Here is a 61827-nt window from a genome sequence, read left to right on the forward strand (position 1 = left end):
AATATAACAATTCCAAACAAGCAAACGAATGAACGTGATATTCACAATGTCAACAACAAACATAAGAGACGCAGTAATTGGAAATACCATCCTGATCATTTCTATAGTTATTTAGAAGATATATTCGTAACTTTTCGCAAACAGAATGGCTTAGACAAGGACAAGTGCTCTCTAGGGTCTATAAAATAGCACAGAAAAAGCAAATTGAGGCCAACGGCTATAACATATCTATCAGAGACGTACCATATTACAAGTCAATCAAAACACTAAATCCGAGATAAAAATGCAACTGAGTGTTTTGGTAGGAAACTAAGAGCCTCGGAGCCACTAAGCCAAGACGAAGAAAATGTATTATTTCCGCTGGCTAAATGGACTGACATACAACAATGTCTTTGCAATTTTCCACGTTTAGCTATTTTGATATAATGTTAGGCTAGCGATAGAAGACACATTGTATGATATAGGTCAAAGTTGGGGGCCCTCCAGTCATGCAAGTGACAATGCATAAACATGTCTTCTTTAACTGGTAATAAGAATGGTAATAAATTTACTTACGTTTACGCATCTTGAATTTCCTCAAAATGTACTTTCTTAATTAGTTCTGTGAATCCGAATGACATAACCAAAGTCATAGAGAACCTGAGGCACACTGAAGTTGTACTGTAATTTCGACTACATTTCCACTGAAATCACATTATTCTTACTTCACTGAATTGACCGAATAAATCTAGTCCATCATAAACAGAAAAGCAGAATTGTGGAAAACAAATTCTTTCCATTCCAAACCAACTGGAAAAGTTTTTTTATTAATTCAAAATATGACTCTGCATTTCAATTTTAAGTAGACCAAAGCGGAAACATTTTTAAACTAATTTCGAACTCGCGATGAAATTCAACGGTTGCTGGGCGGAGCTATGTGCGCATTCATATAGTTTCTGTGCATTGATGAATCTACGGTTGTGTATTTAATTTTAAATACGGCATACATTTAATTACTCTATTTCTTATAGTGTATTCCTTTATTATTAAAAATTACGTACGAAAATCAAATCAGTATATAATAAAAAGGTTACTGCATTTGTATGGGAAAATATGAACGGGGTGGGTGGACTAATACTACACTCCCAAGGTCGTGCAGTATTACTTAGGGGGAAAAAAACTCGCTTATATTTTCCCAAACAAATGCAGTACCCTATATATACTGAATAAACCACGACAAAAAATTATACTCATTGGTATAAAAAAAATTGTCAAAATAAAGTCATACCACTCTCGTATGAAAGCTGGCACGTGTCATGACATAACAGCCAAAATATGTGATTAGACAGCGAACAATGATATGGCATTGATCAATGTCCTACTATTGGCAGTTAAAAAGAAATACGCGTTATCTTTCTGACTACAGACAATAGAATCCGAACCTTTTAAGTTATGGATCGCTGGTTCAAAGTCGTAAACTGTGTGAAACCTCTAACGAACGACTCCTAACACAAATAAAACAACGTATTTCGACAAATACTTGGCTGTCAGTTAAATACAAGAACTCATACAAAATCTGATCTCAATCATTAGTTCAGGTTCAGTACGCACGAATGGAGTCCAAGTTGATGTTTAAAGCGTTTTTTCCTGTCTCCTTTTGGTGGTGATGCAATAGTTAGATTTGGCATTCTTAGTGTAGATTTAAAGGCAACTGTTTATTCTTTGGAATATGAATTTATGCTGTGGTTGTCTGTGTGTTTCGGCGACGGTGCACAGTGAGTAATAAAGCCTTGGTTATGATCCGGAAGTGAAATCTGTGTTCCATTGCACATTGCACTGTTTACAGTCCAGCCTCTCAAAAAAATGCCGGTGAACCTATAACAAGAACTTCCCTTTGAGTTCATATTTGTAGGTATGTTAGAAAGAGATATGATTTATTATCATTTGGACACAAAGGAAAGTTCAGTACTGAGAAATGTTTTTAGAGAATATATAGTAAAATTGATTGTGTTCAGATTCCATACACCTCATTGTGGGTTACCTCCCTTTGCTAGGATAATACCAGTGCCACAACGATGCAGATGATGAAAAAATATCAACGGGAGAAATCAGTACTGATTGATAACTCAATTCATATTGCATTTTCTGCGATCTTTTCTCTACAATAATTTTAATAGTTTTAGTACAGAATGTAAAGATTTTACTTTTGCATTTTCCTTCTACATCTTGTAGCAGATTCTTTACTTGCAATAATCGAATGAGGTCGACAATGTTACAAGATAGGATTCAGCAAGCATCACAATATACGGGTAACATCAAAATAAAGCGCATCTGAATATAATCTGGTTGTTTATACATCTTGTTCGAGTATAATTGATTCTCTGAAAACAGATATAAGACATCACCAAGTCAATGTATTCGTGTATTATTAATACGCACACACGATATAATAAGGTTTAAATGACCCTGTAGTCGTACCTATCTGCAGGCAGCAATATATTTTTTAAAGAGTATGAGTTGCATGATTCATAAAATACTTTACTAATGGCTGTTACCGACAGAAGGCGGTTTGGTCAAATGCGAGAGAAACTAGAAAGACGTTTCATGCTTACCAAAATCTAATCTAAAATACTTTCCGCAATTGTTTCAACCAAAATTATATATTCAGCTTAAACGGAAATTATTAAACATGGATGTATGGAACAGACGCTGATGCGTGAGGCGTGTATCAATCAGTCAACGAAAAGGTATATGCGAAATGTGTAGTCATCCTCTCAAAATAATGAAGCAATACGTCACCTCATCTTATCAGCAAATCGAATAGCTTTTGCGAAACGTTTGGAAAAACTCGTTCTGGCGTTACAAGGAATACTTTTACAAGACCTTTGCATGGTAAAGATGTCACGAAGCCACGCAAGAGGTTTGGCTGAACGAGACTTCTAGTAATTACTCCACTGGAATATGAACATACGTGAGAATGCAATATAGGAATTATACCTGTTTTCATTTGGTTTCTTTTATATGTTTGCTTTTCCGTGGTGGGATGTCGGACTTCAGATCTCGAGGGCTTCATTAAAACAGAGCCCGTTTGCTAGTGTATCAACACAACTGAGGGATTCTGCGCACTTTGATACCAGAAACAGAACGCACGTATGGTCGCTATTCTTACAAAAAAACAAAATAAATACTTTACAATTTTCAGATGCAATATAAAGTTATGTTATTGAACACGACGATCTTTTACAGTAGTATTTTCTAATCTACTTCTGGTATTGCATGCGCACTCGATCAGCTGATGTAAAACGGTAAATGCATCGATGTCTAAGCTGTGAGTCATATTTGAAGACTAAAGCCAATGCTTGACAGGTAAATAATTGAAATCATAAAGATTTCCAAATGTACTTTATTTTGATATACAAATGAGAATAGCTGTTACTGTGAACATGCGAGTTAAAAATCCGTTTTGCGTGCATCCTTATTTTTATCCCTCTGAGTTAGCATTAGGGCAATAAAATAATTCTTTTTTCTCTAGTCAAAAGCTTGATCTTTTCTGTGCCACTTGAGAACGTAACAGTATTGCAAGTGTTCCGATAATACACACCTGATACAGAATTAGAGTCGTTTGTATTGTATGCCACCCGATACAAGTTGGGGTACATGTGCACACCAGGGGTTCAATACCGCGTGAAATCCTATATCGATACATAGGTACAGCAACAATCATACATCTCGTCCAACCATGTTGTGAATGTATTGCTGTGTAATAATATCAAGAAAGTCAGTGTTTGTGTCATATTATTATATGCTCATTTTTTTCCGTTAACTTTACATTGTCAGAATTGTGCAATATTTTACGATATTGAACTCAAGTGTAGCTTCATATTGCATTCTGAACTACTTTGCAAACAAATCATGTACACTCTCATAAGTAGGCGCTTTAAGTTTCGGTTGATTAAATTTGTTTATGAATGAACTGGACTGCCACATACCAGCTGCTTGGCCACATTCCGCGTCAACTTGTTTATAAAATGTTTCGGATTTAGACTAGCTAGAGACGTCAGACAGATTTCTTACAAACAATATGCAAGTAACCAGATATACACTGTCGTCTTTAGCTGGTAATAAGAATGGCAAAAGGTACACTTACAGTTTTCCATAGTGAATTTCCTCAAAATTTACTTTCTTAGTTCTGCAAATCCCAATTACATGAGCCATGTCAAGGGTTCTCAATCTTGATTACACATTTCGAAATTGTACTGTAATTTCGACTATATTCCAGGGGTAATTTTATCCTCCTTATTGGACTCAAATTGAAATAAACATTACATTCTATAGCGTCTATTTGATAATTGCAATTTTAAGACTTCATATTTTTCCAAATAACGATTTCAAACATCCAACGACAGAACAGAAACACACTTGCATATGTCAACACGCTGCTGAAATCCAATGTAGTTCATGTAGAATTGGCACAAGATATTCATAATCACAAAATTTCGTAGAATCGACAAAAATACAAAACTATATTCATTTCAGATCAAATTAAAAAGTTGTTGCAATTCGCATTAATTTACAATATGACTCCAAATTTCAATTTTAAGTAGACGAAAACATCATTTTCTTTCGAAAGTTATGGCTAGCGCGCGACTAAGTTCAAATTTATTCGTTCGGTGTTATGTGCGCATTAATAATTTTGTTGTTGTGTGATGACGAATCTGCGCTTGTGTATTTAGTATGGAATATGGTATACATTCAGTTACTTTGTTTCTTCTAGTGTCTGTTTGTTTACATAAGTAAGCCTTGGGTAGAATAACAAAAAATATGAGCATATAATAAAAATGTTACTGCATTTGTATGGGAAAATATGAAATCGTTTTGTCAGATGGATATACTGCACTCCCAAGGTCGTACAGTATTTCCATCCGAAAACTCGTTATTTTCCGATACAAATGCAGTAACCTAGAAATACATGAGCATACGTCAAAGAGTACATTTCATAGAGAAAACGTACGTAGCATAGAAAGCGCATGATGTATCAAGCCATGATAGCAAGGTTAACGTCCCTAGATAGTAAAACGGTTCAAATATCACTGCGTTTAAATCATTCTTTCTTTATTTACTTAATACGCTGTGGTGACTGCATATAAGAGCATGAGTCCAGTAGCCAATCATTTTTTCAGAAAAAATTCTCCTTTGAAAATATTGTAGGAACATTTGTAATCTTAATTTGTTCAACATTTTACGAGTGACATAATATTTACCTATAAATTGCCGCCATATTTTGACCTTAGTCATTAAAACAGGACTAAACATTATTAGCTTCTTTCAAAATATATTGTCATTTATCATGTAATGTAATTTAATTTAAGGACTGTTTACTTTTTCCATTTATTTATCAATTATGGCTGAATTGCAAGACCAGGTAATGAGGAAACTAAAGCATAGATAAACACCGTAATAGAGTCACACACACACACACACCCACACACACACAACGAGATCATTGCATGCTATGACATCTTAGTCCTCCCATGAAAACACTTTATTTTAATAAAGTCATACACACACACACACACACACACACACATATACCGAGGTCATTGGAATACTATGACATCTTAGTCCTCACGTGAAAACACATTATTTTCTTCCAATTTGCCAGCAATTGATTCATTTAGTATTGCTGTGTAAAACATCCTAGCAACAGTGACATGAGTTAAAACGGGCACTAAATATATGTCTGTAACTCTTAACTAATAAAAAAAAGTTTTTACATATATGGAGTTTAATAAAACTGTTTTGGGCATGTTATTTTTAGGTCAAAAGTGTAGCTATGGAATTTAAAAACATTGTTAATTAGTGAGCATTTTATGGTCAGAATTTTAGCTATCAATTACTATACAGCTGTTTAGAGTGAGATATTGGTCGGTCAGACGAATAGCGAAGCTGTTATAGATTGAGACCTGCAAGAAGTCGTGTCTATAATGAATATGCTAATTATATATATATATATATATATATATATATATATATATATATATATATATATATATATATATATATATATATATATATATATATATATATATATATATATATATATATATATATATATATATAAACACATATATAATAGGACATAATTTTTCAGAAGTGTGCGTGTGTATGTGTGTGTGATTAATAACTCGCTTAATAATATCATCGTTTGTAGTAGTCATCATGGCAGTCGCGAAAATATATTGACATCGAACTCAGTGCACCATACAATAAAGCAAGTAACCTCAGAAACAGCTGCATTATTAAACTATGCAACGTAATAATTTCACCTCAACGGTGTTTTGAAACTCTAAAGACGCGGTTTTTGCCATGTGCTTAGTTCAATATCACTGCAATTTATTGTATTTCTTGACAAGGATTTAGATATCAAAATTGATTGACCAACTCTGTAAGGTTAGGTAACAAAAATAAACACCTAATGAGCATATTGATTGAGAGGCTCGAAAAGTTACAAAGTAGTCCAAGTTCAGTTTGAAAAAAGTCATGGCACTAGCTAGATAGCGAGTGGAGTGAAAGGTTAGAAAACTGAAGACCGCACACAATTTTGTTTACGAACATATAATTGTTATGAAATGCTATTATGATCCAACATCTTTACATACGAATATCGGCAGTTCTTTACATATAAATTATGTGTTAGCTGGGTATTCCAGACGACTGGTGTGATCACTCTAACACCCACCCAATACCTGATCTGTTTATTAGAATATATACGGACATTTTGTTTCCGGATTTTCACAGTATCCATGATTTCATATTTCAAATCTTGTTTTCAAATATTTCTAAAAAATGCGGACAGAAAGTTTTCGGAAACGACAAATAAATATTTTGTACGCTAATATTGATTTAATCTATCCTTTCTTTCGGTACATAACGAAAACTGCAGATTGTGCTTAAATGGACCCTAAACCTCGAATCCTTCACACACACACACACACACACACACACACACACACACACACACACATGCGAGTCCCACAAATCTGATAATCCATGCAATGAAAAGATATCTGTAATTATTGCTCTTTCAAAAATCATTTAGGAGAAATCGGTCGCCAGTACTCCATTTCATCTTGTCTCTAGCCATGAACAAACATTGCATCCAATGATGCGGTACTGTTATTACATCCAACGATGTTGCACTATAATTACCACATGGTGATTGAGTCCGTTAGTATAAAATGCATCTAACGATGTGGTATTGTTTTACCAATATATGAGTATGTGATCGGTCCATTCCCACTCATTCATACCTAAATGCAGCTAAGCAGTAGCGAATGAATAGGTCGAGCGTGTGTTGGGTCTATTCCCACTCGCCAACAAGCCCTCCATTCAGACAGTTAGGAACTAATCATAGTTCTGCACTGCTTGACGGCTTCAATCAAACAGTGCTCCGTGAGCACATACGTGCTTGGGGGAAGTGGCTCGAATTCCTTCCTCTAGGAGTAAACAAACAGCCTACCGTGTAGGCATAAAACAGTGGTACATGCACGATTGTGTGAAAACCAATAAAATCTTAATTAACTAACTAGGACTGTTTTTATCACTCATCTACAGCGTCCTTGAATGTTCATTGCATCCAACGATGCATGTACTGTTATTATCACTAGTGACAGCCATGCAAATATACAGATTAGAACAGTAATTAATCAGTATTTTTTTATTATATGATGATTTCAAGTGACCAACAGTCGGATGCTACAGTCGGAAATATGATTTCACTCCCATTCGATTTCAATCCATTTCGACTCTCCTGAACAAGATAGTCTCGCCCATTCAATTTAAGTGTTGTTCGTCATCGAGTCGACGTCATAGTAAAGCGTCTCCTTAACTAGCTGAAGAAAAAGCAAACTCTTTGTTTATTACTGCTACGTAATTTTTGAATAAAGAGTTGGGTCATTTCATCGAGTCTGGGTTTGCTTGAGGCAATATACTGAAGACAGCAAAGTCTATTTCATGCATCTCGGCTGCCCGTCAATATTTTTTAAAGATGTGACAAGTACAGCACATATCTAAAATGTTTCAGCTTGATTTATTATTACATAAGATTGTTGAAGTTTTAAATTTTAAGCTATTAATATTATTTTCTGTCTTGCTGTCATCATCGTGTATATATGCATCTAGCACAGCTAGTCGTCCATTTCAAAGCAATAACCAATAGTAGGGAATGTCCATTTAAATAATAGTAACTATGTTCTTTCTGTAGGTAAACTTGTTCATCCTTACTATCCCATGCGCATCGTTACATGCTTACATCGAGTGGCAACCCATCACACTGGTACTTGTTCTATTTAATCTACTGGAAAACACATGTGAGGTAATTTCTCCAAAATTATTGTAACCACTGAAGTATAGAATCAAAATCTCTATACCTGAAAAGATTTAGATGCTTTTTTAGAAACGGTTTTATGTCTGACAGTAAACTAAAAACTGAGCAAACATTTGGTAACTTTGTTTCTCGGTTAGATCATAATAGGAATAGCAAACAAACGAAACGCATTTAACACACGAATTCGTTACATCAAATTGCACAGAAGTGGCCCAGGACCAGTGATATCTACCTGGGTAGCTGTGATGTCATAGATGGACCTACATTATCTCCCAAGACATTTCCTAGGTTATGTGACCATCCAAACGATACCTCTCAACAAACTAAAATACAAACTTCAGACGTTGCCTGCAATGAAAGCTGCCTCCAGAAAAATGCTGCTTTTACTCATGAAGTCCCTTTCTCCCCATCTTGGATGGCTGGATAAATGAAGAGATGCATGGTTTCGCGTATGCGTATGTATGTATGTATGTATGTATGTATGTATGTATGTATGTATGTATGTATGTACGTACGTATGTACGTATGTATGACTGACTGACTTTATTTCCTCTTCAACAGAGATTACATCAGATTAATCAAATTCAGGATAATACAAGATCATAAACAGAAAAGTGACAAAAATAAAATAGTAATACTGTGTCAGCTACCGTATTGACAAAACGAAATATCTCAATACCTGCAATTATGCAAATCTGCAATAATTTGGCTGAGCATGGCACTGATCTTTTAACAGTTGCTTGATGATGATAATATTTCGAAAAGTTAATACGTCTATATTGTTATGTGCTTAACATTAACTTCGAGATAGCAACGAAAAGGAAATGGAAAACTTATAACAGTGTATTTATGGTATGTATGTATGTATGTATGTATGTATGTATGTATGTATGTATGTATGTATGTATGTATGTATGCATGCATGCATGTATGTGTGTGTGTGTGTATGTATGTATGTATGTATGTATGTATAGATGGATGGATGGATGGATGAATGGATGGACACACGTATGCATGTGTGTGCATGTATGTATAGATGGATGGATGTGTGTGTATGTATGTATGTATGTATGTATGTATGTATGTATGTATGTATGTATGTATGCATGCATGCATGTGTGTGTGTGTATGTATGTATGTATGTATGTATGTATGTATGTATGTATGTATGTATGTATGTATGCATGCATGTATGCATGCATGCGTGTGTGTATGTATGTATGCATGCATGAAATGCATGTATGCATGTATGTATGTATGTATGTATGTATGTATGTATGTATGTATAGATGTATGTATGTATAGATGGATGGATGTATGCATGTGTGTGTATGCATGTATGTATAGATGGATGGATGTATGCATGTGTGTGTATGTATGTATGCATGCATGCATGCATGCATGTATGTATGTATGTATGTATGTATAGATGGATGCATGTATGTGTGTGCATGTATGTATGTATGTATAGATGGATGGATGTATGTGTATGTATGTATAGATGGATGTATGTATGTATGTATGCATGCATGCATGCATGTATGTGTGTGTGTATGTATGTATGTATGTATGCATGTATGTATAGATGGATGGATGGATGGATGAATGGATGGACAGATGTATGCATGTGTGTGTATGTATGTATGTATGTATGTATGTATGTGTGCATGCATGCATGTATGTGTGTGTGTATGTATGTATAGATGGATGGATGGATCTGTGTGTATGTATGTATGTATGTATGTGTAGATGGATGGATGTATGCATGTGTGTGTATGTATGTATGTATGTATGTCTGTATGTATGTATGTATGTGTATGTATGTATAGATGGATGGATGGATGTGTATGTATGTATGTATGTGTATGTATGTATGGATGTATGGATGTATGTGTATGTATGTATAGATGTATGTATGTATGTATGTATGCATGCATGCATGCATGTATGTGTGTGTATGTATGTATGTATGTATAGATGGATGGATGGATGGATGAATGGATGGACAGATGTATGCATGTGTGTGTATGTATGTATGTATGTATGTATGTGTGCATGCATGCATGTATGTGTGTGTGTGTATGTATGTATAGATGGATGGATGGATGTGACTGACTGACTGACTGACTGTATGTGTGTGTGTATGTATGTATAGATGGATGGATGGATGGATGTGTATGTATGCATGCATGCATGCATGCATGCATGCATGTATGTATGTATGTATGTATGTATGTATGTATGTATGTATGTATGTATGTATAGATGGATGGATGGATGTGTATGTATGTATGCATGCATGCATGCATGTATGTATGTATGGATGGATGGATGGATGGATGGATGGATGGATGGATGTGTTCCCTTTTCTTGGCATATTTTTTATTGCATGAGCTTAACATGAGAGAGAAATTACAAGCTGCTCCTCACAACGCACGTAAATTTTTTATTGCGAAAGCTATTATTAAATTAAAAAAACAATTTGGATATTGACAGTCACATGACACGTATGACATTTTGTTACAACTCGTGGAGTCAAACGAAAATTTAATCAAACAGATGCATAAGTAGATGCTAGCCGACATCCAGTTACATAATATAAAGTTGACTGGATGACAATAAATATAAAAACAAAAATAAATTAAGTGTCTTAGGGACTCTGTGTGTGTGTGTGTGTGAGAGAGAGAGAGAGAGAGAGAGAGAGAGAGAGAGAGAAAGGGTGTGTGTAATACAGCGAGTCCCTTTGTGTGTGTTATTTAGGTAAACCAAATAACTGCTGCTAATAACTGGGCGTTTTGTTTCCTGCAACAGAACGTGCATTCAAATGTTGATATCACGTAGGTTGTCCCACGTACAAGCGCCTATACATGTATGAATGTCTCAAGATTTTCTTAACAAGCAAGTTCATTTTTTCTGGATCGATTGTGGAAAAAAAAGAGGGATTCATGTAAGATCGATGCTAGCATTTGGAGTTTCGAATTAGCAAAATAAAAGTGGTATATTCATAAAGCGTTTGTTCAGAACTATTTATGTGTATATTTAGTCATTCAAGAGTAATTGTAGTAATACTAATATCAGCTGTTTGTCCTTGTTTCTTTGTCGTGATGCTTTATGGCACAGCAATACATGATGGCTTTAATAATTCGATTCGATTGTACTAAAGTACATTGCCAAAGAATAAACTAAGGAAGCTCAATCGGTCACATCCGATGGCAGGGTTCAAACCAGTATATTCTTTTTCGAGTCTTAAAAGCTAACCAATGAGACACCGCGGTTTTCAAGTAATAATCGCAATAGTAGTAAACGACGATTTTTCTCTGTACATGTCTGCGAGTGCACGTGTGTTTATGTGTGTCATAAATACTTGACACAAGCGAAGTATGATGTAAAATCTAGTCACATTATGGTGTAGGAAACAACACAATGAGCTAGCAGCATGGAGGGTGAACAGACCATCACTATCCCTGCTGCTGAGTTACATTTTATCAGCATTTTGCACGTCGGCTATCCTTCACCACTCCTTTCTACCCATTGGCATCCTTCACCACTCCTTTCTACCCATTGGCATTGCCAGTTTCCTCATCGTATTGTAACTGTCACTGTAATTCCGGGGTTGATAATAACCTGTTCGTTTTTCCTCTGATTCAAGAGGTGGAGCGTGCCTGACACCATTACGGCCAACCTCGTCCTCTGTTTGAGTCTCCATTGGTGGACGGCTTATGGCAAAGTTGTCATAGTTTGTGCTCTTCGGCTGTCTTATCGTCTGCTTGTTGACCGGAACTGATTCATATACTTCTGGTGAATCTAGAGGTCGCTTCTCAAGGTCATTGTAATTATTGTATGGCTTGGCTATCACCACGTGCACCTAATTTAAAAAAAAAGTTGCGAAAATATGAATTTATCGAAGTATGGCAGTTTTTATGTTTCCTCGAAGTTCTTTCCGATTACTGTCTTAATTGCTAAATTGCTACATAAATCAGGGTTGGCAAGGCACTTCAATTTTGCAAAGTCTGTCATTAATATATTCCATATACGTTAGACAATAAAAACAACAACTTCATAATATAACTGTCTGTTTACAAAGCCCTTGCGATAAATTGAATCCTATTATTTTGGGTAGATTAACTTTGACCAATATTTGCAGGCCCTGCAGCGTTACCTAAATGTTGAAATTTTGAAAGGAGATGAAGGGTATGAAAATACTAGAAAAAGCATATTAAATACATGTTGGGACACTCGTTTTAAGGTGTATGTGCCTTTTTGGTCACTACATCGATGCATTTTGTCAATATTACTTAAATTGTGTGCAACACAAACGATGTATTGTAGTTAACTCTAACTGATAGGATTACCTAGGTTACATTACTGTAATTAAAAATAGGTACTAAATATGTAATCGATTGCCACTAGAACAAACAATTTAATATTCTCAGTTTCTTCACTAAAATGACAAAATGCAAAGTATTCTAAAGATGTTTTGAAACGATTCCTATAAATGTACTCTTCAAACCATAACGGTTGTCTTATTCACACCACTGTGTCCAGCTTGTTAAAACCATAGTGGACACTTAAAATACGTGTGATTGACCTCGACATTACAACAGCATGCTGAATGTAAATCGTTTGGACTTCGTCAATTTTTTATGAAGGTTCCAAAACTAATGCAAAATTAAAATTGCTTCTTATAGTGGCAGTTTGTGAAAGATTTGTATATATCTGCGATTACAATAACGCATTCAAAGTATTAGTGTCAGTTAGAAATGATTAAATTGTTTCGCATTTAAAGTCATTTCGTCCAAATACACGGTGTACAGACCAAAAAACAGGTCCATAAACTTTATGATATCCGTAATCAGCTATTGGTTCTTGACCTGTGCTTGTTTTCTGGGTTATTTCTGTGTATATATGAAAAGTCGCTTACTCTTGCATGGTTGACTGGCGAGCAGCAGCAGCAGACGGCTGATGCGATAAGGGCGAAGATTATTTCGTTGAAGGCGAAAAAGCTGATAAGTATAGGCAAGCACCACTCGTAGGTGTTGGACACTTTCTGAGCTCTCTAAAAGAAGCGAAACCCAAATACATAAGAATGTATTCTGAATAGTTTGATACAAAAAGCTAAATGTGTTAGAATTGTTAATTTGGATCCTGGTTTGGTTTGATGATTGTGGCACAGAGACAAAAATGAGTAATTTAGTACGCACTTATTTTAATTTGGAAGGCTTACGTCATACAAAAATAAGACACGGTGTATACAAATGGAGAGAATCTTGAGATACCATTTACTTTTGTCAACAAAGAGTCTCTAATTAAGAAAATAACCTGAACACTAAGAAAAAAATATTGATGACAAAACGTTTAATATAATCTTACATTTTTGACTCAATTATATTTTCATATACCTTAAAAACATGACATTCAAAGCACAAAGTCTATTGTTCAAGACACACCATACATTATTGTTGTGTGTGAGAGAGAGAGAGAGACTTACGCCTACTGCGATGTAAGCCTCAATAACACAACATGCTGGTCCAAACATTACAACGCATAGTATACACAAAATGAGGAAAGTCACTTTCTGCAATAAAAAGAATTTATTACTTCACTTATACATCCATAATCATTGATAATTAAACAGTAACCTTACATGTATACATCCATAATCAGTGATAATTAGGCAGTACCACTACACTTATACATCCATAATCATTTCATAATTATACAGTATCCTTTCACTCATACATCCATAATCATTGCATAATTAGACGGTACCCTTACACGTATACATCCATAATCAGTGATAATTAGGCAGTACCCTTACACGTATACATCCATAATCAGTGATAATTAGGCTGTACCCCTACACTTATACATCCATAATCAGTGATAATTAGGCCGTACCCCTACACCTATACATCCATAATCAGTGATAATTAGGCAGTACCCTTATACTTATACATCCATAATTAGTGATAATTAGGCCGTACCCCTACACTTATACATCCATAATCAGTGATAATTAGGCAGTACCCTTATACTTATACATCCATAATCAGTGATAATTAGGCAGTACACTTATACATCCATAATCAGTGATAATTAGGCAGTACCCCTACACTTATATATCCATAATCAGTGATAATTAGGCTGTACCCTTATACTTATACATCCATAATCAGTGATAATTAGGCAGTACCCTTACACGTATACATGCATAATCAGTGATAATTAGGCAGTACCCCTACACTTATACATCCATAATCAGTGATAATTAGGCAGTACTACTACACTTATACATCCATAATCATTTCATAATTAGGCAGGACCCCTACACTTATACATCCATAATCAGTGATAATTAGGCAGTACCCTTATACTTATACATCCATAATCAGTGATAATTAGGCAGTACCCTTACACGTATACATCCATAAACAGTGATAATTAGGCAGTACCCCTACACTTATACATCCATAATCAGTGATAATTAGGCAGTACCCCTACACGTATACATCCATAAGCAGTGATAATTAGGCAGTACCCCTACACTTATACATCCATAATCAGTGATAATTAGGCAGTACCCTTACACTTATACATCCATAATCATTTCATAATTAGGCAGTACCCCTACACTTATACATCCATAATCAGTGATAATTAGGCAGTACCCTTATACTTATACATCCATAATCAGTGATAATTAGGCAGTACCCCTACACTTATACATCCATAATCAGTGATAATTAGGCAGTACCCTTATACTTATACATCCATAATCAGTGATAATTAGGCAGTACCCCTACACGTATACATCCATAAGCAGTGATAATTAGGCAGTACCCCTACACTTATACATCCATAATCAGTGATAATTAGGCAGTACCCCTACACGTATACATCCATAAGCAGTGATAATTAGGCAGTACCCCTACACTTATACATCCATAATCAGTGATAATTAGGCAGTACCCTTACACTTATACATCCATAATCAGTGATAATTAGGCAGTACCCTTATACTTATACATCCATAATCAGTGATAATTAGGCAGTACCCCTACACGTATACATCCATAAGCAGTGATAATTAGGCAGTACCCCTACACTTATACATCCATAATCAGTGATAATTAGGCAGTACCCCTACACGTATACATCCATAAGCAGTGATAATTAGGCAGTACCCCTACACTTATACATCCATAATCAGTGATAATTAGGCAGTACCCTTACACTTATACATCCATAATCATTTCATAATTAGGCAGTACCCCTACACTTATACATCCATAATCAGTGATAATTAGGCAGTACCCTTATACTTATACATCCATAATCAGTGATAATTAGGCAGTACCCCTACACTTATACATCCATAATCAGTGATAATTAGGCAGTACCCCTACACTTATACATCCATAATCAGTGATAATTAGGCAGTACCCTTATACTTATACATCCATAATCATTTCATAATTAGGCAGTACCCTTACACTTATACATCCATAATCATTTCATAATTAGGCAGTACCCTTACACTTATACATCCATAATCATTTCATAATTAGGCAGTACCCCTACACTTATACATCCATAATCAGTGATAATTAGGCAGTACCCATACACTTATACATCCATAATCAGTGATAATTAGGCAGTACCCTTATACTTATACATCCATAATCAGTGATAATTAGGTAGTACCCTTATACTTATACATCCATAATCAGTGATAATTAGGCAGTACCCATACACTTATACATCCATAATCAGTGATAATTAGGCAGTACCCCTACACTTATACATCCGTAATCATTTCATAATTAGGCAGTACCCTTACACTTATACATCCAAGACGTTCACTAAAAAACTGAGTCGGAGAATATTGTCACTGTTCTGTATACAAAAAGACGAAGGGCGTGACGTGACGAATATTGCTGTAAATTACATTTCTTTAGTAAGAGGTACATTGGACATAACTAGGTGATTCAACCTACATTCAGTTAAATACTAACCCCAACACAGTCATGTATTACTGGAAAAAAAAATCCAACTCTTAGTTTATACGCTGTTTTCATACGGGAAGAGGGTAATAACTAAGACCGAGGCTATAGCAGTGTTTTCATACACGAAGAGAATAATTACTTACACCGAGGCTATATCAGTGCTTTCATACAGGAAGAGGGTAGTTATTAAGGCCTTGGCCAAAACAGTACTTGTCAAAGACATTCTATCCATTTTAAAGGCAGGCGTTATTATTGTTGCCATGTTCCGTGGACTAAACTTTGCCTACGCGGAGCAGCTAGATGTCAGGAACGTGTTAGGTGGTTGAGGCGGTATGTCTTGCATGAGTGATTTGTAGGAATGTTAACATATTTTAGTCACATATATAGAAACTGTATGATAAACAAATGTTAACATACAATTTGATACTTTAAGAAGTTATGCAATTAACTGATATTCATATTTGGGAGACGGAAACTTTTAAAATACTTTTTCTAAAGGTGAATAATAGAGATGGAAAACAGTTTTAAGCTACCAAATCTTTAGTAAATTTGCTCATAATAGAGAAGATGTGACTATATTTAGTTTATTTCATACTTACAAAATAACTCAGTGTTTGTACTTGCTTGCTTGACATACACGTTCCCGTCGATCCGCACACAATAAACTGTTTAGAATATCAAGAGGAACAAATGTAAAAATGTACTTTTGAATAATGCCGATATCATGAAAGAATAAATAAAGCAATTGAAAATTTCTCTACAATTTGTACCTCTATTATGACAGAATAAAGTAAACCATATCAATATGTCTCTCTAATTTATGTCTATATGATGACAGAATAAAGTAAACCATATCAATATATCTCAAACATTTATATCTGTATTATAACAGAATAAAGTAAAGCAGCTATATTAATGGGAAAAGGATAGATTATACATAATTGTGTAAATGGGTACATACATAACTGATCTGAGACACATAGATAAAAACAAATAACCAAGCCTATTGCACAAAACTGTATTTCTTCTTTCTTTTCCTGTACCATCTTATTTATTTCAGGTGGAGCAAATTTACTGCCGTTTAAGCTGAGATATCATTCCTATAACGACTGAACTAGTCTCATGCAAAACGTTTAAAGCTGTTTTTTCATAAAGAATTAGATACGTTCATTATACAGCCCACCAAAGTGCACTTGCCATTTCTGGATACGGAATTGTAACCACTGGTAAGAAAGGAGATAAATACACTATTAAGACGAAATGAAAACAATGGATAGAAAGAAAGAAAAGACAGACATACAGTTAGACGGACAGAAAGAACTTGCCCAGAGGCCACACCAGATCGGCGTCGAAATTATCGTGAGAGAAGTGACGGTGTCGTTGGAATTAGCTGGTGGGATGAACATATAGAGACACAAGTCTATTATCCCTAGAACGATGCAGAAGACACCGGCTCCGATTTGAAATGATCCCAAGATCTAATATATATATATATATATATATATATATATATATATATATATATATATATATATATATATATATATATATATATATATATATATATATATATATATATATATATATATATATATATATAAAATGTACAATTAAACAAAACAACATCTGCTTAATGACTGAGTGAGGAAGCCGAGAGGGGCATAGTGATTAGCGTGCCGAATTCGCAACCAGAATCGCGCAATTTTAAACCCTAACCTATCCTAGAAGGCCGCTCTTGAGTGTCTCAAAGAAAGGTATTAACTACAACTGCGTCAACACAATATAGCCTGATGCTCCGTTAAACAAAAGTAACTTGATTACTTCAGTCGCCTCAGCACAATACAGCCTGATGTTTCTTTAAACACAAATAACAAATTTAACCCAGTTACATCAACACAATACAATCTGATGTTCTGTTAAACACCAATAACCTAATTACTCCAGTTACACCATCACAATACAGCCTGCTGTTCCGTTAAACACCAATAACTCAATTCAATCGTGCACGAAATTAATCAAGGGTATGTTATGTCAACAATATATAAAGGGAAACCTGGATAAACTCTGGCTTTTAGAAACAATTCATTATTTTTCTAGTTGCATTATGTGCGTCCGGTCTTAGTTGCGATAAAAAAATTGTCTTTATTGAAGGGGAACAGTTGAAGAGATTTATTGATTTAAATTACACAAATTCAACACCGAACTTGATCTGAGTTAATATAGTGCGTTGTCATTTTGGGAGTGATCTATAGATATTATTAAGACATAATTTTTAAGTTCACGTAATCAGATTGAAGTTTTCTCTAAATTGTGTTAAAAGTAACTTTTCATTAAATTATATTGAAGTCATTTTCTGCTAAAATATATTGAGATTAATTTCATTTATTTCTGTTTTACAACTATATACTATTTTAATAAAGATCGCGCCCTTATGAGCAACGGCAAAACTCCCTTGCACAATACATTTCTCTTGTATCGTAAAGTCAGCAAAAATTACACTCGGTAAGTTGTGGAGGCTGTGGAACTAATGAGTTCCAACAATTCCTTCTGAATGAGTAAGCAGGCTGATGTGGCAGAATTATCTGTGTGATGACGTAGTCAACACAGTGTCTTTGAGAAGAGACGGGAGCCTCGTTCTGATTAGAGACGAACGAACGCAAGAAAACTAGACGTATGTCCATATTTGGCCATGGGCATACGTTCAAAATTGCGTATAAATTGAGAATAGGCTTGTGCAAAATCAGTTCGTTCATCGAGGAATCAGGAGACTCTGTCTGTCTCTTCTTACAGGTAAAAATCATCTTTGTTCGTAAACTTCTTTTAAGAATAGGCACTTTTTAATATTTTAGATTTTAACGGTAAGGTTCATATTTTTGCAACATTTTTCTGAGTTCTTTTATTTTATTTTATAATGTAAGGGAATGTTTAATTGTTTCAAATAATTTATATTTATTTGTATTTGTGGTGATTATTATTGGAAAAGACGAGTTCGTTACCAACTTCATGTTTAGATTTAATGTGGAAATAAAATATTCTTTAAGTAATAAAAAAATAATGTTTAATAACCTATTCCAAATTAGTATTCTAATTTAAATTTAGTAAAATAATTCTTCAAAATGATTGTTGCATTAATCACAATTATTAAATTGTATACTCTTTGGCTATCATCAAGTTAATTGAGATTTAACTATCTGCATTATGTTTTAAAATACAGAAATTATAGAAATATATGAAGTTGGAAAGCTCGAAGGAAAAGTGTAATCTTATATGTATTTCGTGTATTTTAAATATCAAGTCTTTATAGGTGTATATCTAGAATGCAGTATTATATATATATATATATATATATATATATATATATATATATATATATATATATATATATATATATATATATATATATATATATATATATATATATATATATATATATATATATATAAATTATTTAAATAAAGTTATTTCTTCGAGGAATCAGGAGACTCTGTCTTTTCTTAGAGCATCCCGTACCTCCGCTTGCCATTTTCCCCAAGATGTAGCCATATCTACACCGTTATGAGTGACACCTCTTTTAAGAGAGCCTGAACTCTTTGTTCTCTCTCTCTCTCTCTCTCTCTCTCACACACACACACACACACACACACACACACCATGAGCAAAGACATTTTTTGACTTACACGTTGTTCCTTCTCATAGCAAGAATCGCGAAAAAGGTACACACATAATAATTATCATAACAATATTATGAACTTCTGAGAGAGTGACATGTTTAAGGTGAGATATTTGCATTTGCAACATGCATAATGGAGAGAATATTGCCATACCTCTATGTTACTTTCGGGTAGTCTGACTGAAATGTTTTGGATATTTTACTTATGGAAATTGTACATGATCTCAACACATAGCTAACCAAAATGACTGTTCCTATATAATTGAAAAAGTCTAAAGTATACAATCTTAAGCAGTTAATAAAAATAGGGAAAACGAATTTTGCCAACCTACACAATACCAGGTTCTGAAAGTGCATTGAATGAATTACCAAATATGTAAAATGTTTTTAAAAAAATAATTAAACGCTTTTTTTTAAAATTTACCTTTGAAGTTCAGGAAGTGAAAATGACCACATCTGAAGTAAGACCAAATTGTATACTATATAATCCACATTACACCCATCTATCATACACCACAATAAAGGGTATTACAAGTTCTTTTAACGCTATATTAGATATACAAGGTCTTTTTAAATAGCCATTATAGCTAATGGGAAGAAACGGGGAAATTCGTTTTCCTTAAAAATCTACCCTCTGCGAAATACGAATCAATAGAGCACCACTTAGCCAAAGCTCAAAATTACTTTATTACTCGTATCCCCGAGAGTTCTGTATATACCGATACCAATGCTCCACAGCAGACCTTTGTTGTACAACATCACTGCGATAGCTTATACCTGGCGACATCTGGTAACCCTATCCATTGGCGACATGTAGAAAGGGATGAAGAGTTTATAGGAATGTTCTGTTGAGGTTATGGAAATGAATTCCATATGTATTAACTTAAGACAAGTCCAACTGCACACTTCACAGACCGCGATCTGTCGTCGCATGATGCAGATCTGGGTCTGTGCAGTTTGTTATAAATAATTAGTAGAACAAGCAGCACATATCCTGATCTACAGCTCTGTATGCGAAGGCAAGTCAGGTTCCATGTTGTTTGCAGTTTGATCCGACTTGTAAGCAAGTATATACGGTGTGCCTATTATTGTCACTTCCACATTGTCAGCAGGACGTAGTGAAAATCCCTTCATCTCTCTACCTGTGTCCAGTGCAAAGATATTAACTTTAATTTGTTTTCGTCTGTTCATATTTACGGTGCAATAAATTTATATTGTATTTGTAACAATCAGCGCTGAGACAGAGACACGGACACACACATAAAGAAAGGGATTGTTTGGATTCAGACTTAAACAAATAATGACGATCTTGAATTAAAACAGTTTAGATTAGTCTAATTTTTTCATTGTGAATTCATATAGAGACATATTTTATTTGATTTGTTATTTACCTTGAAACCAGAGAAGGGGAAGTTACCCAGGTTGGACGTGTCCACTCCCTCCACCTCCATGAAGTCCTCGCTTGCTTTCTTCTGCATTCTTTGTTTACCTTGCTTCAATTCCAGAAATCTGTAATATAATCGTATGTTAATAAAATCAAGAATGGCTTCTAATCGTTATTATACTATTGCGGTGCTGTGGTTGCTAACACTGATACTACTGATGCTGATGATGATGATGTTATTGCTACCGAAATGGCTGTGTAGGTTGCTGCTGCTGCCGCTACTACTACTACTACTACTACGGAGCAACAAATATCTATGAAATGAAATCCACCACTACGGTTCTGTTGAAACTAGCTGCTAAAGTTTTATATACGTGAAAATGTGTTTTTACTCCGAGACTAAAAAATTTCATCGGTATTAATATGCCTCATTTTGTTCCGGGTATCCTCGTGCGTTTCTTAGGGCAATATCTTTTTAGAAATGTCATACATTTAATCATTGTCAGATTAACGCTAAACACGAGAAGATAGCGAGATTTTATTATATTCGGAAGCATTATTCCCGATGATAGACAAATGTTTGAGCTGGTGAAACAACGTGATTTGAGTATATTTACACGACCGTAGCAATAAAGTTATATTAGGTCTATTTACACGACAATAGCAACAAACGTATAGTATGAGGTATATTTACACGGCCGTTCCAATAAACCTAGGTCCTTGGTGTGCATAATCCAACAAAGATTAACACATTTTTATTTGGAAAGAGTAAGGAGTGAGACAGTCTTTATTAACAAGATAAGTTTCATGTTTTTGTCTCGGCATGGAAATAAAAATAATAAATTGCAAAATAGGTGCAGAAAGATTAAATCTATGAACTGTCAACTTTTATTAAACTAGTCCCGAGTATTTGAAAACTTATCATTTGTCCCGAATGCCTAAACACGATATGTATATAGGCTTGGTCCATTTACATGTTAGGTTTAAATGGGAATTACTGTTTATAATGTATGGATTTTAACCAATCAGAAAGCTGCTCTTTAATCGTCATAGCGCTCAGTTGACCGTGTTGACTATGAATGATTTGTAAACTTGACTGTTCCTCTTCAATGTATGATTTATCACGGATTTACTTCATATAATGTTACTTATTGTGTAATATCTTTCATTCATCCAATCAGAAACAGTTATTAGGATCCCTATCTCTTTCACAAAAGTGACTTGTTTACTTGGCTTCCTCAGGCTGGAATCTTTTCGGCTGCTACTTCAGTTCTAGGATTAGATAATTTACCACAAATAATATATATTTCCCAAAAAAGTTTCGAGATCTTTTTTCATGAATTCTACAATTAATGGACTTGAGTACCATAAGAAGTGACTACCGGCACCTCTATTGAGCACTAAAAACATTCAGTTTTGGGCAGCTATATAAATAGCAAAATGAGAAATTTTTAAAGGTGGATGAAAGCATTACCGTTTAAAAGAATAATTAAATTTTAGTTTTTATTATTTTTAAAATTTTTATTTTAATTCATTGTTGATCATTCAATTTGACTGAAAATAGAGAAATGAAGTATTTAATCGCCCATCATTTTGCTGTTGCCATTCTACGTTAAGTAGCCACGTAATTGTTGAATAATGGAGTCTTCGATGCTGCCTGCTAATTCAAAAATAATATTTTAAAAATACAATGATATAATATAAACAACTGCAATAACATCATTGATATCTCAGAAATTCAAAGCATTTAATTTATCAAAATAAAGAAGATATTTTATTGTTTTTTGTCTTTCTGTTTTTGATTAGTATAATTATGATATGATTTGGTTTATTGACAGATAACTACCTCGGGTAAAATTGGATTTAAAATCGTACCTTACAATAGCACATTTTTGTACTTATAACCTCGTTTTCATTAGTTTTATTGTTTGTTACCATTTTTATCTTTATAAGTAGTATTAGTAGTGATATCAGCAGCAGCAATATAAATTAAAGTAGCAATAATAGTGTTAGTGCAGCAAATACATCCTCATCACAACAGCCACCATCATTATCATCATCTTCGTTATTGCTGCCACCACATCCATCTACTCTGAGCTTGCAATTACCTTTTGTGATAAGACAACACGTTGTCTTTCTTCCTTGGACTATTGACTTCTGAGTGCATGGAATGTCCCCACACGAATTGCGCCATGCTTCACATAAAAGCTACAACCAGTATGATCAAGTTTTATTCCATTAATCTAAACACGATGAACTCTGGAGTTTGTTCTCCAAGAATCGCAAATTAAAAATCTAATATTTTTCGGGGGTTGAATGCCTCCTATATGTATATATGTATAGTATCACTTGAGCTTCAAAACGTTCATAATCTTCGAGAAAGTAGAACTTGCGTCTTTTATCAGTAATGATATGGCAAGAACTATCTACTTGTTTTTGTTCTTCCTTTTATCTTTCTAACAACATCCATTATGAGTTACACAGTCCTCTGTTGAAATATCTTAAACCTATTGCTCACTTGAAATCCTGTAGAACTTTCTAGATCTGACTAAAATGTTTGTTTCTTTCTTGTTCGATTCAACGATTTGTTTTCTGATGAAAGAGTCTTGTTTTTATAAACACCAGCTAGGACATAAAACACGGCAATGGACTTGTTTGCATGTTATCTCCCTGTATGAATGGGATTCACTCTGATGTCTTCATCCTGGAATTTAATTTGTTAGAAATTGCGGTGACAAGGACTTGAAATATAAAGTATTTGTATTGGCCTTTTGCTGCTTAAACAGTCACTGGGGGGTCCTTGTTACTGTTCATTTTAATATTTGTTCATTCCATAAGAAGATATGCGATGCAATTCTGACATACGTCATCAAGGATATTTAAAATCTTCCCGTGCGTGTCTTGATGGATTATATTTTGAATATTCGTGAATCTGACAAATATATAAATGTGACATATTCTAAGTCAAATTCTGAATAAATGAATGTTAGATTACAGTGTAAATTATGTTACTCGCCTGAGTCGGGCATTAATATGAATTAATAATAGAAACCATTTATGGAAACGAGAGTCAAATAATAATCAAAAGACTGTCTGCTGTGTTTACGTAAATGGAAACCCCTTTTATGCCAAATCGATAAAGTTTCTTTCCTCGTTCCTCTAGTGTATTTTGAAACCCGCTTACAACTGCTATACAACCGCAGTCTTTAAAGTGATGACGGTTTTGAAAGAACCCAAGAATCTTTCTCTAAACCTAGATTAAAACTGACCCCTTCTGACATCTTTTTTCTTTCCTTTTTGTTGCTCATTTCGCATACTGTCCTGTACAACGTTTCTTGCATATCAGAATATGCATTTTTCAGCGCATTTTAACACCGCCAACATAATAATGACAACAAAAATATCAAATTTTAGAAGACAAAATAATCTTTGAGGGCTGTGACTTTTAAGGCCTGGAAAATTTTTTAATTGTTAGAACCGTTGATACGTAATACATACTGTAGAAAACTCGAAAGTTCAAGAAAATGGCGTTTCCTCCATTTCTGAGTGGTACTAATGTTCTGCTGCATTTATTTGACAACGAAACGAAACAAAATGTCTTCTTCATAACTACGAATGGCCCCTGGGTAAGTGCTATATTTAAATGTAATGATCGGCAATTTTGATTTATTTAAATCGGCCCACAGCACTACTAGGGTTTTGACTTCGCCTGAATTGCGTGGCATAATTGGGATACCAAGGTGTTATGCGTAATCACCAGGTTAATATATCCTCCGAAGTAATCCTATATTTTTACCATTCCAAAATTATGCGATTTCATTCTTTTAGGCATTTCTCTTTGTATCGAGTTTGGAAAGCATTGCGATGTAATTGCAGAAACTAATACAACAGAATATAGACCTACGTAAAAATGTATGTAAAAATGGTGATTTCGTTTGGTACCTAATGTTATAAAAAAAAAAAAAAACAACGGTTGCTGAAAGGTAAAATAAAGAAGCAATATATATTATAAAATTAACCATCCGTAAAATGTGAACTTTAACAAACTTGTGGAATATTCGTCTTGTAAATCCGGGTCATGTAAAAACGGCATTACTTATAGCCAGACTAAAAGATATCGATGTGTCATTTCAGATGCTTGTCAATTGCAAAATTCTTTTAAATTAATTAAAAACACATATTCAAAACAGGAATTATCCTGTACATGTAATTCTGCGTTAAAATCTAGCTCAGAATTATGTTTTAAACACTCCAGAATATGCGAAAAATAAATTTTAAGAAAAGGTTCCTATGATAATACAGTATCATCCTTCATGAAATTATAAAGACCTTAAGTTAATAAGTATTGGAGTGCCCTCAAATTATCAAATACAAACAGAACAAAATCACTTCACAAATACAAGTTAAATCTGCTTATAGAAGACCGAGTAGTTTGCAAGAATTTTTTTTATTAGAACTAAAGCAACAGAGAATATAAAAATGATGTTTTTCATCGTCTAAACGTAACAGAAGTAGGTGCTCGCAGAGTATCAATATGAGAGAAAATGTATATTCTAGTAGTTCTAAATCAAACTAATTGTTTTCTATACGTTATAACACTCACAGCGTATCAACTGATGTCATTTTATTCATAACCCTTAAAACATGCAACATGCAATACGTTGGACAAACACTTCAATAAGTTTCTAATAGAAAACTTAGATCCTACGTTCTTCTCTAATGTTTCAATACATTTTAATACAAATACTCACTCTATACGGGATTTTTCTTTTTTGCATGGAGAGATGAAGAAAATGATTACAAAAAGTTAAGTGATTCGCCTATTAGAAACTTTGTAACAAAATAAATCAGTGGCCTTAATAATAAGTCATTATATATATATATATATATATATATATATATATATATATATATATATATATATATATATATATATATATATATATATATATATATATATATATATATATATATATATATATATATATATATATATATATATAGTGTGTGTGTGTGTGTGGTGTGTGTTGGTACTTACCTCTTGTCTATAAACTAAAGAAAACCTAAAGTCCATACGTACATTATTAGCACGTGTGTATTTTGGTGGTATCGGTATAAATACTTGGAGAATTAGCAGCAGTAGATGATTTCTGTCAATAAAAGCACACCTATTTAAATTCGGCAAGTCACTATGTTAGTATTATACGTGTCCTTTATTGATTTTTTGTTTAAAATTAAAAAATCATTCGAATTGCTTACTTGAACAAACGCAGTAGGAGACGCTACTTTTACCTCTGTGCCTGGATAAAGTGAGGTTAAAAAGGACACGGATGTTACATGGGAATAGCATAAGTCCTTATGACGTCAGACTTCTTGTCTCTCAGGATATCATCACGTATTCCGAGAATTTCCTTTCTTCAATACCTGTTTATGATTTACACCATGTACCCGCGTACTTGGTGACATCTTACACTTGCTGTTCATTCACAATCAGCCAGTGAAGGATCAGCATACCGATCGTGATCCATGTGCATCGAAAGTCACACGCACAGAACTCAGTACCTTATGAGTCAGCTAAATTCAAATTTTTGAAGATATATGCAGCCTAACTTTATTCAAAATGTGGATGAACTCTCGTAGACTGTATACACAGGCGTTCTTTTCACAACATAAACTCATCAAGTTCTATTCAAGCACTTCAGGTAAATATTGCGTCTTATATGATACGTAAGGTGCTTTCAAACAAAAAAGAAAAGGTATTTACAAAAAAGTACAAATTAGGGAAGAAGTATGAATCTTATCACCATAAGTGCTTGTTAATGAGTCAGGTGTGTTAACGTTCGGTCAGTGGAGGAAGAATTTTAATTTGTACTCTATATTAAGGGTCTTAAGACTTTAGCTAGATAGAGAGGCATTGATCTGTGATGGTCAGAAAATCACTGATTTGTAAACATGGTTTGAAATGGTCAGAAAAGCATTGATTTGTGAACAGTTTGATAGGGTTTCAATTTAAGAGCATAAAACGTTTGGGATGATGCCCAAGAAAAATGTGTACTCTCATCAACATCAGAATACACACACACCTATGCAGCGATTCCATATGACGTTTGTGTGTGTGTGTGTGTGTGTATGTATATATATATATATATATATATATATATATATATATATATATATATATATATATATATATATATATATATATATATATATAATGCGGGTAAGAAAAATCATTTTAAGTTGATATCGAGATCGTTTTGTAACTTTTCTGTAAGTTTTATATGAATGCATGCTTATCAAACTGATTGCATCAAACATAGTTATCGACACTGCTAATATACTGCAGGGATTACATCCAAGTTGACGATAGCAAGAATGGGTAAATCTTGAGCATATATAATCCCTCAAGATTATTCACTAAGTCGGCAAATGCCGTTACTGCCGTATGTCACGGTAAATGCAAAACACGACTACACTTAAAATCATATGGATGGTCTATTACGAACAAATTGTATTTCATTTAAAATCCCCATGCTATTATCACTGACCAAGCAAAACTAAAAGGATTCACTTAAATGTCGTTTGTCAATATTATTGCTAAGTTGAAATTATTCAAATATCTCTTTCTCCTGGAAAGTCGAGTGATATTAGAATACCATTATTACACATGCCTGTATTTGTGTAATTTTGTGTAATTTTGTACTGTAGAGTCCAACTATGGATGCCAAAGTGTCCGTATTTGTGTAATTTTGCATTCTAAAATTGTTACGAAGGGTACCAACGTTGTTACTATGCTACTGTGCACACAATGGAACTCACCCACAAATTAATCTCATCCAACAAATCCAAGTTCCTTCTTCCAATGGTCTGTTTTGACTATTTAAAAAAAAAACTTAAAAAATCCAAATTCGCCAAATGATTCAAAGAATTTGCATATTCTGGCATATTGATGTGAACTGTCTACCCAAAACAGTAAAATAACCATTATTATTGAATACAATATTAATGAAGAATCGCGTTTTCATACGCCCTACAATATCAAGATTTCAGAAAACAATGCAATACCATTAGATTGATTGTAACATTTATAAACAAATCTTTTTGTTTTGGGTGGGAGTGAGATAACTGGTTGGGAACTGATTACTGAAAAAAGTATATGTACGAATACAACAGAGTTCTACAGTGATATCAGTTTTGTACGGTAAGGTTTTTGTAGAGAGTGTCAAAATTAAGAAATAATTTTCCAGCATCATGTAGTAGGGAAAGTAAAAATCTGTTATCAATCCTCCACATAGCTGTAAATAAATGGCGACTCCGAGACTCAGTCTCCTACAGGTGGATTTAAGAAATGGTTGATAACAAGTAAATTATGTTTAAAGAAATAAAACCTAGGTAAATACTCGGCAATTATTTCATACATTGACAATCCCTGAAGATATATTGTCCACTCCCAAAGTCAGAGTTGTATACAGTAACATGCCATCATTTTGTGTCATCTGTCATGATATGTGCAATTTAGAACACGACCTTGTGTCATATCTGTATTAAACATACTCTCATATAGCAAACATCCTCGATAGAATTCAAGCTGTATTGCTCATCTCAAGTGCAGGAATGTATCCATTAGCCAAGTCTGCCAGTTCTGTTAGTAGTTTATAGGGGGCACTATGGATCGTACTTGTTGCTTTGTTTTTGGGGGGTTTAACGTCATTTCTCAGCGCATGGCGGCCAGAAAAACTAATGGAGGAAGACACCGGTAAGAACCACCGACCAGCAGGAGGTTACATTCAAGCTTTCTCAAAAGCCAGCGTTGGCAGAGCCGGAGATGGCAGCGATCGATAAAAGTGAGTGCTTTAGACCACTTGGCCACCCTTGGCCCAGGACCATATTATTAAAAGGGTGGATGTGTTATAGGTGCCTATTGACATTTAGCATGGATGGGCCAGTATGAGGCCCCATATGAATTTAATAAGGGTGGGCAACTATGGTATTATATGCAAAATAACCGGGGGGGGGGGGGGGGGCACTATAGTATCCATGAAAACATTAACATTTTAAGGCACTGTAACTAAAACTATAACAGAAATGTAATAATACTGATAACACTACGATACCCCCTATTCGAACTTATTGAAATTTATGATAATATGACCCCGTATGAAATTAAAATTACAGAATAAAAATGGGATGACACCGCCAGCTATGGCAATTTAATATCAGCGCATTTTAGGTATTAAGAGAGTTTAATATTAACGTTTTAGCCCCCCCCCCCCCGAGATTTTACCATTGGGTATTTGTAGCAGACTATTGGAATTTCCCATTAATGATTATAGAGTCACACTTAATTTAACATTAGCGGTTTATAGTTCAATTTTGGAATTTACCATCAGCTATTTAAGGGGTACTAAGGGAACGTGTCATTTGTGATTATTGCCCCTTTATGGAAACTTAACATTAAAGAGAACAATATGGGTAGTATGTGAATTTAACATGACTGGATACTCTAAGGAAACTTAAACAAAATGAATCAGATACACCAAAATATTAGACAACGATTATCCTGACGGATCGATGCCTACTGTGATTGACTACTACCTTAAAAAGACAGACAATTGATGGCAACTAGTTTTGGCACGTTGCAAACTAATTTAGTCCAATTTAGGATTTCAGCCATACAGAGCACGTATGTTTTGGTAGTTTGCATTTTTTTTTAACGAGTCTTGACATTCATCGTCGACCAGACGACAGCAATACGTTTAGACCTGCTGATGATCGATTTGATGAATATGGGAGATTTCCTTTAAACGGCTACAAGTCTTGTTACCAGAGAGAAAGGAAATCCACTAATTTTAAATTTCTCTAAGTCCTATATTGTCGTCCTTAATGTTAAATTACCATAGAGGATGGCCATAACGGTATCCACCAGATTAAATGCCCACATGTAGGCTAGTGTGGTGTGTGTGTGTGTGTGTGTGTGTGTGTGTGTGTGTGTGTGTGTGTGTGTTTGGGAATTTTAAAGTTGCTTTGAAAAAATTTCAGTCATTTCACTACGATGTCTTCAGTGTGGCAGTTTATAGCGATGACTAGTGATTATAGTTTATAGTGATTATGTCTAGCACTGGGGAATCATGCCTCAGAGATGTAGCATGATGTCCCACCCATTCACATTATCCTGACACCAGGCCGATCAGTCCTAACACTAACCTCTTAATGCTGAGCGCCTAGCGATGCGGCTATTTTTTTTACCATTTTTTTAGTCTTTGGTATGACTCGGCCGGGGTTCGAACCCACGACCTCCCACATCCGAGAGGGTCGCTCTAACCACTAGGCCACCAGAGCGGTCATGTGAGCTATTAAATGCTATTGTTAAATTTACGTAGAATCCCATAAGTCTCTAATGGTAAATTCATATAGGTGCTAGAATCAACTTATATTAGATTCTTATTGGGTGCCATAAACCTATAAAGTTACATTCCCTTAGCGGACATGTAAACCACTAATGTTAAATTCACATAGGACCACATGAAGCTCTAATGTTAAATTCTCATAGGGGTCTATATAATGTTAATGTTAAATTCATACAGTGGGTTATACACCGTTAGTGTGAAATGGACCAGTTTCACAATACCTGAAAATGACGCTATCGGATTATCTCGCAAAATCTAGCAATTCTGAAAGATTTACAAACAATCAAAATGTCAGAACGTGAGAAGTATATCGAGTATAGCCTGCAGGGGTTTACAGTGTTTAACCATAAAACAAATAACATAAATCTTAAATCTGAAAATGATATTTTTAGCGGACAATCGGCCTTGCTAGTACCGTGTAAATATGCCCTAATTTGCACGGAAAAGGAATCCTCGCAGTTAAAATAATAGAGGTAAGTGTGATGTTGACATCAACATTTCACAACTTGTTATGGGTCTCCAAAAACGTTCAATGGATTGGAAATGTTTTTTGAATTATCAGAAATGAATTTCCATCAGATTATATGACTATTTAGTAGAGAAAACGAAAACAGTGATGAAAGGAACAACTTTTGAAAAAAGAAACTGTATTTGCATTTTTCGCTGAAAGGCATGTCACTGCGATTGAAGTTCCAAGGAACAGACCTACTTTGTGTACGTGAAAGGTGATTGCATTCATGAAAAATAAATAGAAAAACTATAAAATAAATTTATTTTCAATTAAAATACCAAAATTATAGAATAATATTATTTAAAATAAAATATCAAAATTATAGAATAATATTATCTAAAATAAAATATTAAAACCATAGAATACCTAACCTATATTTAAATGTTGGGATTTTAAAAATAAAAGAAAACCAAAAGAATAGAACAGTGATATTTTAATTTAAATGTTAAACCATAGAATAATATTATTTTAATTAAAATACAAAAACTATAATTAATTTAATTAAAACACAAAACCATAGAATAATTTTATTTTAATTAAAATACCAAGCTTCAGAATCATTTTTTTAAATTAAAATACCAAGACTGTAGACTGAAGATATTTAAATTTAAATAACAAAACAAAACAATAATGCTATTTTAAGTTAAGTTTAGATAACTGTTAGACTTAAATCCATGTTCCTGAAAATGGGTTTATGTAGACATGTTCAGAGTTTGAAAACTAACATATGTCCATTAGTCAGAGACTAGTAGATTTCACTGCAGATTAAATTTGGTATTAGTCTAATGGGACATAGGGAAATTTCGACAGAAAGGGTGAGGATGGGCTGCTGCATTCTGAATCTGCAAGGATAGTGATTGTTTTTCTACTGATCGTAGTTATAGTTTATTTAAACTATACATCGCTCAACAAGCTTTGATAGCTAAATTTTATGTACCTATCAACAAGCTTTAATAGCTAAATTATATATACCTCTAAACAAGCTTTGATAGCTAAATTATATATACCTCTAAATAAGCTTTGATAGCTAAATTATATATACATCTAAACAAGCTTTCATAGCTAAATTATATATACATCTAAACAAACTTCGATAGCTAAATTATATATACCTCTAAATAAGCTTTGATAGCTAAATTATATATACCTCTAAATAAGCTTTGATAGCTAAATTATATATACCTCTAAACAAGTTTTGATAGCTAAATTATATATACCTCTAAACAAGCTTTGATAGCTAAATTATATATACCTCTAAACAAGCTTTGATAGCTAAACTGTAAATACCTCTAAACAAGCTTTGATAGCTAAACTGTAAATGCCTCTAAACAAGGTTCGATAGCTAAACTGTAAATGCCTCTAAACAAGCTTTGATAGCTAAATTATATATACCTCCAAACAAGCTTCGATAGCTAAATTATATATATATATATATATATATATATATATATATATATATATATATATATATATATATATATATATATATATATATATACACCTCTAAACAAGCTTCGATAGCTAAATTATATATACCTCTAAACAACCTGTGAAAGCTAAATTATGTATACCTCTAAAGATGATTTGACAAATATTATTAAAACTTAAAAGGAACTTGCTTAAATTTGTTTGGTGCAAAATAAGATAAAATACATTCTAAAACAATTTTTTTATATAAAACAAATTTCTAAGAGAAATTTTTAATTTGCTAGGCTGTGTGAGTGCTATTTTTATTTTTTCAAAATCATTGGGGAATAGGTTTTGTTATTATTATTATTATTATTATTATCATTATTAATGCATGTACATGACGTCATGATGTTATTCAGACTTTCCAAAGGATGTTATTCTGTCCGACAAAGTTAAAGTTCTATATATATTTTATACTGATAATGTTGATTTTCTATAAGGCCACTTAGTGGCCCTCCATATTAAATTCATATGATCCTCATAATACCTCGACCCTTTTATAACGTGGAATTTCCATATGGGGCCATATTGCCCCCAAAACTACTCGTATATGGCAAACGTCTTTTTTTCTAACTCGACTTTTAAGCAGAGCTCTTACATGGGCGCTCATTTGAAATAAAGCTTATGAAACTTGTTGGATAATTATCCTGCGAGATTTAACATACAACGAATTTCATAAATTTCTTTGGGGATGAGCACATAATTTATAGACTTTTTTACTGTGTGAGATTTTTGACGCTAGGTCTACACTCATTGGTGTCACTATCACATTGAATGAGATATTTGGGATGCGTGGATATTTGAAATGCTTCCAAGACAATGACTTTGTTGTATGAAGGCAGTTATGTAAGACTCTATCGTAGCATGGTAACACTACGAACACAATAAATTTCTAATTCTCTGCGATATTTATTGTTGTTATATCTCTTGTTCACATATGTATTTTTGAAAAATAAATTATGCTATCCAAATTAAAGTTTAAAGAAAAACTCTTCATTTACAAGAAAAGTAAGTTCAAGTCTAGAACATCATTTATTTTATCGCATTTTGTGTCCCTGTGTGTTCTTTATTAGCAAAAGATTTTCGTCAAGTATCATTTTGAAAAATATGTCTTTTGTATTTCAAACAATGTTGTACCGCAGTGCATATCAATATTTATAATAATATCATTCCTGTAAGTATAGACATTATGTAATTAAAAAAAAACTAAGCATTGGTCAACAAAGCTAACAATATCTGTATTAAGGAATGCTATATTAACAAAAAACTGAAGCATAATTTATTTAGTTAATGCTTGCACATGTTGTTTTTTGCGTTGCACACTAGGAAGTACATAGGCTTTAGACAAACAGGAGCCTCATATCAGCATAATGGTGTAAAGATCTGTTTCATTTAAACGCTAATAAGCTCTCCGTGGGAGAATCTGCAAATATATCAACATTTAGTGTTCTCATAAAACTAAATCAAACATCGTGGCTTAAATTGGGCCTAGTCTGTATTTTTTTAATGCTTTTTTTTCTAGAAAATAGCAATTACTAATAGATACGATATCCAACTTCAAAGACGTTCAGTCATTTAGGTAGTAGTATATATTTTATCTTGTACTTTTTAAACGGCGTTGATCTAAAGCCTTTTCAGATGTATTACATATATATGTATTACCTATATTGTGTTTTAAAAAAAATGTTCGTCTTCAGGCAGGAAAGGTTATACGCTTTGTTTTTTCCTTAGTTTTTATAAAGTCACACGCATTTTAATAATGGTTACAAAAATTAAGTTCACTTGTCATCCTCTACATCCTTGTGTTATAATATAAGGACCAATAGTGAACAAAGATGAGAATTTCTACTTTAATTTAAATGAAGCGCTATCTGCTGAATTTCATAATATAGTGATGTTCAGTGCAGTAAAACTGTACGAGAAAATTAGCCCATAGAAACTTCTTTACGACATTGAAATGTAACTAGTATCCAATCGATTCAAATCATCCAAACCAGCCTGGTAAATCATGGTCAAAACCAGATTCCACCCAGATGGATCATAATCAATGTCATATACTACACAGATGGATCATGGTCAATGTCATATCCCACCCAGATGGATCATAATCAATGTCAGATAGCACCTAGATGGATCATGATCAATGTCAGACACCACCCATAGGGATCATGGTCAATGTCAGATACTACCCAGATGGATCATGATCAATGTCAGATACCACCCACATGGACCATGAACAATGTCATATATCACCCAAAGGGATCATGATCAATGCCAGACACCCACATGGATCATGGTCAATGTCAGATACCACCTACTTGGATCATAGTCAATGTCAGATAACACCCAGATGGATCATAGTCAATACCAGATACCCACATGGATTATGGTCAATGTCAGATACCACCAAGGTGGATCATGGTCAGTGTCAGGTACCACCCACATGGATTATGGTCAGTGTCAGATGTCACCCACATGGATCATGGTCAATGCTAGATACCACCCTAATAGATCATGGTCAATGTCAGATCAGTATTAGTAAGCTATTGTAGTAATAGAAAGTGAAGACCACGTGAGTGAAGACCACGTGTCATACACCTTTTTTTAAATCAAAAGTCATAGTTTGTAACCAACTTCAAGCAAATCTTCCTGGTAACAATTTTGCAGGATTATGTTATTAGTTCAAGAGCGAATGATATAAATTATATCTGGGCTTCCTGACCGATTCAAGGAATGGCATAAACAAATATCTGGGTTTTATAGCTGATTCATGGAATGATATCAACTATGTCTGAGTTTCCTGATTGATTTATGGAATGATAGCAACTATATCTGGGTTTCCGGACTGTCTCAAGGTCTTTGTTTTCTTTATATTCTCAATAGCACCTTCTATTGCATCTTCAAAGATTTATTGTATTTGTCCAATCAACCTTTGGGAAACACGTATAATGGTAAAATGTTTGTCATATTTTAGTCCAATCAACCTTTGTGAAACATGTAGAATGGTAAAATGTTTGTCATGTTTTAGTCCAATCAACCTTTAGGAACACGTAGAAGGGTAAAATCTTTGTCATATTTTAGTCTCTTGTAACCTCTCAGAAATGCCGGGCCTACTATCTATAAAATATTATTTTTTCTAACTGCCAAATAATAATAATAATGCTAATAAATGGATACTGACAAATGACTTTTGAAAATGATTTGAAAATTTCATTAAAATTTTGTCAGAAATGACACAGTTATAATCTGAAATAGTTTCTGTTATATTATCCAGAAATGCGCCCATACGATACAGATGTCACCGCCAGTGTTATATAAATCAAAGGCGAAGTTTTAGCTGAAACAGGGATCATAACTCCCTTAAATATTGTCGGAATGGGTGAAAATTTAATTTGTTCTAGATCTCCAAAACCCTAATACCAAATTGACTTCAGATATTATTGCACGGAAATAACCGATTGACAAGACGTGGATATCTCCCATCCCACCACGTGCTGTGGTAATAAAAATAACATTTGGCAATGTGCCTTGTCAGCGATCCATGGAAATGTAAATATTATACATATGATAGCTCTGATGAGGTCAAAATAAAGATTTTATTTCAATCCACAGGTCCATCGGTCCTTGTAGAAGTGTATCAAACTAAAATTTCCCCACACAAGGCAATGGGTATTTAGGACACGTTAGTAAAGACCAATGTATCATTTTCACTGACGGAAGTTTTGAACATTAACATTTGCATCACAGAAGTTAATGAATAACCACAATACATAAAATGCATACAATAGTATAGTAGAAATGCATAAAATAGTATAGTAGAAATGCATACAATAGTATAGTAGAAAAGTTAAACAACAGGACTTTTGCCCAAATTTATCTACATTGTTTTGAAATAAAATCTCGGAATAAAAAAATGACACGGAAAAAGGTGGAAAATTAAAAATTTTCTATATTTTAAAAAACTGTTAATAATAAAACTTAATCCAAGGATTAACTACCAACTAGCCTTGTGCGCCTTTGCGTTTTTTTTAGGTTCATATTCTTAACTTTGGTTATTATAATTATAATAACATTTCCAATTATTCTTTTTATCATTACCATCGGCCAGTTACATTTGGTAGAGAATGTAATATGAATGATACAGTATAACTCATTCAAAAAAGATAACATGTTTTGATATCTAAATTCGATACTTTGATGATTACTGTTCAACTCTAGAACATATTTAGTATTTAGGTGTCACTCTTCCTACTTTGGACGCTGAACACGTGCATCTTGGCAACGTTTTAACATAAAGCGCATGTCACAAGGTACGATTTAGGTGTTTTCCATAATCTTGTCGCATGGATTTAAACTTGTATGTATCCCAAATCTTATTTTAGTACAATCAGCTGTAAAGGTACAAATATTCAGAAAGCTTAATATAATGAGCCTGTAATAAATACAAATCCTCATTTGTTGTTTGTTCAGTGTCGAGGAAACAACTTTGTTTATTATGACTTATGGATACGTACTGGCTTGATGACCTCGACGTATCCCAAAAGAATATCAACCTCGTCCTTTGCGCTGACTCGGAACAAAACACGTAAGTAGTTTTGTTTATGTATCAAGTCATTGACGTCGCTGAAAACTCATAAATACTTCAGTCTCAGTGTGGAATACAAAAGTACTAACTGAACACCTGAAAGTATGGTTGGCGCCTTGTGGATTTTACGCCGCAAAAGCACTGTAAAGCTATACAGCGAACAAAAGAAGGTTATATGACAACGATGTATGAATCGAAAACGTTTGTTACCAACGAGCGATAAAAGTACAAAAACACAACAAATGGGATATTGAGGATAATATATGAAGGTTCCCGATCAATGGGGGTGATGGTGTATAAAGGGTAATTAGATAATAAAATATAAATTAGGGTGATTAACTGTATACATATTGGCTGAAAATACTCTAAAGAAACAGGTTGCACACAAGCTATATTTTAGTGTAAATTTTAACTTCATTAAAGAATTGTAAAATGCAAGAGACGTTTATTGTATCAAAAGGTTCCTTCATGTGCTGAACATTGTAGTGACAATTTTGTGTGTGGGTTAAAGATTGAAACAATCTATCATAAAGTGCTTGACAGTGAAAGGTTCTTTGCAAGGAACGAACTCAAGTGGGTCTTCGCCTTTTAATATGCAGGAGTCGGTAATATAAGTAAGGCCAATTTTAATTCGAGCAATAACTAGAACATCAGATCGTTTATATAAGATTCAGTCAATCTATATTCAACGTGTTTATTACTAGGTGTGTTGTATATTGTGGCACACATCCTGTAGGGGACTGTACACAGCTACATTGCCAATAGTCCGAATTTTACTGAATTTCAACAAAAAGTTAAAGCAAACTTTGAGCTACAGTCTTAATTTGTTTCCATTAAATATTTTGTCTCTTTTAAGAAATTTCTAGCAAACATGTCTGCCAAGAAAATGGTACACTATATCCCACATGTTGTATAGTAACGACCCAAAATGGAGTACGTGATGCCTGAAGTCCCATCTGATCTGGTGCCAAATAAAAAGTCAAAATCTCTACTCTGGCAGCAATTTTCACTGAAGCTTTCGAAGACATATGGAAAATCAATTGATGAGTGTACTGTTTAAACAAAACTGTAATGGGGACGTGAAATTTGCCGGTAGGACGAAGACGTTGACTGCCCACGTTCGCTGACATCATTCCATTCCAGCTAACAACACGAACAGGGATGAAAAGATGCAATTAAACAGGAATCTATTCAAGGCAGCTCAGACTCACCCATATGTAAAGATAGATTTCAATCATTGTTCACGTAATGAGATTCAAAACATTATTGTTACATGAAACTTTGGCTTCATGTTGACTTTTTAATGTTATGCCCCACTTCATAAAGATTTTCCCCAATATATTGCCTCACGTATCTCAATACACATCGCTATATCGCAATAAATCTTAATAATAAATTCTATCGATACCCAACCCGATTTATTTACATACCTATCTAATCGATACAAATGTTCAATATGTATTGTTATATATCACACACTAGATGAAAACAACTTATAATTTCTCTCTGACATCCGTGTCTTTATTCTTTGAAGCACTGAATGGAATTTTAATACACCCCAGTTCGCTTTCCATTACATCCAATCTGAAAAGCTAAAATTAGTTATTTGAGATCGTTAAAGAGTGAGTATATCATAAATGCAAAAACTTATTCATTTTTATTCCTAGTCTAGAAAAATAAATCTTTTGATATGATTTATAAATACACCTCGTCCTCGATATATCCTTATGATAATTTAACTCGCTCTTTCTGACGGCTAGGAAAAAAAAAACAGGAATATTGCGTATGAGACAAAGTAATTATCTTATCTTCTCGTGTACTTAAGAACAGCGAAGAATTAATTATACCATCATATATTGCGACGGCAGGTTAGACTAAAACCTGTGCATTAATTGTACCATTTTACGCAAACAGTGAATACAAATATGCAGGAGCATTATTCGACACGCATAGATGAGGCTATGAAATTTACGTACAATTTTGCAAAAGAAACCGGACAGGCTAACTTTGTAGTTCCTTGATTTTATTATTCTTAAAATTTGTTAGTCACAGATGTATCACTTTTGAGATAGCAATGGTTAAAATATTCAACTGTTTACAAAAATAAGTTTCACTGGTATATGGAGGCTCACTTACTTAAATACATGATAAATAATGCCTGTGTCCCAGGAACATTGATCAAGTGGATAGGTATTAATGCTCTTGTTGTTTGGCAGTGAATACAGCATGTACATTGTGTGAGATGTTTGATGTTTCATCTAAGATCATTGTGGTCACTACCACCAACATTTCTTTCAATGAAATATTTTGAGATGCATTAATAACTGAAGTGCCTCCAAGGAAATTTCTTTGTATGAAGGCAGTTATTTAAGGGTCTACCGAACATGGTAACACTATGAACGCACGGCCATGTTTTGAAGGTTTTTTTGGGGATGGTTGGTTGTGGTAGATTTTTGTTCTTGTTTCTCTTTTTTTTTTTTGTTATCTATCTTGTTCGCATGTATACATTTTACAAAATAAACCATCCCTCCTAAACTTTAAGACAGAATCTTCCTATTCAACAAAAATTACAAATTCGAGTCTAGAACATCGTTGATTTTATCTCATTTAGTCTCCCTTTATATTCATTATGTTCTTCATCGGTCAAAATCTTTTCGAAAAGTATTAATTTCTGAAACTTTGTCCAACAATGTACTGCCAACAGTGTTATACCGCAATGCATAACTATGTTTGCAAAATATCGTGTTCCTGTAAGTACAAACATTATGTAACTAAAAACAAAAGTAACAAACGATCAACAAACCTAACAGCGATAACTATGTTATGGAATGATAAGAAAGAAAGAAAACAGAAAAGTATGATTTATTTAGATAATGCCAGCACCATACGGCGTACCTATTGTTTTCCGCTGTGCAACTAGGAGGTACATCATTTTTCGACAAACAGATCACTCATATCAGTATAAAGACGTAACGATTTGTTTCGTTTAAACGCTAATACGTTTTCCGTAGGATAATTTACTAATATATCAACATTTAGTTTTCTCATGTAAATATCATATCTCACTTGTAGTGACTATATCGTATATCATAATTTAAATTATGCCTAGCCTTTTGTTCTTAAGCCCGTTTTTCTTGTAAATAGCAATGAATAAAACATACGATATGCAGCCTCAAAGATTTAGATAATATATCTTTATCTTTGACTTTTTAAACAGCGTTGATTTAAAGCCATTTTCATATGTAATATATATAGTGCTTTGTTTAATACTGATGGTCTTAAAGGCAGAAAAAAGTATACAGTTTCTTTCTTTCTTAGCTTTATAAAGTTACAATCGTTTCAATAATAGTGATAATGATTCAATTCGGTTGTCATCCTCTATATCGTTGTGTCATAACATAAGGACCAACAGTAAAAAAGATGCAAAGTTCTATTAAAAATGAAATTCTGTTCTGAGCTTTCATGATACAGTGATGCACAGTGCAGTCAAAGTGTAAGAGAAAATTGGCCCTTACATTTTTTATAGCGACTTTTGAAATATAACTAGTACTCAATCCATTAATTTCGCCCAAACCACCCTGGAAAATCATGGTCAATGTTAGATACTTACCACATGAATCACGGTCAATGTCAGATACCACCCACATGAATCATGGTTAATGTCAAATACCACCCACATGCATCATAGTCAATGTCAGATGCCACACACAAGGATCATGGTCAATGTCAGATACCACGCACATGATCAATGTCAGATATCACTCGGATGGATCATGGTCAACGTCAGACAGCACCCACGTGGATCATGGTCAACGTCAGATACCACCCAGCTGGATTATGGTCAATGTCAGATACAACCCAGATGGATCATGGTCAATGTCAGATACCACCTAAATGGATTGCGGTCAATGTCATATGCCACACAAATGGATCATGGTCAATATCATATACAACCCAAATGGATCATGGTTAATGTCAGATATCACCCACATGGATCGCGGTCAATGTCAGATGCCACCCAAATGGGTCATGGTCAATGTCAGATCAGTATTAGTAAGCTATTGCAGTAATTGTGAGTGAAGACCACGTGTCATACAAGTTTTCTATCAATAGTCATAATTTGTGACCAAACTTCAAGCAAACCTTATCGGTAACAATTTTGCAGTGTTATGTTATAAATTTTAAAAGCGAATAATATAAGCTATATCAAGATTTCCTGACTGATTCAAAGAATAATATCAATAATATCTGGGTTTCCCGACTTATTCAAGAATGGTATAAACTATATCAGGTTTCCTGGCCGATTCAAGGAATGGTATCAAATATATATGTGGGTTGCCTAACTGATTCATGGTCCTGATTTTCTTTCTATTCTTAATGGCGTCTTCTATAGCATATTTAAATGTATAAATTTTGGTCATATTTCAGTGCAATCAACTTTTGGAAAGCATGCAGACTGGTATAGTCTTTGTCAAATTTCAATCCAATCAACTTTGGGAAACATGCAGAGTGTTAAATCTTTGTCATATTTCAATGCAATCAACTTTTGGGAAAACATGCAGAGTGGTAAAGTCTTTGTCATATTTCAATGAAATCAACTTTAGGAAGCATGCAGAGCGGTAAAGGTTTTGTCATATTTCAATGTAATCAACTTTGGGAAACATGTAGAGTGGTAAAGTCTGTCGTGTTTCAGTCCAATCAACTTTTGGAAAACATGCAGAGTGGTAAAGTCTTTGTCATATTTCAATACAATCAACTATTGGGAAACATTCAGTGTTAAAGTCTTCGTCATATTTCAATGCAATCAACTGTTGGAAAATATGCAGAGTGGTAAACTCTTTGTCATATTTCAATGCAATCAACTTTGGGAAACATGCAGAGTGGTAACATCTTTGTCATATTTCAATACAATCAACGTTTGAAAAACATGCAGAGCTGTAAAGTCTTTGTCATATTTCATTCCAATCAATTTATTGAAACATGCCGAGTTGTAAAGTCTTTGTCACATTACAATGCAATCAACTTTGGGAAACATGCAGAGTGGTAACATCTTTGTCATATATCAATGCAGACAACTTTGATAAAACATGCCAAGTGGTAAACTCTTTGTCATATTTCAATGCAGTCAACTTTAGGGGACATGCAGAGCGGTAACGTTTTTGTCATATTTCAATGTAATCAACTTTGGGAAACATGCAGAGTGGTAAAGTCTTCGTCATATTTCGATGCAATCAACTTTGAGAAACATGCAGAGTGGTAAAGTCTTCGTCATATTTCGATGCAATCAACTTTGGGAAACATGCAGAGTGGTAAAGTCTTTGTCGTATTTCAATGGAATCAGCTTTAGGAAACATGCACAGTGGTAACATATTTGTCATATATCAATGCAATCCATTTTTGGAAAACGTGATGAGAGGTCAAATCCTTGTCATATTTCAATGCAATCAACTTTTGGAAACATGCAGAGTGGTAAAGTCTTTGTTATATTTCAATGCAATCACCTTTTGGGAAAACATTCCGAGTGGTAAAGTCTTTGTCATATTTTAATGCAATCAACTTCTGGAAAACATGCAGAGTGGTAAAGTCTTTGTCATATTTCAGTCCAATCAACTTATTGAAAGCCTACAGAGTGGTAAAGTCTTTGGCCTTTTTCAGTGCAATAAACGTTTGGAAAACATGCATAGTGGTAAAGTCTTTGTCACATTACAATGCAATACACTTTGGGAAAACATGCAGAGTGGTAACATGTTTGTCATATTTCAATGTAATCAACTTTTGGAAAATGTGCAGAGTGGTAAGGTCTTTCTCATATTTCAGTCCAATCAATGTTTGGAAAACACGCAGAGTGGTAAAGTCTTTCTCATATTTCAATTCAATCAACTTTTGGAAAACGTGCAGAGTTGTAAAATCTTTGTCATATTTCAACGCAATCAAGTTTTGGAAACACGCAGAGTGGTAAAATCTTTGTCATATTTTAGTCCAATCAACTTTGGGAAACATGCAGAGTGGTAAAATCTTTCTCGTATTTGAATGCAATCAGATATTGGGAAACATGCAGAATGGTAAAGCTTTTGTCACATTTCAGTCCAATCAACTTTGGGAAACATGCAGAGTGGTAACATCTTTGTCATACTTCAGTCTGCCTACTAATTAACATTACAGCATCTTTAAAATCGATTTTGTCTGATTGGATACAAATAATAAATGAATAATAAATATATAAATAAACATTGACAAAAGACTTATAAATATGTCTAGAAAATTTAAATTACAATTTTATCAGAAATGATACAGTTATAAAAATCTGAAACAGTATATGTTGCATATTAACTAGAGATTGCCCATACGACACAGATGTCACCGCAAGTGTGATGAAATTCAAAGGCGAAGTTCTAGCTGAAACGGGCTCAGTGCTCCCTTAAATATCGTCGAAAACTTGATCTAGGTCTCCAAAACTCTAATACCAAATTTACTTCATAAATTATTGCTCGGAAATAACTGACTGACAAGATGTGACGGACCTACATTAATAACACTCTATGTTCCATCCCGCCAAATGTTGTGGTACTAAAAACTGCTAAGTTTCCAACTTGGCTCCTGTCTGACGGTTTGACCAGCCCAAACATTCTTAAGTCACACATTCACGCGTATTTGAGTAATTTGCTTTGTCAGCGGTCCATGGAAATGTCTGTTATGTGATCGTTGTTTGACAGCTTTTTCAACTGGATGCAAATGATAAAAATATAATAATTCTAATTAGGTCCAAATAAATATTTAATTCAATCCAAAGTCAATCAGCAATGTGTATTTAGGATATATTAGTAAAGACCAAAGTATCCTTTTAACTCATGGAAGGTTTGAACATCGACATTTTCATCATAAAATTAATAAATGACCGCAATAAAGTACAACCACTTCAACAAAATCCCACTGGACTGATATACGCAATGCAATACTGGAAAAAATAAAGCAACAGTAATGTTGCTCATATTTATCAATATCGTCTATAAGTAAGTACAGTAAGTGAACCTCCATTTACCTATGTTACTTATTTCTGTAAACAATTGAATATTTTAACCATTCACATCTCAAAAATGATACATCTGTGACTAATAAATTTTAAGAATAACAAAAGCAAGGAACATGGGGTCTTAAAATATAATCTTGGAATCAGACGTTAATGACATGGAGAAAAGAGAAGAATTTCGTTATTTCTATACAAAAATAAAGTGTTAATAATATGATTTAATCCAGGAATCAGCTATCAAATAGCCTTGTGTGCCTTTGCGTCGTTCCGGCACATATTCCTAAATTTGGTTATAATAATTATAATAACAATTTATGTTATCTTTTTTATCATTATCATCTGCAAGCAACACTTGGTACAAAATGAAAATGAATGATAAGTATAGCCACTTCAAAAAATATAATTTGTTTTGACAGCTAAATTCGATACTTTAATGATTAATATTCAACTAAGGAACATATTTATTATTTAGGAGTCAGAATTCATACATTGGGCGCTGAACACGTGCATCTTGGATTCGTTTTAACATAAAGAACACATTCACATGTTTTTTCCATAATCTTATCTCACAGAGTTAAACTTGTATGTATCCACAGTCTTATTTTAATACAATCAGCTCTATACGATATTTTAATACAATCAGCTGTATACGATATAAATATGTAATAAATACAAATTCTCGTTTGTTTGTTGTTGTTTTTTTTTTTCTTCTCTGTTTATTGTAGCTAATGAATACGTATTGGCTTGACGGCCTCGACGTATCGGAACGCAATATCAAACTCTTTCTTTGCGCTGACTCGGAACAAAGCAGGCAAGTAGTTTTGTGTATATATTAAGTCGTTCACATCGCTGAAAACTCCTATACTTCAACCTCAGTGTACGATACAAAAGTACTAACCGAACACCAGATCGTATGTTTGGCTCATTGTGGATCTTACGCCGCAAAAAGCACTGTAAGCCTATACAGCGACACAACAAAGGTTATATGATAAAAGTGTATGAATCGAAAAGGTTTATTACCAACGAGCGATAAAAGTAAAAAAAAAAAACCACAACGATCAGATGTTGAGGATAATGTATGAAGGTCCCGGATCTACGGATGGAGTGGGGTGGGGTTGTAAAAGGCGTATACAGAGTAATTAGATAATGTAAGATTAATCAAGGTGATTAACTCTGTACATTTTGGCTGAAAATACTCAAAGGAAATATGGTTGCACACAAGCTATATTTTAGAATAAATTTTAGCTTCCTTCAATAATTTTAAAATACAACACACATTTACCGTTTCGAAAACTTCCTTCATGTGATGAATAGTGTAGTAACGATTGCGTGTAGGGTGGAGATTGAAACATTATATCATAAACTGCTTGACATATGAAGGGTTCATTGCACGAAACGCACTCAGAAGGGGCTTTATCATTTAATATTTAGGAGTGGGTTATATGAGTATGAAAAATTCTAATTCGTGCAATAACCAGAATACCAAATCGTTTACATAAGATTAAATCAGTCTGTAATCAACTTATGTATTGCTAGGTGTGTTCGGTTTTATCGCTATATTGGTGTGTTGCGGTACAGATCATGTTGGGGTGGGAGGCCTGTGCCGAGCTACATTGCCAATAGACAGAAGTTTGCTGAATTTCGATAAATAGTTTAAAAGCAAAATGTTTGCTTCAGATTATATTTGTTTCCATTAAATATTTTGTCTCTTGGAAACAATTTCGAGCAAATGTGTCCCCCCCCCCAAAAAAAAAAAAATGGTTAAACTGTACACTATATCCCACCTGTTGTATCGCAAGAAAATTACTTTGTATGAAGGCAATTATTAGAGTCTACCGAAACATGGTAAAATTATCAACGCAAGATGTTTCTCGTTCTCGGCCATGTTTTGAAGATATGTTTTGATACTTATCATGTTCACGGGTATATTTTCTTAAAACATATATCATGCTCTCCAAATCTAAGTTTAAAGATAAAAGCTTCCTTTTCAACAAAAATTGCTAATTCAGTCTAGAACATCGCCTTTAGTGCCCAATGTATGTTCGTTATGTTCTTTGTCTGCCAAAAGATTTTCGAAAAGCATAAATTTCTAAAACTTTGCTCTTTTTAGGGAAACGGTGTTGTGCATAACTATGTTTGCGACAAAATATCGTGTTCCTGTAAGTAGAAACATTATGTAACTAGAAACAAAACTAAAACTTGGTCAACAAAGCTACCAGCGATAACTGCGTTACGGAATGCTAAGAAAGAAAGAGAACCGAAGAAAGTATCATTTATTTTGTTAATGCCTGCACCACACGGCGTACGTGTTGTTTCCGCTTTGCACACCAGGAGGTACGTTATTTTTCGACAAACAGACTAATCATGATAGTATAATGGTGTAAAGATTTGTTTTGTTTAAGCCCTAATAAGTTTTCCGTGTGAGAATCTACAAATATATCAACATTAAGTGTTCTCTGGCACGAATCATATCTCACTTTCATGGTTTAATTTTGTGCCTAGTCTTTTCTTCTTAAGTGCACTTTCTAGAAAATAGCAATTAATAATAGATACGATATCCAACTTCAAAGATGTTCAGTTAATTAGGTAATATATCTTTTATATTTGACATTATCAACAGCGTTGATCTAAAGTCATTTTCAAATATATTGTATATATGAATCGTATTTTTTTTTAAATTACTGCTGGTCCTAAAACGGGAAAATGTATAAGCTTTCTTTCTTTCTTTCTTTCTTTCTTTCTTTCTTTCTTTCTTAGTTTATTAAGTCACAACTGTTTTAATACTGGTCATAATAATTATGTTCATCCTATACATCCTTAGGTTATAAGATAAGGACCAGTAGTAAACAAAGATGAACATTTCTACTTTAAATAAAATGAAGCACTGGGTGCGGAGTTTTCATGATATAGTGATATTCAGTGCAGCCAAAGTGTGAGAGAAAATGAACCCTTACAACTTTTTAACGACTTTGAAATGCATCTAGTACCCAATCCATTCAAATCACCCACAACACCCTGGTGGATCACAGACAATGACAGATACAACTAATATGAATTACGGTCAATATGAAATACCAGAAATATTAACCATGGTCAATGTAAAATACCACCCAAATAGATCATGGTTAATGTCAGATGCCACCCAAATGGGTCATGGTCAATGTCAGATGCCACCCAAATGGGTCATGGTCAATGTCAGATGCCACCCAAATGGGTCATGGTCAATGTCAAATCAGTATTAGTAAGCTATTGCAGTAATTGTGAGTGAAGACCACGTGTCATACACGTTTACTATTAATAGTCATAATTTGTGACCAAACTTCAAGCAAACGTTATCGGTAACAATTTTGCAGGATTATGTTATGAATTTCAAAAGCGAATGATATAAAATATATCTTGGTTTCCTGACTGATTCTAGGAATGATATCAACTATATATTAGTGTCCGGACTTATTCAAGGAATGATATCAATTATATATGGGTTTTCCAGACCTATTCAAGGAATGATATCAACTATATATGGGTTTCCTGACCTATTCAAGGAATGATATCAACTATATAAGGGTTTCCTGACTTATTCAAGGCCTTTATTGTCCTTCTATTTTTAATGGCTCCCTCTATCGCATCTTTAAATATATAAAGTCTTGTCACATTTCAGTCCAATGATACATTTAGGAAATGCAGAAATGTAAAGTCTGACAGTTTGTCTAGCCCAAACACTGTTAAGTCACACATTCACGCGTATTTGGGTAATTTGATAATTCAGCGGTCCATGGAAATGTCTGTTATGTGATCATTATTTAACAGTTTTTTCAATTGGATGCAAATGATTTTTATTTAAATCCACATGTCTATCAGCCCTTGTGGCAGTATATCAAGCTAAAATTTCCTCACGCAAGGCAATGTATATTTAGAATACACTATTAAAGACAAAGTATCCTTTTAACTCATCGAAGTTTTGCCCATCGACATTTTCATCACAGTAATTAATAAATAAAGTACATCCATTTCTACAAAATCCCACTGGATTGATACATACAATTCGATACTGCAAATATAAAATAGCAATATTGTTTCCCACATTAATCAACATTGTCTTCAAATAAATTTATGTGAATCGAAAGTTAATAACATGGAGAACGGAGGAGAATTTCATTATTTATGTATAAAAATAAAGTGTTAATAATATGACTTAATCCAAGAATTAACTACAAAATAGCCTTGTGTGGCTTTACGTTTTTACGGTGCATATTCTTAACTTTGATTATAATTCCTGTTACCATTATTCCATCATCATCTGCCAGCTACAATTCGTACAAAATAGAAATGAATGATTCAGGATAGTTCATTCATAAAAGATAATATGTTTTGACATCTAAATTCGATAATCTAATGGTGTTCAACTCTAAAACATACTTATTGTACTCCATAACATACTTATTATACTCTAAAACATACTTATTATACTCCAAAACATACTTATTGTACTCCATAACATACTTATTGTACTCCAAAACATAATTATTGTACTCCATAACATACTTATTAAAGTCTAAAACATACTTATTGTACTCCAAAACATAATTATTGTACTCCAAAACATACTTATTGTACTCCATAACATAATTATTGTACTCCATAACATACTTATTAAACTCTAAAACATACCTATTGTACTCCATAACATACATATTAAACTCTAAAACATACTTATTATACTCCAAAACATAATTATTGTACTCCATAACATACTTATTAAACTCTAAAACATACTTATTATACTCCAAAACATAATTATTGTACTCCATTGCATACTTATTAAACTCTAAAACATACTTATTATACTCCAAAACATAATTATTGTACTCCATAGCATACTTATTAAACTCTAAAACATACTTATTATACTCTAAAACATACTTATTATACTCCAAAACATACTTATTGTACTCCAAAACATACTTATTGTACTCCATAACATAATTATTGTACTCCATAACATACTTATTAAACTCTAAAACATACCTATTGTACTCCATAACATACTTATTAAACTCTAAAACATACTTATTATACTCCAAAACATAATTATTGTACTCCATAGCATACTTATTAAACTCTAAAACATACTTATTATACTCCAAAACATAATTATTGTACTCCATAGCATACTTATTAAACTCTAAAACATACTTATTATACTCTAAAACATACTTATTATACTCCAAAACATACTTATTGTACTCCATAGCATACTTATTGTACTCCAAAACATACTTATTATACTCTAAAACATACTTATTGTACTCCATAACATACTTATTAGACTCTAGAACGCACTTATTATACTCCAAAACATACTTATTATACTCCATAACATACTTATTGTACTCCATAACATAATTATTGTACTCCATAACATACTTATTGTACTCCAAAACATACTTATTATACTCCAAAACATACTTATTGTACTCCATAACATACTTATTAGACTCTAGAACGCACTTATTATACTCCAAAACATACTTATTGTACTCCAAAACATACTTATTGTACTCCATAACATACTTATTAAACTCTAAAACATACTTATTAGACTCTAGAACGCACTTATTATACTCCAAAACATACTTATTGTACTCCAAAACATACTTATTGTACTCCATAACATACTTATTGTACTCCATAACATACTTATTAGACTCTAGAACGCACTTATTATACTCCAAAACATACTTATTATACTCCATAACATACTTATTGTACTCCATAACATAATTATTGTACTCCATAACATACTTATTGTACTCTAAAACATACTTATTATACTCCAAAACATACTTATTGTACTCCATAACATACTTATTAGACTCTAGAACGCACTTATTATACTCCAAAACATACTTATTATACTCCATAACATACTTATTGTACTCCATAACATAATTATTGTACTCCATAACATACTTATTGTACTCCAAAACATACTTATTGTACTCCATAACATACTTATTAGACTCTAGAACGCACTTATTATACTCCAAAACATAATTATTGTACTCCATAACATACTTATTGTACTCCAAAACATACTTATTGTACTCCATAACATACTTATTAGACTCTAGAACGCACTTATTATACTCCAAAACATAATTATTGTACACCATAACATACTTATTGTACTCCAAAACATACTTATTATACTCCAAAACATACTTATTGTACTCCATAACATACTTATTAGACTCTAGAACGCACTTATTATACTCCAAAACATACTTATTGTACTCCAAAACATACTTATTGTACTCCATAACATACTTATTAGACTCTAAAACATACTTATTATACTCCAAAACATAATTATTGTACTCCATAGCATACTTATTAAACTCTAAAACATACTTATTATACTCCAAAACATAATTATTGTACTCCATAGCATACTTATTAAACTCTAAAACATACTTATTATACTCTAAAACATACTTATTATACTCCAAAACATACTTATTGTACTCCAAAACATACTTATTGTACTCCATAACATAATTATTGTACTCCATAACATACTTATTAAACTCTAAAACATACCTATTGTACTCCATAACATACTTATTAAACTCTAAAACATACTTATTATACTCCAAAACATAATTATTGTACTCCATAGCATACTTATTAAACTCTAAAACATACTTATTATACTCCAAAACATAATTATTGTACTCCATAGCATACTTATTAAACTCTAAAACATACTTATTATACTCTAAAACATACTTATTATACTCCAAAACATACTTATTGTACTCCATAACATACTTATTAGACTCTAGAACACACCTATTATACTCCAAAACATACTTATTGTACTCCATAGCATACTTATTGTACTCCAAAACATACTTATTGTACTCCATAACATACTTATTAGACTCTAGAACACACTTATTATACTCTAAAACATACTTATTGTACTCCATAACATACTTATTAGACTCTAGAACACACTTATTATACTCTAAAACATACTTATTGTACTCCATAACATACTTATTATACTCCAAAACATACTTATTATACTCCAAAACATAATTATTGTACTCCATAACATACTTATTGTACTCCAAAACATACTTATTAGACTCTAGAACATACTTATTAGACTCTAGAACACACTTATTATACTCTAAAACATACTTATTGTACTCCATAACATACTTATTGTACTCCAAAACATAATTATTGTACTCCATAACATACTTATTATACTCCAAAACATAATTATTGTACTCCATAACATACTTATTGTACTCCATAACATACTTATTAGACTCTAGAACACACTTATTATACTCTAAAACATACTTATTGTACTCCATAACATACTTATTATACTCCAAAACATACTTATTATACTCCAAAACATAATTATTGTACTCCATAACATACTTATTATACTCCAAAACATAATTATTGTACTCCATAACATACTTATTGTACTCCATAACATACTTATTAGACTCTAGAACGCACTTATTATACTCCAAAACATACTTAGTGTACTCCATAACATACTTATTCTACTCCAAAACATACTTATTATACTCTAAAACATACTTATTGTACTCCATAACATACTTATTGTACTCCAAAACATACTTATTATACTCCAAAACATAATTATTGTACTCCATAACATACTTATTAGACTCTAGAACGCACTTATTATACTCCAAAACATAATTATTGTACACCATAACATACTTATTGTACTCCAAAACATACTTATTATACTCCAAAACATACTTATTGTACTCCATAACATACTTATTAGACTCTAGAACGCACTTATTATACTCCAAAACATACTTATTGCACTCCATAACATACTTATTGTACTCCAAAACATACTTATTATACTCTAAAACATACTTATTATACTCCAAAACATAATTATTGTACTCCATAGCATACTTATTAAACTCTAAAACATACTTATTATACTCCAAAACATAATTATTGTACTCCATAACATACTTATTAAACTCTAAAACATACTTATTATACTCCAAAACATACTTATTGTACTCCGTAGCATACTTATTGTACTCCAAAACATACTTATTATACTCTAAAACATACTTATTGTACTCCAAAACATACTTATTAGACTCTAGAACGCACTTATTATACTCCAAAACATAATTATTGTACTCCATAACATACTTATTGTACTCCAAAACATACTTATTATACTCCAAAACATACTTATTGTACTCCATAACATACTTATTAGACTCTAGAACGCACTTATTATACTCCAAAACATACTTATTGCACTCCATAACATACTTATTGTACTCCAAAACATACTTATTATACTCTAAAACATACTTATTGTACTCCATAACATACTTATTAGACTCAATAACGCACTTATTATACTCCAAAACATACTTATTATACTCCATAGCATACTTATTAAACTCTTAAACATACTTATTATACTCCAAAACATAATTATTGTACTCCATAGCATACTTATTAAACTCTAAAACATACTTATTGTACTCCATAACATACTTATTAAACTCTAAAACATACTTATTATACTCCAAAACATAATTATTGTACTCCATAACATACTTATTAAACTCTAAAACATACTTATTGTACTCCATAACATACTTATTAAACTCTAAAACATACTTATTATACTCCAAAACATAATTATTGTACTCCATAACATACTTATTAAACTCTAAAACATACTTATTGTACTCCATAACATACTTATTAAACTCTAAAACATACTTATTATACTCCAAAACATACTTACTGTACTCCATAACATACTTATTAAACTCTAAAACATACTTATTATACTCCAAAACATAATTATTGTACTCCATAGCATACTTATTAAACTCTAAAACATACTTATTATACTCCAAAACATAATTATTGTACTCCATAGCATACTTATTAAACTCTAAAACATACTTATTATACTCCAAAAAAATAATTATTGTACTCCATAGCATACTTATTAAACTCTAAAACATACTTATTATACTCCATAACATACTTATTAAACTCTAAAACATACTTATTATGCTCCAAAACTTAATTATTGTACTCCATAACATACTTATTAAACTCTAAAACATACTTATTATACTCTAAAACATACTTATTATACTCCAAAACATACTTATTGTACTCCATAACATACTTATTAGACTCTAGAACACACTTATTATACTCCAAAACATACTTATTGTACTCCATAGCATACTTATTGTACTCCAAAAACATACTTATTATACTCTAAAACATACTTATTGTACTCCATAACATACTTATTAGACTCTAGAACGCACTTATTATACTCCAAAACATACTTATTGCACTCCATAACATACTTATTGTACTCCAAAACATACTTATTATACTCCAAAACATACTTATTGTACTCCATAACATACTTATTAGACTCTAGAACGCACTTATTATACTCCAAAACATACTTATTATACTCCATAACATACTTATTGTACTCCATAACATACTTATTAGACTCTAGAACGCACTTATTATACTCCAAAACATAATTATTGTACTCCATAGCATACTTATTGTACTCCAAAACATAATTATTGTACTCCATAACATACTTATTAAAGTCTAAAACATACTTATTATACTCCAAAACATAATTATTGTACTCCATAGCATACTTATTGTACTCCAAAACATACTTATTGTACTCCATAACATACTTATTAAAGTCTAAAACATACTTGTTATACTCCAAAACATACTTACTGTACTCCATAACATACTTATTAAACTCTAAAACATACTTATTATACTCCAAAACATAATTATTGTACTCCATAGCATACTTATTAAACTCTAAAACATACTTATTATACTCCAAAACATAATTATTGTACTCCATAGCATACTTATTAAACTCTAAAACATACTTATTATACTCCAAAACATAATTATTGTACTCCATAGCATACTTATTAAACTCTAAAACATACTTATTATACTCCATAACATACTTATTAAACTCTAAAACATACTTATTATGCTCCAAAACTTAATTATTGTACTCCATAACATACTTATTAAACTCTAAAACATACTTATTATACTCTAAAACATACTTATTATACTCTAAAACATACTTATTATACTCCAAAACATACTTATTGTACTCCATAACATACTTATTAGACTCTAGAACACACTTATTATACTCCAAAACATACTTATTGTACTCCATAGCATACTTATTGTACTCCAAAAACATACTTATTATACTCTAAAACATACTTATTGTACTCCATAACATACTTATTAGACTCTAGAACGCACTTATTATACTCCAAAACATACTTATTGCACTCCATAACATACTTATTGTACTCCAAAACATACTTATTATACTCCAAAACATACTTATTGTACTCCATAACATACTTATTAGACTCTAGAACGCACTTATTATACTCCAAAACATACTTATTATACTCCATAACATACTTATTGTACTCCATAACATACTTATTAGACTCTAGAACGCACTTATTATACTCCAAAACATAATTATTGTACTCCATAGCATACTTATTGTACTCCAAAACATAATTATTGTACTCCATAACATACTTATTAAAGTCTAAAACATACTTATTATACTCCAAAACATAATTATTGTACTCCATAGCATACTTATTGTACTCCAAAACATAATTATTGTACTCCATAACATACTTATTAAAGTCTAAAACATACTTGTTATACTCCAAAACATAATTATTGTACTCCATAACATACTTATTAAACTCTAAAACATACTTATTATACTCTAAAACATATTTATTATTTAGGTGTCACAGTTCATATATTGGATGCTGAAGACGTGTACCTTTTCATTTTTTAACATAAAGCATAATTGAATTAAGATTTCTGATCGATATATTTTCCCATAAACAACTTCTGAAAAGCTTCCATCTTTATATTGTTGCATATAGTCAGACATATTCTCATTCGGAATGCAGATTTTTGTACCACCTTGTATATGATCAGCAGTTTCAGCATTATATACCATTGTGAAAACATTTGTATACCGTTCGCTGTCTAGCGTGACCGGATCTTATGGTTTTCCTGGTTTAAATATGACCATGTATCATCTATATCGCTTTTGAGAAAGTTGGGGCAAGTCAGAAAGTCAGTTCGACAGTTTTACAGAAGAACAGTTTACGTTTCGTACAATTAGAAGAAAACAGACGTTCGGCTGATACTCAGGAGGTGTGACTGTATTTGCGAAGTCAAAACTAATAGAAAAATGTTGTGAGAAGAATTTACTGAGAACTGGAGGACTGTGTCTGTCTCCGCATTAAAGGAGACCATTTAGATTTAGATAAAGATTTGATACTTTGTTTTGCATATTTATCACCAGAAGGGCTTCCGATATATGATTCAATTGACATTGAAGAGAACTAGATCAAATTATTTGAAGAAAGAGTTATGTCAAAAACTGTAACTTTCTTTCCCAATACTTTCCTTACAGGACTGGAAACTTCAACCGTAGAAGTGATAATCTTGATGATTTCTTAGAAAATGATGTTGCTGATTTTATCTCAGAAGAAATGCTTTCAATGAATCAGATGAGTTTGATATGGAAAGAAAATCGAAAGATTGTCTTTTTCAGAATGCATTCGGTATCTCACTGATTGATATAAGTAAAACATACTCTATACATAACCTAAATTGTAGATTGCACCAAGATCGAGAGGGAAATTTCATATGTATCACAAATGATGGAGTTAGTGTAGTCGACTTTTGATTTGCTGCAAATGATGTTCAGCTGTTTAAATTGGTCACAGGAGTAAATCTGCACACTTCCTTTCACGTGTGAGTTCACTTTTCCACTTGCCCACATTAGAAACGTACACATATTGGAGGAAAGGTATACTAGTCAAAGTATTGACAGGTACAGATGGAGTGAAATAAAGAATAACAAATTTGTTAATTCATTCCAACGTGATCTTTCTGAATTTCAACATAATTTTAATAATTCTTTATCCCTTGCGATTGCCTAGTCTATGTTGTTACAGTGTAACCAAAAATGAGAAAACACAACCTTTCGGGTGGAATAAACAATGTCATCTCTTAAAAAGGCAAGAAACATTCTCTCCACAAATATAGATTTAATAGTTCCATTTAAAATCTGGCGGATTATAAAATGAGTAGAAATAAGTTGAAAAATGTGATTCGCCTGAAAATAGAGAATTCCAATTATAAAAGAAAAAGGAATTAATAGAATCATGGTCAAATGTCTGAGAAGTTTGGAAGCTGATCAAACAAACACGTGCGCACAAAAAAGAATGCAGTAACGGCACGATCTCGTGTCATCAATGGTAAGAGCACGCCAGCTCGTTACTGTATCGTAATGGCTCAGAAATTCATCACAGTTTTAACTGTATGACTGAAATTTCAGATAAGTATTTGTAATTCCTATCTTTGAAGCTAATTTCTCAATAGTATCCGAACTCGAAAATAAAAAATACAGAATAATAGCCAAATTATTTTTTTTAAAACACGACTCCAAACATGTCCTTATTAAGCCAATTTATTTAACGAAATTTTTCACATTGGGCACTTCAACAATGGAAGGGTAGCATTGTATTCCCATTACACAAAAGACTCTTTAGATGACACTAATAATTACATGTGTATCTCTCTCACTGATATCTTGAATATAATTTTTACCAGTATTTAAAACAAATGCATCATTTGCGAGGCTAAAAACAAAAATTAAATAAGCTAGGCGGGATTCCGCAAAGGCTATACACAACAATAGATATTATTTCTTCTCGCTTCAAGCATAGGTTCAGAAATATCAGAGTAACAAAGGAGGTCGTTTTATGGTCTTTTTGTATATTTTTCCAATGCTTTTGACTCTGTTGGTCATGTAAAATTATTGACTTGCTTAGTCAACAAAGGTATCGGTGGAAACTTGTTTAAAGTTCTAGACGATATATAAAAATATACCTGCATGTACGCACATGAAAGGGCAAGATAATAATTATTCACCGGTAACATTGGCAGCAGACAAGCTTGCGTATTAAAACCTCTTCTGCTCAACCTGTTTATAAATGATTTAGTATCCTCATACAAAATTGTCATAATGGTCTGTTTATTGCACAAAAAATATCGGACATTATTACACTGTTGAATGTGTGCAAACTGTGATGATACGGTCGCTTCTTTACAAAAGCAAATTAATATCGTGGAGACATTCTGTGGAAATAATGGAATTTATGTTAATTTAGATAAAATTACAATTATTGTATTCAGAAATTGTGGATTTTTGAGGAGTAATGAAAAGTTTTATTACTGTAAAAGGATAAAACAATTCTAAATCGTATCTGGGTATAAATACATGAGATTATATTGCACTATTAAAGTTATTGGAACAAGAGCAATGTAAGAGCTAGAAATTCCAGCAAACAAGTCTATACAAGCAATGAGCATCACTCAAAATAATTTAGACAAATATTCCGTGACAGATGCTTCAAAATATTTGATGCTGCAATCCCACCAGTATTAAACTATGCCGCTGAAATTCGCATGAATATTCACAGATAAATGACAATCCAAACGATACACGATAGGTTCTGTACAAGATTTCTAAACCTTCCGATAAATACGTGCTCTTTTTTACCACCAGGGGAATGTGGAAGATTACCTTTTTGTTTCAGTTATTATTGTAAATGTGTTAAGTACTGGATTCGGTTGATTAGAATGAGTGATACATGATATCCAAGACAGTGTTATATTATGCTGAAAACAAAATGGACGAGTAGGGTAAAATTACATTGTTTTCGAAAGTTAAAATATATGCTATTCAGATATAAATTTGGTTACGTCTGGTTCGCACAGGATTTAAGAGATGAAAAAGTATTTTTGTTCAATTTCAGAAAAAGTCTAATAGGTAATTTAATTCAGGATTGGAATTCAAACGTAAATAAATCACACAAGGCATATCACTAAATTTTATAATACTTTTTCCCTTCAGTTTTATACAGCCATTAATTTACCTACCCATCTATGAAATGCTATAAGCAAACTCCGAAGTTCCGCTCATAATTTAGCTATAGAGGAAGGACGGCATAACACACTCCCCCTCCCCAAATCAACATATATTCATGTTGTGAGACAACAGCAAAATAAAATATACATATCACTTTTTCTGCAATGCCCTTTTTGTACAGATCTTAGAAACAGATTGATACCAGAAATATGTAGCAAAAAACACCCATGTGAAGAAATCTTCCATTCTCTGATGAATTCTAAGAACCGTGTCATGATATTCCAACTTTCACAATACGTTCTATTCACAGAAGAGATCGAATGTACATGTAACTATATTATTTTTTCTAATTATAGGGAACATCACAGCTATGTAACGCTAGTTCCGTGTCATGTTCCCATATATATATATATATATATATATATATATATATATATATATATATATATATATATATATATATATATATATATATATATTGTGTGTGCTGGTTTTTTGTCTCTTTTTTTGCCCCTTTTCACCTTACTGTGTTAAAACAATTTGTAATATGACGCTCAGCATCATTGCAATATTGTTGTGTAGCTTTAGTATTATGGGTCTACATTATCAATAAACTATTGTCATTCTCAGATAGCCTACAACAATCGAGTGCAAAGCTTTGGAGCAGGAGGTGGGACGAAGACTACTTGAAGTATGTGTTAGTTTCTATATAGTTTATATACCGTGTCGCTTTGCCTGTAAGTACCGACACCCATACTTGTATGATAATGCTATTTATTCGTATTTATAAAATTTCTGTTAGTATAGACAAGCATTCTTCTGTAGAACCCAGGGATAACACTTTCCGTTCTGTATGGCGTGTATATATATATATATATATATATATATATATATATATATATATATATATATATATATATATATATATATATATATATATATATACCAGTGGACGTGAAACATGTACCTCAATCATTAGCAGTAGCAAAGTAGCACAGCAACGTCACTAATTACTGATGTTTTCCTCACAACAAACTTAAATTTAAATAGTCATTACTTTAAAAGTGCACCCTACTTTGCAATAGGTTAGACAGCAACAACAAAAACACGGATATTAATATACGATTTCCCAGATTAGGAAATCGTTTCATGACCCTATGATATAGATAGATATAGGTACTTTGCATTAAGGACATGAGGACAAACACGTAGTACGATATATTTACAACGAAACCTGTCTATAAAAGACACTCAAAGAACCACATAAATTTTTGATGATGAGCAGGTGTCTTTCAAACTGAAGAGGAAAATGAAAATGACTTCAAGAAACGGAAAATTAAATCGTGTTCTTTATAAACTGGTGTACAATAATGGACATGTAAATGATACAGTTTTTTACTGAATAGAACGCAAGTGAAGAAAGAGAGCGATAACGATGAAATGTGCGTATAATTAAAACTGATTAATACCAAACAAGAACTAAATTAGGACAATAAAGTTAAATTGAAGACAAAATGATGAAATAAAAATATATGTTCTACTTACCAATTGTGTACTTTTATGATATCTTTATTCGTTCTCTATGTAGTTTCGTGCCAGTGTGCGGCTTGCGCAATCTGCTTGCACGAATTCTGTCGTATAAAGTAAACACCTGCATGAGAGCCTTATCTATAAATTAAACATATAAATGACTTTCCCCCTCTCAAGGTACAGAGGTTATCGATTATTTTTCCATTTACATAAAGAGAGACTTTTTAAATTTCCTTTATTCCATATAATTACTTTAAAACCATTTCAAGATCGAAGTTCGTGTCTTGCTTGTTATCAGTAGCTTTTTTATTGCACGTACCCCATTGACTACACTTAAAGTAACGGTTGATTCTCTGTGTTAAAGTACACAAATATTTTCATCTACCTCTTAAGACACTCGCTTGTATTAATAGTTTAAATATAATTTTCGTGAAAACGTTTGGAAGTAGAGAATCACTACTTGCTTAAGTGGAAAGCTCTGTACCTCCTTTAGAGGTGGTATCTTCACTATTAGCTTACCGTAAAGCCACCGAACAGACCAAAGGCATTTATCATCTAATGCAAACATACATTTCTAAACACTTATCGGCATGAAGGGGAACTTTCAATCCAATCTCTTTTATTTGACACCATCATATGGAAGCTAATCCACCCAACGTTAAGCAAGAAGTCAGACGATGACATATCACGGTTACTATTTATCTCTTTGAATGTAGAGAATGGAAAACATATTAATTGCCTGTTCCTTTGGTCAACAAGGTTCAACAAATAATACATAACCTTTTCGATATGTCAGAAATGAATACTTTTTTCTTATCAATTTACCTGTGTTATCAAATTTGTAATCATCTGAGAGGTACCATGGCACGAAATTATATGTATGTATGTATGTATGTATGTATGTATGTATGTATGTACGTACGTACGCACGCACGCACGCACGCACGTACGTACGTACGTATGTATGTATGTATGTATGTATGTATGTATGTATGTATGTATGTATGTTTGCATGGATGCATGCATGCACGCACGCACGCACGCACGTACGTTTGTACATATAATTACTTTAAAACCATTTCATCATTCAACTGCAGCTTTGAACTTTTTGAAGTTTCTGGAGTAGATATTGAGATGAACTAGACAGAACTGAGTTACAATAGTCCAGTCTTGAAAGTACTAATGAACATACAAGCGTTTTAGTGGCATCAACTGAAAGATATTTGCGAATGGAGCTGATGAGTCTCAGCTCAAGATATGCAGCCTTGCATATGTTCATGACATGTTGGTGCAATGTGAGAGTACTGTCCAGAGTAACACCTAGGTTTCGTACTGATTGTGTGAATTTAATGTTGGTGTTGCTGATATTTATTGTTTGAGGTAAAGGATGTGAATGAGAAAGTCTTTGTGTTGTGATCAGAATGGCCTCATCATTTATCATCATTCAACTGCAGCTTGTTGCATGTCATCCATGATTTCACATCAGAAATGCAACTCTCTACACCTTGGATGGCAGCATTAACTTCAGTTGGGTGGCTAGATTTGTATATTTGGGTGTCATCTACGTACAATTGGTGAGACACTGGATGATGATCTATGACACTTGAGAGCGGCTGAGTGTATAAAATGAAGAGAACAGGTATAAGAACAGACCCCTGTGGAACACCACAACATAGATCAACTGGGCTGGAGTGTATTCCATTTGCAGACACAATTTGTGACCTGTTGACCAAGTAGGACTTGA

General features: G+C 32.9%; 1 protein-coding gene across 4 annotated transcripts; it reads right to left on the reverse strand.

Moving 5' to 3' along the window:
• Positions 1–10788: 10788 nt before the first annotated feature.
• On the reverse strand, positions 10789–60246 carry LOC149794407 (uncharacterized). Of its 4 annotated transcripts, none has more exons than XM_089968596.1 (7): positions 60099–60246; positions 21433–21550; positions 17697–17849; positions 16971–17036; positions 13854–13940; positions 13287–13421; positions 10789–12230 (listed from the first exon to the last, which is right to left on the reverse strand). In XM_089968596.1, exons 2-7 carry the CDS (start codon positions 21517–21519, stop codon positions 11907–11909), a joined length of 852 nt encoding a protein of 283 aa, XP_089824722.1. In that variant the 5' UTR covers positions 21520–21550; positions 60099–60246; the 3' UTR covers positions 10789–11906. The 4 variants fall into 4 exon arrangements, with proteins under 4 accessions (XP_089824722.1, XP_089824725.1, XP_089824724.1 ...); XM_089968599.1 differs by lacking the exon at positions 60099–60246 and adding an exon at positions 26685–26704; XM_089968598.1 differs by lacking the exon at positions 60099–60246 and adding an exon at positions 26464–26603.
• Between the last annotated feature and the right edge of the window lie 1581 nt (positions 60247–61827).

This window comes from Sinohyriopsis cumingii, chromosome 8 (genome assembly GCF_028554795.1).
Source record: "Sinohyriopsis cumingii isolate HCF-2022 chromosome 8, ASM2855479v2, whole genome shotgun sequence".
NCBI classification, from domain to species: domain Eukaryota; kingdom Metazoa; phylum Mollusca; class Bivalvia; order Unionida; family Unionidae; genus Sinohyriopsis; species Sinohyriopsis cumingii.

What these genes read in the sequence shown, in the direction of transcription:
- LOC149794407 (XM_089968596.1), bottom strand. Translation starts at nt 21,519, where the DNA reads ATGCAGAAGAAAGCAAGCGAGGACTTCATGGAGGTGGAGGGAGTGGAC. An exon ending in TCCCCTTCTCTGGTTTCAAG is followed by an intron (nt 17,850 to 21,432) that starts GTAAATAACAAA and finishes TATATATATTAG; the next exon opens with ATCTTGGGATCATTTCAAAT. An exon ending in CGCCAGTCAACCATGCAAGA is followed by an intron (nt 12,231 to 13,286) that starts GTAAGCGACTTT and finishes TTTTTAAATTAG; the next exon opens with GTGCACGTGGTGATAGCCAA.